The sequence below is a fragment of the Palaemon carinicauda genome, chromosome 44 (genome assembly GCF_036898095.1).
Source record: "Palaemon carinicauda isolate YSFRI2023 chromosome 44, ASM3689809v2, whole genome shotgun sequence".
Taxonomy (NCBI): Eukaryota; Metazoa; Arthropoda; class Malacostraca; order Decapoda; family Palaemonidae; genus Palaemon; species Palaemon carinicauda.
Window position 1 is genome coordinate 50,213,316 of NC_090768.1, and position 61,467 is coordinate 50,274,782.

Here is a 61,467-nt window from a genome sequence, read left to right on the forward strand (position 1 = left end):
TTGATGTTTCCTAAATTACTACTACTACTACTACTACTACTACTACTACTACTACTACTACTACTACTAGCCAAGCTACAACCCTAGTTGGAAAAGCAAGATGCTATAAGCCCAAGGGCTCCAACAGGGAAAAATAGCCCAGTGAGGAAAGGAAATGAATAAATGATGAGAATAAATTAACAATATATCATTCTAAAACCAGTAACAGCGACAAAACAGATATGCCCTATATAAATTATTAACAACGTCAAAAACAGTTATGTCATATATCAACTATAAAAACTCTGTCAGCCTTGTCAAATATTAATAGTATATTTTTTTTTTCAGGTGCTGGAATCTACATCGCGGTATGAGATTGTCCCTGGGATTAATGTCAGCATTGGTGACATAGTGGTCAACTATTCCTTTCAAGTATACGACCAAGTACAAAAGTGTGGGTTTCATGTGAAAATCTATCAAGTGTAGGCCTCACCTATCATCTGAGGAGTAAATGCTATATTTTCCAACTTGTTTTGTACGTGGTTGTGACAAGAAATATCAAATTCTACCTCTGTGTCTATGATAATGAAATTTTCTCAGAGTGAATGAAAATTAAAATGATCGTTTATTTCATACACTTTGGAGTGTTGAAAATTTTACATTATGGTGACTCAAAGTTCTACCGGAAATTCTACTCTCAGTGGTACACTGCAACCATCCAAGAATTATACCCGCCGTGATATTTTCTTTGGAAAGTATTTCAAAGCTGTCAATACATTTGGAAGACAAGTGTTGCATCTCGTGTTCATTTCAATATACTCCACATTGGACACAAAAAATGGAGTGCTCCCGGTACACGAGTTTTGGCATGATAAACTCGGTTGGTCAAATGCTCTGTACAGAAGTGTGTTCTCGGCTCAAGAAAGAGAAATTATAAAAAATGACCCAAAGGGGTCAGATTTTGTGTGCGACATCACTCTCCTCTTCAAGCTGATTTCGAAAATTTTGGGAAACGTGACTGAACCCTTCATGCAAGAGGTTCGGGACTTGAAAAATTTAAGAAACATGGTGTGCCACGAAGGTCTAGATGTGGAAGAGATGGACCTTCGGGATCGAGTTTATGCTCTAGGAGCGCTGTGTCAGAAAATTGTTGAAGGATTAGGTTCGGTTATTGAAGAAGACGTGAGTAATCATTTGAAGGAAATCCGAGATGGTCTCGAGGATCTGCTGGAAGCTAAAATTGAGGTATCTGATGTCCAGTCGTATTTGGAAGATGTCGAGTGTTTTAGACGTCAAAAACATTCGAAACTCATAATGGAAGGTCGCCAGGAACTCATGAGTGTGTATTCAAATGCCAAAATCTTAAATCCATGCTCATGGTTAAGTGATCACAAGTTTACTGAATTCACCGTTGACAGAATTTTTACTACGCTGGTTATTGTGAATAGCGGAAGCCGTATTTTAATGTGTGATGTTTTGAATGTTACTCTGATGAAAACAAGGTTCGTCCCTCGGTTAGTGATCATATCTGGAGTAATGGGTGCTGGTAAAACGTCCCTCCATCGTCATATTCTTCACGAATGGTGTAGTCATTCTCCTGCCATTTTTGGCTTATCTTCCATGGACATAGTTATTGGTGTTGAGTTACGGACAGTAAGTAGTGGTTCTCTTGTTCAGTTTTTGAGAGAACAGCTGCTAAAGTCGACATGTCGATTCTTCAATGAGTCTGATATCATTCCATTACTGCAACAAATGAATGTTTTGTTTTGTATCGATGGAATGGATGAGGCAAGCGCTAATGGGAAGATGCTGGTGAGAGAAATTGTAAATAAGTTCACTAACAGTCGTATCATTATAACGACACGACCGGAGTACACATTAGAGTTGATGCAGATGGCGGAAGACCACATCGTGTTGAAAATAGAGGGTTTTGATGAGCAAGGCAAGATGCAATTTGTCAACAAAGTTTTTGCTGTCAAATACCCTGATTCACAGAGACGTCTAAGCCAGACTGCAGGGTTCCTACATTTTATGTCAACCACTTGTCGAGCAATAAGCAGCCACCTAACACTCCCTCTGTCACTTTCACTATTGCTTGTGCTTTGGTGTGATGAGACAGTGGATGTAACCTCAATATCTACCCTCACACATCTGTATTGTAGGATCTTTAACTTATGCCAAAGGAAATTGATTTCACGACTGGAAGCAGCCGGTTCAAACCACACTGTGTCTCTAAGTCGGAAGGTCAGTCGCTGGTTGGCCGAGCTAGGCCGCGTTGCATGGAATATGCTATGTAAAGATGAGTTGCATATTAGTGAGGAACAATCGATGCATCTCATGAACATGTGTGATAAGGAGAATATTGATCCCATCCAGACTATGTCGGCTTTCCTGAACTGTGAAATTCAAGAGACCCTCGTGGAAACCAAGTATTACTTTTCATTCCCTCATTTAACAAGCCAGGAATATCTGGCAGCTTTATTTATAAGTGGAGAAGTCGGGAGAAACAATTCAGTTGCTGGTATCTTCAAAGTCATAGATTCACCAAGGTTCCAACAGCTCTTGATGTATGTCACAGGTCTACTTAAAAAGGATGGAAACCTTAACACTACAGTAGCTAGCCAAATCAAGTCTGCCTTACTCATTGACATCGGAGTACAGCCCAGTGATTGTGGCACTTGGTGGAAACTCTTGCGGGAAGCCGAAGGTGATTATTCTGTGTGTACGGTGATAGGGTCGGTTGTGAATCAGACGAGTGTATGGGTAGTTAGTTCACTCGAACCAAAAGAGGACACGGAAGACAAACTAAACATACTAAAAACTACTGGTGCGTCTCCCTTAGAATTGATAATGGAGGTTCATTATACCACTGTCTTTGACAAATGCCAAGGGCTACAGGAAATACTCAAGCTAGTTGGAACAAGTCAGAAAACGAAAGTGAAACTTTACATGGAGAAGGAGTTTAATTTACCAGGTCATCAGGAAACCTATGATAGCTGCATAGTTCCGCTTCTGGAAAGTAACCGTCTGGTGATATTCAAAGGACATGCTGGAGAAGCGCTAACGTCGGCACTATGTAGTGCGACGAATATAGAGTCGCTGTATATAAGGATATCTACACTCGAGGCCCTCAGCAGCTTGAAGTCGAGTATCAAAACTCACGAACACTGGAAGAAGACGTTCAAGACTCAAGGGGGATGGTCTTTGAAATTTCTTGAGCTGTTCCTTGATATTAGTAGAAACATCACCCCTAGTGATATTCCTCGACTGCACTACAGAAAAGAATTTGTTGTCAAGTTAGCAAACATCTCTGATGAAGATGCTGTGTGGGCAGGTAACGTTATAGATAATCTGAGCAAAACTTACTCGACTGTGATTTTTCAATCGTCAAGTTTGACCGTATCGGGGATGAAAGAATTTTTGCATGCAGCTTCCAATAGCACAATAAAAACCATTCGAGTCTTCTCACATCATCCTGCTACAGTAGAACAGATGCAGTTTCTGGCAAAGAAATATCATATCAATATTGGCTGGGGTCATTCGTAATTTTACTCATTAGAATTTAGAGCTAGTGGTCCCAAGAGACATTTTTATTATTTTTACTATTATTATTATGATTTTTATTATTTGCTAAGCTACAAGCCTACAACCCTAGTTGGAAAAGCAGGATGGTATAAGCACAAGGGTTCCAGCAGGGAAAGTAGCCCAGTGAGGAAAGGAAATATTGAAAAACTAGAACAGAAGTTTAAGAAAAAATAATATTGAAATAAATCTTTCATATATAAACTATAAAAACTTGAAAATAACAACAAGAGAAAGAAGATAGAATAGTGTGGCCGAGTGTACAAAAGGAAAGGACTTTTATATAGTAAATTAACCTATCTTACCATTGCTCTGACGAATCAGACATTCTAACATCTCATGAACATTAAGTAGCCCAGTGAAGGTTGTACCATTCTATCGTTTCTGGCAGCACACGTTCATCTCAGTTTTTTTTTCAACATATCTCCTTAGTACTTCTGCAATAAATAAATTTTGTTCTGGGTGGCATTCTCTCTCTCTCTCTCTCTCTCTCTCTCTCTCTCTCTCTCTCTCTCTCTATCTCTCGGATACGTCTATTGTCCCAACACCTTATGTCATTACTGCTTTAGTTTCTCTCTCTCTCTCTCTCTCTCTCTCTCTCTCTCTCTCTCTCTCTCTCTCTCTCTAGGATACGTCTCTTGTTCCAACACCTGATGTCATTACTGCTTTAATCTCTCTCTCTCTCTCTCTCTCTCTCTCTAGGATACGTCTGTTCCAACACTTCATGTCATTACTGCTTTAGTTTCTCTCTCTCTCTCTCTCTCTCTCTCTCTCTCTCTCTCTCTCTCTAGGATACGTCTGTTCCAACACTTCATGTCATTACTGCTAGGTTAACATTGTATTTTTAGATCTAACAACCAATTCCTTTTATTCATTCGCCTCTTGTTTCATTTTAAGTATGACAATATTGGCATATAACACCCCCCCCCTAACTGTTCCACCACCTCAATTACAATGTAATATTGGTATGGCTTAAGAATCAACTATTTATATCTTGGAGACAATATTATTTGGCTGTTCATATAAATGTCTATTTATAGTTCCTTTACAGACTGATGTTTCATGGTTAATTGAAGCTGAAAAATACTGAATTCTGACTAATCTAGCAATGGGAAAATATTGTAAGAAAAATGTAGTACTGAAACTTGTAAAAATATTCTTCATTGTAAGAAGACAATGAATAATCATGTGTATTCAATAATATCACTATGTTCAAGTATTCAAGCTTAAATGGATCTACCATTGATTATTTTGAACATTTTTGAACAAATGTTTCTTAAAACTTTTTTTGGCGGCTGTGTCACTTATGGTAACCCGTTCAATATTACAAATTAAAATTTATAATGTACATTATCTTGACGAAACGTACAATGTGTAATTGTAATGATCACCTGTATAGATTAATTTTAGAAAGTTCAAAGAAGAATTTGTGACGAGTGTTTTACTTAAATTATTTTGTATATTTGTATATATATGTAATAAAAGTTGAAAATAACGAACTATGTCATTCTTCCTGGTAATTTATTTGTTGTCCATCTATATAGATTTTATCTTAACTTTTGAATAAATTCTATAAAATGTCATTCTTCCTGGTAATTTATTTGTTGCCCATCTATATAGATTTTATCTGTTGACTTTTGAATAAATTCTATAAAATTTCATTCTTCCTAGTAATTTATTTGTTGCCCATCTATATAGATTTTATCTGTTGACTTTTGAATAAATTCTATAAAATTTCATTCTTCCTAGTAATTTATTTGTTGCCCATCTATATAGATTTTATCTGTTGACTTTTGAATAAATTCTATAAAATTTCATTCTTCCTAGTAATTTATTTGTTGTCCATCTATATAGATTTTATCTGTAGACTTTTGAATTAATTTTATAAAAATATACATTATCAATAGTTGTCCTGAAACTGGTTTAAGACCATAAAAATTATTCCAGTTTTCTGAAGTCTTTCATGGTACCGCAATACAAGAGGTTTGTTTATGGTCAAAGTTATTTCACTCAAGACAATGCTATTCATCAAACACCAGTTACAGGTGATACCTCTTATGTCATGCGGAAATATTACATGTTTATGAGGGGAAAAAACTATTACATCTGAAACATGCAGCCTTAATTTCAAGGACTTGGACATCCTCCCTAGCTATGGGCAGAGCATCTGTAGTACAGGTCTTAATTTTTTTTTTCTTTTTTTTTTTTTTTTGCCTTGGGACCCCCTTCTGCATCAAGGCTAGATCTCATATGCCCCACCTTTGAAATATTTGACACTAGAGTACTGTATAGTGTTTAAAAACAATATGTTGCCTTCTGTATACTAATGTACTTCGTTGGTTATGTGAGTATATGAATTAATGATAGATTTTTATTTCATTGCTGTACTAGATTTCAATCAAAATAAACAATTCTTCACCCAAGGTGTTAACTACTGCGCTGTAATTCGGTGACTACTTTCCTCTTGGTAAGGGTAGAAGAAACTTTAGCTATGGTAAGCAGCTCTTCTAGGAGAAGGACACTCCATAATCAAAGCATTGTTCTCTAGTCTTTGGTAGTGCCATAGCCTCTGTACCATGGTCCTCCACTGTCATGGATTAGAGTTCTCTTGCTTGAGGGTACACTGGCGATGTGACGGTCAGTATATTATGCATCAATCAATACCTGCAAAAATGTCTTGGTATAATCTTTCATCAATTTTATGAGGATTGATAATTGACCTCAAATCCCGAAATTGATAACTGACGACCAGACCAATAACAATCTTGACACACTTTTCGGCTACGAAATATTATCACTGAATACTTATGAATCTTTATTATTCTTTTACGCAGTCATTCATTTTATCACCTTTAGATGTTTTCACAAAGTCATGCAATCAAAGGTTAGTAATTATAATTATAAACATCGTCTTTTCTTGGAAATATATTGTATGTAGAACTTCAGTAGAACTTCAAAAGTTTAAAGTTGCAGCAAATGTTTTTATGTTGACCAGGCTGACATGAGTCTTTCTATAGTTTATATAAGACATATATGTTTTTGACGTTGTTAATATGACATCTGTTTTGACATTGACAAATCTGTTTTTGACTTTGTTAATAGTTTATATATGACATCTGTTTTGACATTATTACTGGTTTTAGAATGAATTATTGTTAATTTGTTCTCATCATTTATTTATTTCCTTATTTCCTTTCTTCACTGGGCTATTTTTCCCTATTGGACCCCTTGGGCTTATAGCATCTTGCTTTTCCAACTAGGGTTGTAGGTTGGCTAGTAATAATAATAATAATAATAATAATAATAATAATAATAATAATAATGTGAAAAATTGTAAATTCATACTAAATGAGAACCTGTACTAACGAAGATACTAAATGAGAACCTGTACTAACGAAGATACTAAATGAGAGCCTGTACTAACGAAGATACTAAATGAGAGCCTGTACTAACGAAGATACTAAATGAGACCCTGTACTAACGAAGATACTAAATGAGAGCCTGGACTAACGAAGATACTAAATGAGAGCCTGGACTAACGAAGATACTAAATGAGAGCCTGGACTAACGAAGATACTAAATGAGAACCTGGACTAACGAAGATACTAAATGAGAGCCTGGACTAACGAAGATACTAAATGAGAACCTGGACTAACGAAGATACTAAATGAGAGCCTGGACTAACGAAGATACTAAATGAGAGCCTGGACTAACGAAGATACTAAATGAGAACCTGGACTAACGAAGATACTAAATGAGAGCCTGGACTAACGAAGATACTAAATGAGAGCCTGGACTAACGAAGATACTAAATGAGAACCTGGACTAACGAAGATACTAAATGAGAGCCTGGACTAACGAAGATACTAAATGAGACCCTGGACTAACGAAGATACTAAATGAGAACCTGGACTAACGAAGATACTAAATGAGAGCCTGGACTAACGAAGATACTAAATGAGACCCTGGACTAACGAAGATACTAAATGAGAACCTGGACTAACGAAGATACTAAATGAGACCCTGGACTAACGAAGATACTAAATGAGACCCTGGACTAACGAAGATACTAAATGAGAACCTGGACTAACGAAGATACTAAATGAGAACCTGGACTAACGAAGATACTAAATGAGACCCTGGACTAACGAAGATACTAAATGAGAACCTGGACTAACGAAGATACTAAATGAGACCCTGGACTAACGAAGATACTAAATGAGACCCTGGACTAACGAAGATACTAAATGAGAACCTGTACTAACGAAGATACTAAATGAGAACCTGGACTAACGAAGATACTAAATGAGAACCTGGACTAACGAAGATACTAAATGAGACCCTGGACTAACGAAGATACTAAATGAGAACCTGGACTAACGAAGATACTAAATGAGAACCTGGACTAACGAAGATACTAAATGAGAACCTGGACTAACGAAGATACTAAATGAGACCCTGGACTAACGAAGATACTAAATGAGACCCTGTACTAACGAAGATACTAAATGAGAACCTGGACTAACGAAGATACTAAATGAGAACCTGGACTAACGAAGATACTAAATGAGAACCTGGACTAACGAAGATACTAAATGAGACCCTGTAAGATACTAAATGAGACCCTGTACTAACGAAGATACTAAATGAGAACCTGGACTAACGAAGATACTAAATGAGAACCTGGACTAACGAAGATACTAAATGAGACCCTGGACTAACGAAGATACTAAATGAGAACCTGGACTAACGAAGATACTAAATGAGACCCTGGACTTACGAAGATACTAAATGAGAACCTGGACTAACGAAGATACTAAATGAGACCCTGGACTAACGAAGATACTAAATGAGAACCTGGACTAACGAAGATACTAAATGAGACCCTGGACTAACGAAGATACTAAATGAGAACCTGGACTAACGAAGATACTAAATGAGACCCTGGACTAACGAAGATACTAAATGAGAACCTGGACTAACGAAGATACTAAATGAGACCCTGGACTAACGAAGATACTAAATGAGACCCTGGACTAACGAAGATACTAAATGAGACCCTGGACTAACGAAGATACTAAATGAGAACCTGGACTAACGAAGATACTAAATGAGACCCTGGACTAACGAAGATACTAAATGAGACCCTGGACTAACGAAGATACTAAATGAGAACCTGGAATAACGAAGATACTAAATGAGACCCTGGACTAACGAAGATACTAAATGAGACCCTGGACTAACGAAGATACTAAATGAGAACCTGGACTAACGAAGATACTAAATGAGACCCTGGACTAACGAAGATACTAAATGAGAACCTGGACTAACGAAGATACTAAATGAGACCCTGGACTAACGAAGATACTAAATGAGAACCTGGACTAACGAAGATACTAAATGAGAACCTGGACTAACGAAGATACTAAATGAGACCCTGGACTAACGAAGATACTAAATGAGAACCTGTACTAACGAAGATACTAAATGAGACCCTGTACTAACGAAGATACTAAATGAGAGAACCTGTACTAACGAAGATACTAAATGAGACCCTGTACTAACGAAGATACTAAATGAGACCCTGTACTAACGAAGATACTAAATGAGAGAACCTGTACTAACGAAGATACTAAATGAGACCCTGTACTAACGAAGATACTAAATGAGACCCTGTACTAACGAAGATACTAAATGAGAGAACCTGTACTAACGAAGATACTAAATGAGAGAACCTGTACTAACGAAGATACTAAATGAGACCCTGTACTAACGAAGATACTAAATGAGAGAACCTGTACTAACGAAGATACTAAATGAGAGAACCTGTACTAACGAAGATACTAAATGAGAGAACCTGTACTAACGAAGATACTAAATGAGACCCTGTACTAACGAAGATACTAAATGAGACCCTGTACTAACGAAGATACTAAATGAGACCCTGTACTAACGAAGATACTAAATGAGACCCTGTACTAACGAAGATACTAAATGAGATCCTGTACTAACGAAGATACTAAATGAGACCTTGTACTAACGAAGATACTAAATGAGACCCTGTACTAACGAAGATACTAAATGAGACCCTGTACTAACGAAGATACTAAATGAGACCCTGTACTAACGAAGATACTAAATGAGAGAACCTGTACTAACGAAGATACTAAATGAGAGAACCTGTACTAACGAAGATACTAAATGAGAGAACCTGTACTAACGAAGATACTAAATGAGAGAACCTGTACTAACGAAGATACTAAATGAGAGAACCTGTACTAACGAAGATACTAAATGAGAGAACCTGTACTAACGAAGATACTAAATGAGAGAACCTGTACTAACGAAGATACTAAATGAGAGAACCTGTACTAACGAAGATACTAAATGAGACCCTGTACTAACGAAGATACTAAATGAGAGAACCTGTACTAACGAAGATACTAAATGAGAGAACCTGTACTAACGAAGATACTAAATGAGACCCTGTACTAACGAAGATACTAAATGAGACCCTGTACTAACGAAGATACTAAATGAGACCCTGTACTAACGAAGATACTAAATGAGACCCTGTACTAACGAAGATACTAAATGAGAGAACCTGTACTAACGAAGATACTAAATGAGACCCTGTACTAACGAAGATACTAAATGAGAGAACCTGTACTAACGAAGATACTAAATGAGAGAACCTGTACTAACGAAGATACTAAATGAGACCCTGTACTAACGAAGATACTAAATGAGAGAACCTGTACTAACGAAGATACTAAATGAGAGAACCTGTACTAACGAAGATACTAAATGAGAGAACCTGTACTAACGAAGATACTAAATGAGAGAACCTGTACTAACGAAGATACTAAATGAGAGAACCTGTACTAACGAAGATACTAAATGAGACCCTGTACTAACGAAGATACTAAATGAGAGAACCTGTACTAACGAAGATACTAAATGAGAGAACCTGTACTAACGAAGATACTAAATGAGACCCTGTACTAACGAAGATACTAAATGAGAGAACCTGTACTAACGAAGATACTAAATGAGAGAACCTGTACTAACGAAGATACTAAATGAGAGAACCTGTACTAACGAAGATACTAAATGAGACCCTGTACTAACGAAGATACTAAATGAGAGAACCTGTACTAACGAAGATACTAAATGAGAGAACCTGTACTAACGAAGATACTAAATGAGACCCTGTACTAACGAAGATACTAAATGAGAGAACCTGTACTAACGAAGATACTAAATGAGAACCTGTACTAACGAAGATACTAAATGAGACCCTGTACTAACGAAGATACTAAATGAGACCCTGTACTAACGAAGATACTAAATGAGAGAACCTGTACTAACGAAGATACTAAATGAGAGAACCTGTACTAACGAAGATACTAAATGAGAGAACCTGTACTAACGAAGATACTAAATGAGACCCTGTACTAACGAAGATACTAAATGAGACCCTGTACTAACGAAGATACTAAATGAGAGAACCTGTACTAACGAAGATACTAAATGAGAACCTGTACTAACGAAGATACTAAATGAGAACCTGTACTAACGAAGATACTAAATGAGACCCTGTACTAACGAAGATACTAAATGAGACCCTGTACTAACGAAGATACTAAATGAGAGAACCTGTACTAACGAAGATACTAAATGAGAGAACCTGTACTAACGAAGATACTAAATGAGAGAACCTGTACTAACGAAGATACTAAATGAGACCCTGTACTAACGAAGATACTAAATGAGAGAACCTGTACTAACGAAGATACTAAATGAGAGAACCTGTACTAACGAAGATACTAAATGAGAACCTGTACTAACGAAGATACTAAATGAGAGAACCTGTACTAACGAAGATACTAAATGAGAGAACCTGTACTAACGAAGATACTAAATGAGAACCTGTACTAACGAAGATACTAAATGAGACCCTGTACTAACGAAGATACTAAATGAGACCCTGTACTAACGAAGATACTAAATGAGACCCTGTACTAACGAAGATACTAAATGAGAGAACCTGTACTAACGAAGATACTAAATGAGAGAACCTGTACTAACGAAGATACTAAATGAGAGAACCTGTACTAACGAAGATACTAAATGAGACCCTGTACTAACGAAGATACTAAATGAGACCCTGTACTAACGAAGATACTAAATGAGAGAACCTGTACTAACGAAGATACTAAATGAGAGAACCTGTACTAACGAAGATACTAAATGAGACCCTGTACTAACGAAGATACTAAATGAGAACCTGTACTAACGAAGATACTAAATGAGACCCTGTACTAACGAAGATACTAAATGAGAGAACCTGTACTAACGAAGATACTAAATGAGAGAACCTGTACTAATGAAGATACTAAATGAGACCCTGTACTAACGAAGATACTAAATGAGAGAACCTGTACTAACGAAGATACTAAATGAGAGAACCTGTACTAACGAAGATACTAAATGAGACCCTGTACTAACGAAGATACTAAATGAGAGAACCTGTACTAACGAAGATACTAAATGAGAGAACCTGTACTAACGAAGATACTAAATGAGAACCTGTACTAACGAAGATACTAAATGAGACCCTGTACTAACGAAGATACTAAATGAGACCCTGTACTAACGAAGATACTAAATGAGACCCTGTACTAACGAAGATACTAAATGAGAGAACCTGTACTAACGAAGATACTAAATGAGAGAACCTGTACTAACGAAGATACTAAATGAGACCCTGTACTAACGAAGATACTAAATGAGACCCTGTACTAACGAAGATACTAAATGAGAGAACCTGTACTAACGAAGATACTAAATGAGACCCTGTACTAACGAAGATACTAAATGAGAGAACCTGTACTAACGAAGATACTAAATGAGAACCTGTACTAACGAAGATACTAAATGAGACCCTGTACTAACGAAGATACTAAATGAGAGAACCTGTACTAACGAAGATACTAAATGAGACCCTGTACTAACGAAGATACTAAATGAGAGAACCTGTACTAACGAAGATACTAAATGAGAGAACCTGTACTAACGAAGATACTAAATGAGACCCTGTACTAACGAAGATACTAAATGAGACCCTGTACTAACGAAGATACTAAATGAGAGAACCTGTACTAACGAAGATACTAAATGAGAGAACCTGTACTAACGAAGATACTAAATGAGAACCTGTACTAACGAAGATACTAAATGAGACCCTGTACTAACGAAGATACTAAATGAGACCCTGTACTAACGAAGATACTAAATGAGAACCTGTACTAACGAAGATACTAAATGAGACCCTGTACTAACGAAGATACTAAATGAGAACCTGTACTAACGAAGATACTAAATGAGACCCTGTACTAACGAAGATACTAAATGAGACCCTGTACTAACGAAGATACTAAATGAGACCCTGTACTAACGAAGATACTAAATGAGACCCTGTACTAACGAAGATACTAAATGAGACCCTGTACTAACGAAGATACTAAATGAGACCCTGTACTAACGAAGATACTAAATGAGACCCTGTACTAACGAAGATACTAAATGAGAGAACCTGTACTAACGAAGATACTAAATGAGAACCTGTACTAACGAAGATACTAAATGAGAACCTGTACTAACGAAGATACTAAATGAGACCCTGTACTAACGAAGATACTAAATGAGACCCTGTACTAACGAAGATACTAAATGAGACCCTGTACTAACGAAGATACTAAATGAGACCCTGTACTAACGAAGATACTAAATGAGACCCTGTACTAACGAAGATACTAAATGAGAACCTGTACTAACGAAGATACTAAATGAGACCCTGTACTAACGAAGATACTAAACGAGACCCTGTACAAACGAAGATACTAAATGAGAACCTGTACTAACGAAGATACTAAACGAGACCCTGTACTAACGAAGATACTAAACGAGACCCTGTACTAACGAAGATACTAAATGAGAACCTGTACTAACGAAGATACTAAACGAGACCCTGTACAAACGAAGATACTAAACGAGAACCTGTACTAACGAAGATACTAAATGAGAACCTGTACTAACGAAGATACTAAACGAGAACCTGTACTAACGAAGATACTAAACGAGAACCTGTACTAACGAAGATACTAAATGAGAACCTGTACTAACGAAGATACTAAACGAGAACCTGTACTAACGAAGATACTAAACGAGAACCTGTACTAACGAAGATACTAAATGAGAACCTGTACTAACGAAGATACTAAACGAGAACCTGTACTAACGAAGATACTAAACGAGAACCTGTACTAACGAAGATACTAAATGAGAACCTGTACTAACGAAGATACTAAATGAGAACCTGTACCAGAGAAGATACTAAATGAGAACCTGTACTAACGAAGATACTAAATGAGAACCTGTACTAACGAAGATACTAAATGAGAACCTGTACTAACGAAGATACTAAATGAGAACCTGTACTAACGAAGATACTAAATGAGAACCTGTACTAACGAAGATACTAAATGAGACCCTGTACTAACGAAGATACTAAATGAGAACCTGTACTAACGAAGATACTAAATGAGACCCTGTACTAACGAAGATACTAAATGAGAACCTGTACTAACGAAGATACTAAATGAGAACCTGTACTAACGAAGATACTAAATGAGACCCTGTACTAACGAAGATACTAAATGAGAACCTGTACTAACGAAGATACTAAACTAAATGAGACCCTGTACTAACGAAGATACTAAATGAGACCCTGTACTAACGAAGATACTAAATGAGACCCTGTACTAACGAAGATACTAAATGAGAACCTGTACTAACGAAGATACTAATTGAGAACCTGTACTAACGAAGATACTAAATGAGACCCTGTACAAACGAAGATACTAAATGAGAACCTGTACTAACGAAGATACTAAACTAAATGAGACCCTGTACTAACGAAGATACTAAATGAGAACCTGTACTAACGAAGATACTAAATGAGAACCTGTACTAACGAAGATACTAAATGAGACCCTGTACTAACGAAGATACTAAATGAGAACCTGTACTAATGAAGATACTAAATGAGAACCTGTACTAACGAAGATATTAAACGAGAACCTGTACTAACGAAGATACTAAATGAGACCCTGTACTAACGAAGATACTAAATGAGAACCTGTACTAACGAAGATACTAAATGAGAACCTGTACTAACGAAGATACTAAATGAGAACCTGTACTAACGAAGATACTAAACGAGAACCTGTACTAACGAAGATACTAAATGAGACCCTGTACTAACGAAGATACTAAACGAGAACCTGTACTAACGAAGATACTAAACGAGAACCTGTACTAACGAAGATACTAAATCAGAACCTGTACTAACGAAGATACTAAACGAGAACCTGTACTAACGAAGATACTAAATCAGAACCTGTACTAACGAAGATACTAAACGAGAACCTGTACTAACGAAGATACTAAACGAGAACCTGTACTAACGAAGATACTAAATCAGAACCTGTACTAACGAAGATACTAAATGAGACCCTGGACTAACGAAGATACTAAATGAGAACCTGTACTAACGAAGATACTAAACGAGAACCTGTACTAACGAAGATACTAAATGAGACCCTGGACTAACGAAGATACTAAATGAGACCCTGTACTAACGAAGATACTAAATCAGAACCTGTACTAACGAAGATACTAAACGAGAACCTGTACTAACGAAGATACTAAATGAGACCCTGTACTAACGAAGATACTAAATCAGAACCTGTACTAACGAAGATACTAAACGAGAACCTGTACTAACGAAGATACTAAACGAGAACCTGTACTAACGAAGATACTAAATCAGAACCTGTACTAACGAAGATACTAAATGAGACCCTGGACTAACGAAGAGCAGAAGGTAGATTTTTCAGAGTGAGATTCAGTCACGTCATAAAACAAAAACAAACATTGAAAAGGACACAAAATTTCTCAATTCACTTAATTTTAAAGGAGCTGTTTCATTGGTAAGAGTATTTTTTAATACGTATGAGGCGTAGTATTACTTCATAGTGTGTACTGCAGTAGTTAGACAGAATGCCAAAGTAAATGAGGTCTATTTCAGCTTACTATCTTATCTTCACCGGAGTAATTTTTTGTTTTTATAGTATTGTACAATATCATATCTTCACCGGAGTAATTTTGTTTTGTTTGTATAATTGTTTAATGTTTGAGCCTTTGTAGTTCATTGGGAGAGAGTGAAAAATAACATTTTACAATGGAATCAGACACAAGAACACTACCTAACTGAGGTTCCCCCACCTAACCCAACCTAGGGCTAGGGCTTAGCTCACCCTATTCCAACGAACTACATTCACCCCAGTATTTGTTAGGACTTTGGGGGTGGATGTATGATAGCGGCCACTTGTATGTATTATCAGGGCTAAATTAGAAAACTGTAGTGTAAGGGGGGTCGCAGGGTGGGTGTTACCCCCCCCCCCCCCCATTAGGTATGTAGGTAAGGACATGACTTGCAGGTTAGGTTAACGGGGAAAGGTTAAGTTATTTCTGAATCAACGCATGAGGAACTGGCCGCTGATATACAAAGGCTTTGGACTTTAGAAATGACATGAGTTAATAAATATCGAAGACTTTGTAATTGGTTAGGATGAACCAGGTTACTAATGGAAATATAGGTACATTTTTACATTAGCACAATATTCCTTACAAAGAAAATAAGTGTTTTTGGTGTATTTAGAGGTATATAGAGAGCCTTTCTAGTTGGCTTAGATGGACAGGGTGTGATATTTCAAAAGTTATGACTGAAAAACAAAATTTTCTGAAGCATACAAGAATCCCGGGCTAACGTACAATTCCCCACCTAACCTAACCAAGGTCCATATCCTTCCCTATCTGAGAGAGTGCTACACCCACCCCTGCGAACCTCCTGAGACCGCTGTATCTTTAGCTTACCATATTAGGGGATTTTGTATACTGACAGACCTGACCTCCAGCATGTAAAGAAAATGGGGATTGCCTTATGATTTTCTTGTTTGTAATCAAGACCATTGTACAGAAAATCTCTCTATACCTAATTAAGCATATTTACTGGTTTATTAGGTTGCTGAATTAATGTTATTTAATCACTCATATTTATAGTTTATATTTGACAGACCTATCTTAACGTTCTTACCAATTTTAAGATACAGTATGTTTGTTTATTTCTTTACCTTACTGGGCCATTTTCCATGTGGGAGAACTTGGGCTTGTAGCTTCCTGCTTTTCCAGCTAGGGTTGTAGCTTAGCTAATAATAATAACATACAGGTAATGTATTGGTTGACATTTTTAATCTTCAATCAGTGATGTTTTTATTGTCGTGTGACTTTTTCTTAATCAATCTCCTACATCCACTAATACTATCTGTGACAATGATAATGACCAATTTGAAACAGTTCCACTTTTATACCCATTTAGACAATATGTGTTTATTTGGATCCCCGCAAGCAAGTGGTCAGTTCTTATTTGGAAGGAGAAAGTGTGTTTAAAGGTGTTTCTGTAACTTTAATTGACTGAAAAAAATACTTTAAAAGTTTCAAGGACAGGTTAGACTAGGAAATATCTCGGAAAAAACCAAGTTTCACAGGGGAAGACGGTCATATAGTAAGCGCAGGCTTGCAACTTTTCATGAGGTTGGTTGTGTTAGGTTAGGAGGGGAACCTTAGGTTAGTGTTTGAACTGTTTAAAATATACAGCAGTTTTACAGTCACAACTTCGAGAACATTATAACCTCGATAATTTGAAAAATAGGGATTTCTGTCAAATGTTTTTTTCAAAATTGTACAAATTGCTTATCAATCTGTTAACTTCTGCCGCCTCAACACGATCATGGAAGAGTCAAAGATATCGGGAAAAAATATGGATGTGATGGTCATCAATAAGTATAAAAATACTTTGTTCCGTAACTGGAATACAAACCACGCGTAGCTGAAATGACGAGCCATTAATTTTTAACGAGGGTTTACTACCCACACCGCTAGTTAGCGGGGGTAGGGGAGGGTAGCTTGCTACCCCCCCCCCTCTCACACACCTGTGCTTGGGCTCACTTTGCTCTCGGCTCGGATGGTAGTCGGACGTGTCCGCTCACATCCTCGCCGTCATTTGGCAGCCATTTAATTGCTTTTGTCTTTTCTTTTTCTTTTTCTAGTTCTGTTTGTGAAGTTGGCTTCTGCGATCATGCACACTTGCCCTGGGTTTCCCGACCACCCCTGTGGAACATTCATGTCGGCGACTGAGACTGATCCTCACGCCCTTTGTCCTGCTTGTAGGGCCCAACGGTGTGATAGCAACAACAGGTGTAGTGAGTGTAGGGAGTGGTCTATCTCCCAGTGGGAGAGGTTTTCGTGACGACGGAAGAAGAAGTCCAAGCGGGATATTTCTCCTCCGAAGGTTTCTTTGAAAGGAGAAAAACCCAAGGCCTCTTCTTCCGTTGCCCAAACCTCCTCCGAAGCTCTCACTTGGTCATTCTCTTTCGAGAGACCGTCGAGTGGTAGTGTAGACCGATGTACTGTTTACCAACCTCGGGGCTCGAGAGATGACGTCGCTTCCCCTAGCGAAGCAGCTCCACCTCTCCCCCCGGGGGAGGATATGTCGCTAACCTTATTTCAGCTTTGGTCCTCCTTGGGGCTTACCGGTTCGCCCTCCAAGGAGGTTTTGCTTAACTACATCCGATTGGGTGCTGCTGTCAAGCAATCGCCGTCGCCATCAGAGGTTGATCCTCTGTCTCTTGTCGACGTTGCGGTGTTAGAAGTATCCAATGCGGTATCACCCATCACCTCTGCCTCTTCAAACCCTACGGTAGCTGACGACTTAGTTTCTCCCGTTCCTGTTCAACCTACGAGGGAGAAACTAAGTCCATCGTCAGTCTCTCCTGCTAGTGTTTCTTCCCCTTGGGGGAGTTCACTTACAGAGACTCCTCTTCGGAGGACTGCAGAAGGTCAGCTTGCTGATCCAACGGCTCCCAGTGGGCACATTCGTCGGAAGGCTCGCCTTCCTCTTCGCCATAGAGGCCTTCCTTCACCTGCGGTGAGAAGGCGCCTCTTTGGTTCAACACCTTAGATGCAGTCTACCGCAGAGGAGCCTCGAGACCAATCACCTATCACTGCTCCTGCACTGGTCCTGGACCTTTCTGCAGATCGTTCGCGATCTCCTTCAGTGGAAGGTCGTCCTTTTAAAGGACACGTCAACCTTCCATCCGACAGACCTGCCGACCTACCGTCACCTTTTCTACATGGGCCTAACAAGGTTTTCCCTAAGCACGCCAAGGCGCGCCAACCAGATACGCGGTACGCTCCAACGAAACCTGACGAACGCTGTTTAGTAGCTCGTCAGACCCCATCACTAAACCCTAACACAGGGCATCAAGGGCGTACGCGCCAACACGTGTATACGTTCCAACAGGAGCATAGCTCCATCATGCGCTATGCGCGCCCTCATGCGCATATGCGCCCACGTTCTCCTGCGCGCCAGGTCTTGCCTGAGCCTACGCACCTGCGCCCAGCTGCGTGCCAGCGCTCTCCTGCGCGCCATCAACCTTCTGTGTACCAGCGCTCTCCCGCGCGCCATCAGTCAACTGCCCGTACACAAATGCGCCCAACATCTAACTCTCCTACACGCCAACGATCTACTGAACATGGTGCTGTGGGAAGTCAACACAGCTGGCTTCTCCCACGCGCCAACCGGTACCATCGCGCCAGCGTTCGCCTTTGCACCAGCCTTCTCTCGCACGCATCCACGAGGATACGCGCGCGCTCGCCTATCCTCTCCAAAGGATGCGCGCCAACATTCTATTGCGCACCCACGCGCCCCCCATGATTCAATTGCGCTCCCGCGCGCTAGGGATCTTTCTCCTGCGCGCGCACCCCCTACGTCTGGTACAGGTACGCGCGAACTCTCTCCCACGCCCCCGCGCACTTAACGTATTGATCCTGCGCGCTCGCACGCGAATACTCTCCCGTGCGCGCGCACGCGCCAACAGTCTCTCGTGCGCGCACGCGCCAACAGTCTCCCGTGCGTGTGCCAGTACGGCAACAGTCTCCCGCGGGCCAGCAGTCTCCCGCGGGCCAGCAGTCTCCCGCGGGCCAGCAGTCTCCCGCGTGCCAACAGTCTCCCGCGCACACCAGCAGTCTCCCGCACGTGAGCTCCGATATGCTCCCTCGTGTGAGCGTCAATAACCTCCCACGCGCGAGACTGCTGAACTATGCACGGCAAGGTCGCCATCGCCTCATTCCCCTCCCCTCAGGCGCATACCACCGCGCATTGTGGGAGAAGGGAAACATCTAGAGGGGTCCAGGATCCCAAAGCCACCACAGGGAAACCCACCAATGATGGGGACTCCTCCCAGGGATCCTTCAATTCCTGTCCCTTCAAGGGGTATGTCTAACAGCGCATCTGTCAGCCAACAGCCCTGGTTTGGTGCACTGATCAGAGCCGTAACACAGGCTTTCAACCCTGTCTTCTCTGAATTGGGACACAGAACCATGGCTTCTTCTACCCCTTTGAAGAGAAAAAGAGGAGTTCCAGACGCGGTCACTTCCCCAAGGGCGAAACTGACTCCACGCAGACCTAAGAAGGCAGGTTCCTTCTATTCCTCAGACTGCGTCTCCTTCCTTTTGAGACGAAGATTTCCCGTTCCCAGGGGAATCACGCGAAGAGGGACTTTCCCCCATCGCACCAATGGGGGAAACCTCTCCTCGCGCCGAGGGGTCTACTCAGTCAAGGATTGAAAGGAACATGCCACCCTCGTCAATGTTGGAGTCCTACATCCTTCCCAGGAAAGAATCAAAGGACTCCAAAACATTGCCAAAGTCCTCTACTAGGCCGTCGAGTGGTAGCGTTGGCCGTACTTATGTTGACCGACCTCGGGGTTAGGGAGAGAGAGTTGCCTCCCATAGCGAGGCAGCTCCTCCTCCTCCCCTGGGGAAGGATATTTCTGATAACAATGTGCTAATGATGATTTGTTACAGCTTTGGGCTTCCTTGGGGCTTAAGGGGTCGCCCTCCAAGGAAGCCCTGTTTGACATAATCAGGTTGGGGGCTGCTGTCAAACAGTCGCTGGCGGTAGCAGAGGTTGATCCTCTTTCTATTGTCGACTTTGTTGTGGCAGGGGCTTCCGACGAGTTAGGTCAAACCCCTGCTTTGGTTCCTGATGCAGCCGAAGCCTTAGTTCCCCCCTCCGAACATCCTTCGAAGGAGGAGCTAAGTCCAATGGTCTCTCCTGCAGTGATTCTCCCCCTCAGGGGAGTTCACTGACAGAGACTCCTCTTTGGAGGACTGATGATGGTCTGCCTGCCGCCCCCAAAGGACGTATCAAAAGAAAGGCTCGCCTTCCTCTTCGCCATAGAGGCCTTCCTTCTCCCCACAAGGGAGTTAGGAGGCGCCTCTTCGGTTCTTCACCTTCGCAGTCCCCCGCAGAGGATCCTCCCCGTCGTGCACCGACCGTTGCAGTTGCATCCTTGGACCTCTCTGCTGATCGTTCACAATCTCCTTCGCCTGCCAGAGCTTCGGACCTGCCATCTCCGTTCCTGGCTGCTGACGCGCTGTGGGCGCCCACGCACCCCGTTATCTAACGGGCTTCGGTCCCTTCAGGGCAAAAGGGGCTTTCTCACATTGTGAGTAAGTCCCTTAAGCGCCAGGTATCCCCTGCGTGCTAACGTTCTCCTGCCCGCTTAGAGCTGTGAAGTCTTCTCACCGTAGACCTTCACCTTCAGAGACAACGCCCCAGCGACCTCTTGCAGCTGAGACTACGCGCCAGCGCTCTCCTGCTCACCAGTGCTCACCTGCGCGCCAGCGCTCTCCTGCTCACCAGTGCTCACCAGCGCTCACCTGCGCGCCAGCGCTCACCTGCGCGCCAGCGCTCACCTGCTCGCCAGCATTCTCCTGTATGCCAGCGATCTCCTCGCCAACGTACAACTGCGCGCCCTCATCTGGATGCGCGCCACGCGTGCCCATTATCTCCTGCTCGCCAGCGTTCGCCTGCGTGCCAACGTTCGCCTGCGTGCCAACGTTCGCCTGAGCGCCCACGATCTCCGGATCTGGGCGCAGGAGGAAAGAACCTTGCTTCTCCTTCCCTTCAGCGACCTCCGGATCTGGGCGCAGGAGGGAAGAACCTTGCTTCTCCTTCCCTTCAGCCGTCGGACCTCGCTTGCTCGTCAGCCATCACACGCAGTCACCAGTTCCTGCTGTGCGCCCTCCTGCGCGCCCACGCGCTAGGGGTAATTCCCCTGCGCGTGCGCATTCTCCTAGAGCCCGTTGAGATCCTGCGCCCGCGCACTCGCGAACAATCACTTCCGCGCGCACAAGCGCTTGCACTCAGATCACGCAACTGCGCGCCACCGATCTCCTGATCGCCCACGCGCTCCATCGCCTGTGCGCCATCGCTCGCCAGCACGCCCACTCGCCCTCTCATAGATCGCCTGCGCTCCCGTGCGCTCCCGTGCGCCCCCTCGCTTGTGCGCAGTCACTCGCCTACGCGCCCCGCACGCCATCGCTCACCTGCGCACCATCGCTCGCCAACGCGCCATCGGTCTCCTGCGCGCCAACGCTCGCCCGCGCGCCCGCGCACGAACCAGGCAAGATCCTATCGCGCGAGCGCCAGCGCGATTCCCATATGGAGGCACAACGCGAGCCACCGCGCGAGCCTACAGGAACGAGAGCTGCCAAGTCATCATCCTCACGTTCTCCCCCGCAAGCACAGACCAGCGCGCTCGTAGGAGGGAGGGAAGTCTCCAGATAGGTCCAGGAACCAACCTTCTTCTTCTTCCCTTTCTTTTCAGGCATGCCCAGTTGTCGTTTCTACTCCGAAGGATCACCCGATCCCCTTCCCTCCAGAAGCCATGGTTCGGGTCCCTCATCAGAGCTGTCGTGCAGGCTGTCAAACCTGCCTTCGCTGAGATGGGCCTCAAATCAATGCCGGCTCCGACCCCACTTAAGATGAAGAGAGGAGTAGAAGTCGTGGTAACTTCTCCAAGGGTCAAGCTGGCTCCTTGGACATCCTTGAGGAAGGCTCCTCCCCCCCCCAGACTTTCTCTCCCTCTCCTGTGGACGAGGATTTTCCGTCCTCGGGAATCTTCCGAGGTGAGGCGTTCTCCCATCGCACCAATGGGAGAAACCCTGCCTCGCGCAGGAGAATCGTCCCGGGTAGGGGCGGTGAAGAGCCCTCAGTCGTCTTTGCTGGAGTCCTGTATTCCTCCCTTGAGGGAACCTAAGGACTCCAAGACAGCCCCCAAGTCATCCTCAAGAATTCACCCAGAGCCAACAAGACCCGCAGAGAACGTCCACGTGTCCCCCCAAGAAGAGCCTTTGTGGACGGAAGACACTGCTGCCAGTTCTCGAGGAGGGGAGCCACAGGAGTCAGAACATGCCTTCTGGCAGGTTCTGACCCTGATGAGGCATATCAACAGGTTTCCTGATCCTGAGATTCCTCCTCGAGAGGGCAAGGATACGGTCCTGGACCGAGTCTTTGGCACTCAGAAGCCTGCTAAGGCCAGTGCAGCTTTGCCCTGGTCCCAAAGGGTGAAGAGTGCCAGGGACAAGGTTGAGGGCCAGCTCTCCGAGCTCGCCTCCTCCAGCCGTTCCTCCTCGTATCCACCAGAGGAGGTACTTTGAGATCATGTAAGAGTCTTGTTTAGCTCTTCCCTTGCACCACTCTGTGGGAGAGCCTACCAAGGAAGTCCCTCTTGAGAGACTCTCTAGTCGGCAAGTGACTTTCTCGGCGACAGAGATCCTAAGCCAGGAGAAGGTTGCAAAGTGTGCCATGCAGGCTACTTTGTGGCTGGACATCTGGCTGGGGTCTCTTGGCATCCTGTTGCAATCCAAAAACCTGTCTAAGGAGAGCACCAGGAAGGCCCTGGAGACCTTCCTCCTCTCGGGCACCCGCACCATTGAGTTTCTGGCCCACCAAGTATCGAACTTGTGGGCCAATTCGATCCTGAAACAACACGATGCGGTGGCAGAGAGGTTCCACGTGAAGGTTCCAACCGTCGAGGTCAGCAGGCTCAGACATTCTTCCATTTTGGGGAAGAATTCATTTGAGCCTAAAGACATGGAACAGGTAGCCGAGAGGTGGAGGAAGTTCAACCAGGACTCCCTCCTTCATAGGGCTCTTACATCGAAGCCCTACAAACCTCCGGCACCTCAACAACCTCGCCCGTCCAAGACGACGAAACCGGCTGTGGCAGCAGAGACAACGGTGTCGAAGCCCTCTCCTGTCAAAGACAAGAAAGGCAAAAAGTCCTCCAGGGGAGGCAAGAATCCTAGAGGGAGTGGCCGAGGCCGCAAACGCTAGGATTAGCAATCCCCCTGCATGTCCACCAGTAGGGGGATACCTTCAAAGTTGCGCAGACAGGTGGCAGCAACTCGGGACTGATTCCTGGACGATTTCCGTAATCAGTCAGGGATATCGCGTCCCGTTCATAACATCTCTACCTCCCCTGACAGCGGATCCAGCGTCGTTGAGCTCCTTTGCCATGGGATCGGCAAGGGGGCAAGCCCTACGGGCAGAAGTCGAGACCATGTTAAAGAAGGGCGCTCTCCAAGAGGTTTTCGACGGTTCCCCAGGCTTCTTCAGTCGACTCTTTCTTGTAAATAAGGCGTCTGGAGGCTGGACACCAGTCATTGACCTCTCAGCCCTGAACAGGTTTTTCAAACAAGCCCCGTTCAGCATGGAGACGGCGGACACGGTCAGAATTGCGGTGAGACCACAAGACTTCATATGTACACTGGACCTGAAAGACGCGTACTTCCAGATCCCAATCCATCCGTCTTCAAGGAAGTACTTAAGATTCAGCCTAGACAACAAGATCTACCAGTTCAAGGTGCTGTGTTTCGGTATCTCCACAGCACCTCAGGTATTCACCAGAGTGTTCACCCTGATTTCTTCGTGGGCATACAAGATCGGCATCCGTCTCCTTCGTTATCTGGACGACTGGCTGATCCTGGCAGACTCGGAGTCGACTCTTCTTCGACACCAAGACAAGCTTCTGGGACTTTGCCAAGATCTAGGGATCATGGTAAATCTCGAGAAGTCTTCTCTGCTTCCAACTCAGCGACTGGTATATCTAGGCATGATTTTGGACACCAATCTCCACAAAGCCTTCCCATCAGACGACAGGATAGCAAGACTGAGGAGGGTCGCAGATCCTTTCCTCAGACGAGAACTCCCAGCCCAATCGTGGTTACGTCTCCTCGGTCACCTTTCTTCACTGGCCCGTTTAGTTCCAAATGGTCGCCTCAGGATGAGATCCCTGCAATGGCGACTAAAGTCCCTGTGGAATCAAGGACACGATTCCCCGGACGTCTTGGTCCCTATGGGTCCTGCGGAACGGACAGACCTTCAGTAGTGTGTGATGGACAAGAACCTACGAAAGGGGGTGGATCCTCTCGTCCTCCCCCCAGATTTGATGCTGTTTTCGGATGCCTCATAAAAAGGGTAGGGGCCCATGTTCTGAACCACAGGACCTCAGGCCTCTGGTCAGAATCAGAAAAGTGCCTCCATATAAACCTGCTAGAAATGAAGGCCGTATACCTGGCACTTCAACAGTTCCAACAATACCTGGCAGATCACTCCGTGGTTGTGATGAGCGACAACACCACGGTAGTGGCTTACATCAACAAGCAGGGAGGTACCTTTTCAGTGCAGGTATCAAGCAGGGAGGTACCTTTTCAGTGCAGGTATCCCATCTTGCAGAAGATATACTGTGATGGACCAAAGTCCACTCGATTCCACTATCAGCTCGCTTCATTCCAGGCAAGAGGAATGTGCTCGCCGACAGTCTGACCAGGGCACCTCAGATAGTGAGTACCGATTGGTCTTTGGATCGTCTAGTAGCCAACAAAGTCCTGACTTTGTGGGGCTCCCCGACGGTAGATCTGTTCGCGACAGCTTTGAATTTCAAGCTTCCGCTGTACTACTGCTCCCCAGTCCTGGACCCCAAGTCACTCTGGCAAGATGCCTTCCTACAACGGTGGGACAACATCGACGTTTACGCCTTTCCCCCGTTCTGTCTGATGAGAAGGGTACTCAACAAGACCAGAATATCTGTCAACCTTTCGATGACCTTGAAAGCTCGGCTATGGCATCACGCAGAGTGGTTCCCGGAACTTCTGCAGCTCCTGACGGAACTCCCGAGAGAACTTCCTACTCGACACGAGCTACTCAGACAACCACATGCCAACATCTTCCACAAAGCCGTTGCATCGCTGCGGCTTCACGTCCGGAGACTATCCAGCGTCTCCTCACAGAGAGAGGTTTTTTCAACAAGTTGCTGAAAGGATGTCTCGACACCTGCGAATGTCATCCACAGGGGTCTACCAGGTAAAGTGGAGAGTCTTCTGTGGTTGGTGTCTTGGAAGGGATATCTCTCCACTCGATACCAATATACCAGCAATAGCGGAGTTTCTCGTGTATTTGCGGGAAGAAATGCGCCTTTCAGTCTCGGCAGTGAAAGGCTATTGCTCAGCCTTAAGTCTTGCCTTCAGGCTCAATGGAATGGACATTTTCTCTTCGCTAGAACTTTCTCTAGTCATACGAATTTATGAACTTACCTGCCCTCAGTCGGAAGTGAGACCTCCTCCATGGAACGTGGTTCGAGTCCTCAGGTCTCTTAAGAGACCTCCTTTCGAACCATTACGCCAGGCTTCTGATCGCCACCTAACTTGGAAGATGGTGTTCCTACTAGCTTTGGCCTCGGCCAAGCGAGTCAGCGAACTTCATGGTCTCTCGTATGACATCGCCCATTCAAGCGGATGGGGGGAGGTAACGTTCAGATTCGTCCTTGAGTTTGTTGCTAAAACTCAAAATCCAGGATTGCCGGACCCTCGGTTCGACACTTTCCGGATTTCGAGTCTCCGTTCTGTAACAGATGACCCAGACCATCTCCTATTGTGCCCAGTAAGGAGTCTGAGGCTCTATCTTAAGAGAACAGCAGCATTTCGTCCTCGGGTGCAATCATTGTACCTGAGCACGGGAAGGACGAAGAGGAGGGTCACCAAGAATACAATCTCAGCGTGGATTTGCAGGGTTATCCATCATTCCCTGAATCCCGACCCTCCTCCGTCACATCGCCCTAGAGCACATGATGTCAGAGGCATTGCTACGTCCCTGGCATTCAAGAAGAATTACTCAGTGACGCAGGTTTTACAAGCAGGTGTTTGGAAGCGTCAAACGACCTTCACAGCCCACTACCTGTAAGACGTGACCCACAGGAGGCTCGATACATTTTCTATCGGCCCTGTGGTGGCTGCACAACAGCTGGTTTAAACCTCAGGCTCCTTAATGGAAAGTAGCAGAAGGTTGAGGGCATTGTTACCCGGTTTTAGTCTGCATGAATGAAAAGGTATCCCTGGTCCTTATTCTTTTCTTCATTTTCCCCTCTCTTGGGGAAAGCAGCATCCTGGATTCTCTGCACAGCTGACCTCAAACCACTGCAGGTAAACCATGTTTCCTTGTGTTCCTAATATTAAGATAATACTGTCACGTCCCCATACCCTTACGAGGTGCTATTGGGAACGTCCTATCCTAGAATTCCATCTAAAGGACTTCAGGTCAACTTCCTAGGACGAGTCACACTTCACTCCTTCACACACAAGCTTACGTAGGCTGCGGTCCTTGCAGAGCAAGGCACTTGCGAGGTGCTGGGACTCCTTATCTTGAGCACTGACACACCCAGATACTGAGTCCCCGGGCTAAAGCCAAAAGCCAGTAAAGGCTGGGACTTACCACCCTACCTAAGGGTTAAGTCACCCATATTAAATGGCGTGGTTTGTATTTCGGTTATGGAACAAATGACAAATTCATAGATAATTTATATTTTTCCTAACCATACAAACCTTAGCTATTTAATCAAACTTGCCCGCCAGCCCTGTCCCCCGGGAAGTCCTACCTCTAAGCAAAGTGAGCTAGTCACAGGTGTTTGAGGGGGGGAGGGGTAGCTAGCTACCTCTCACTACCCCCTCGCTAACTAGCGAGGGGGTAGTAAACCCTCGTTAAAATTTTAATGGCTCGTCATTTCAGCTACGCCGAAAGTAATACCCATATTAAACAGCTAATGTTTGTATGGTTAGGAAAAATACAAATTATCTACGAATTTGTCATTTTTCAGACATGTTATCTTAAGTAAAATAATGGATTTGTCATTTTACAATGTTTAGACTTTTCTTTTTCTTAATTGCAGTACTTTTACTTCCCATACATTTTTATGGTTATAATTTTGAAAAACTTTTTTTATGTTGATTTTTATACGTGTATGCTACATGTAATGCTATTTTTCAGATTGATTGCCATGGAGTCCCACGAAAAAGAAATTCCCAAACCATGGGTGAAGAAGGAGTCGAAACGAAACCCTGGTACACCGTATTATCTCAACTTGGAGACCTTTGAACGTTCTTGGACCTTTCCAACTGAGGATTTTAAGAAGAAAGAAGATCCAGATAACAAAACAGGTGTTTTCATAGAAGCTGCTCCTGTTATTGTTGAAGATATAAAATGCCCAACAAAAGTTGGAAATAAAAGACAAAATAGAGAGTCTTCATACAAGGAATTACCTTGCGCAGAGAAAGAGGCTACTGAAGAGGCATCAAGAAAGAAGCTCAGGGTAGATGATGGAGATGAATCTAGCAAAATAATAGTTAAAAGAAAGAAAAGAAATAGAGGGAAAAGGAAAGGCAAGGGCAAGGAAATTCCTTCTCTTCCCCCTACTGAACTTGATACAGGAAAGGCAGACTGTCCTAGCACAGATGAAAAAGATTTCTCTAAGTCTAATGTGTGCACCCTCGTGTCTGATGTATCAGATGATAAACCTACCCGTAGTGATAAAGATGGGGGAAAATTGGAATCAGTAAATTTACTAGATAGCAACAGGAAACCCATCAAGTTTACTTTAAACAACATTTTCAAAGACAAGATTGATACAGCAGAGAAAGCTATATCTGAAAAGAATGCTAATACAGGTAAATCAAAGTCTAAACCAACCTTACATCCAAGTATCTTGGCCTTTCAAAAGTTAGCCAATACTGTGAAGTGGTCCAAATCAAGCCCTCCGATTCCCAAGAAAGGAAGTCTCCTTACACCAGCCATTAAAAGCAAAGCTGAAGAAACTGAGAGAAACAAGCAAACAAATATCTTGAAAACCACATCATCTATTTCTTCTGAGGGTCGAGAGACATGCTTTAAACTATCAGGTTTTAGAATCCCCAAGAAAAAGCTACCTGAAACTAAGTCCACAAAATTGTTGGAGGGGTTAATTGACTTAAGTTATGGTTCTAGTGATGAGGAGGAAACCAAAGAACAAAGTGAGCTTGAGGGTAGGGACAAGAAACCAAGTATACCCAAAATTAGCAAGAACTATGATAGATATGTAGATGATAATGCAGATGTGAAGCAAGAGAAGCAGCCAATATGTGGTGATAGAGATTCTGGTTACAAAATAAATTTAATGAAAAGGGGCTTAGAATCATCTCGGTCCATCTCGCCAGAGGTTAAATTTAAGAAAAAAGAACAAGCCCAACAGAAACAGAAACAGCCGTTATTTACAGAAATCCTGAAAGATGAAGAATTTAAGAGTAGTGAAGATTCAGGAACACACACACCACATCAGGAAAAGATTGACCAGAATTTAAGTGACATACTAAAGAATAATGAGGAAACGATACAACTTCGCAAAGAGCTAGATGAAGAAGAGTTTATGGAGGTAGAGATTCAGGAAATTATTAGCGAAATTGCCACATTTCGTGGAAATGCAAACCTCTTGCTCCATGATGATAAAAAATCAGTATGCACTGATTTTGATAAAAGTACAAATTTTGTTTATTATGTTGTTGATACCAATGTTCTGCTATGTGACCTGAAATTCCTAGAAAAGTTGAAGACTCGAGAAATTGATGGAAAGCCAGTGGTGATAGTTATACCCTACATTGTTTTACAAGAACTCGATGGCTTGAAGAAGAGAACATCCGTTGGCAATGCTAGTCAACGAGCGATTACCTGGTGCAACAAGTACTTTGAAAACAAAGATACCCGTGTGGTTGGCCAGAATTATGACGATTACCTCGTTACTTTATCCCATACACGCAAAAGTGTAAGTATTGTTTCACATAACTTAATAATCTAGATCTTTAAATTGTAAAAATATACTATACATAATGTACTGATTATAAAAAAGTCCTTCAGTTGATAAATCCAGAAAATTTAAAACTCAATGTTTTACCATATGGAATATTCAATAAATTAAAATTAGTATTTGTTGTAAAAACTTTAAAAGTATACTTTTGCCTATCTTGCTGTTAGCTTCTATTTTTTTTTCTTAGTTGATTGTTATATCTGTCCTGTTTCCTATTCCTAGTGCTGTCTTTTATTGATCTGTCATATCTCTTTCCTTTTACCTCTTTAGTGGCCTTCTTTTAGCCTCCTCAAAAACTTTAATTACTATTGATAGAGTAAAATGTAAATTTCATTTTTCTTGAATATTTGTTTCATTTCTTACAGAGTGCTGATGACCTCATACGTGATTGCTGTCTGCTAATGAAAACACAAAGTCTCGATGTACGGTTGTTGACGAATGACACAAATTTACGTAATAAGTCGCTGGTCTCAGCTATTTCTGCTACAAGTGTTGAAAAATTAAAACTTCTTATTGAAAATTCAAAAGAAAAGTCTTTCACTATAGCGAATGAAAGTTGTGAACTTTTTGAAATTTGTGAGTTGAGGAAAAGTTCCCCATCTCCTGAGACGTCAACTCTTGAAAGCATGGTAGTGACACTAACAAAAACATCGTGTCCTCAAGAAATACCTAAGCTGAGTAGTCGCAAACTTGAGAAATTTCCAAGAAAAGCCAATTCAAGTGATGGACAGAACTCAGAAAAATACACAGTTGAAATGTTAAATGATATAGAAGTGTCACTGAGCAAGACTCTTGGACAAATCCTCGAAGCTGTATTTGTGGATGCTTATGGCCATGACCTGTGGAAGCAGATAATAATTCACAAACCTCCTTGGACATTACGTGAAATACTAAATTGTTGGCACAAACACTGGATAGCCGTATTCAACGATAAGTTTGATTTCAAAGTTAAAGATTTAATAGCTGACATGTCAAAATTGTTAAAAGTGGCACATAGTGAGAATGACATAAGGACACTATTGCAGCAGACTAAATGTCTTTATGCAATTATTGAAAAAACTGATTATAAAGACCACCTAGTACCTCTTCAGCCCAAAGCCTTAGATGTTGCGTCTGACTGTACCATGAAGGAAACGAAGGCCGAAATTCAAGAAAGCGCTGAACCAGAAGAATTCACCAGTCTCAAACCTCAACAGGAAAAGGGATTTTCAAATGTCAAGGAGATGATAAACCTTGTTGGTGTTTATATAACTCATTTTCTGTAAGTATACCTACTGCATATTTACTGCCTATCATTGTAGAATTATGAATTATATTCTAATGAATATATATTTGTTCCTACACGAATATAAACCATTGTCCTTTAATAGGAAAATTACTTCAGTGGAACTGTAATGGCCTTATAAACTTCTAACAAGGTAAATATAGTCGGCTTTCAGGTGGTGGTAGGGGGATACTGAAGGTTCCTCAAGAAAAAAGCTCGGGGTAGATGATGTAGAGGAACCTAGCAAAGTAATACAGTAGTTAAAAGAGAGAAGAGAAACAGAGTAAGACATAAAAGTAAAGAAATTCCTTTGCTTCCACCTACTGAACTTTATATAGGAGAGGTAGACTGTAGTAGCACTGATTTTTCTAAGCCCACCTGACGAGTGGAGCATCCCGTACTTTGACTTTGGCCACAAACATACTTCTATGGCCTTTATTTGGCTCGCCAATACTTTTTCTTTTCTCTTTCTAGAGTCTCTGTTTTTGCTATTTATGTACAATACTTGTCTGATGGTAACTCCACTGGCAGACGTGGCTTCGCCCAGGCAAAGATGCCCATAATTGCAGCCAGTACATGATCAATCTGGAGTTGGATACTCATCAGGTGTGTAGCTTCTACAGGAGTCAGGACTGCTTGCCGTTTTTCCCCTGTGGCGAGTGCAGGGCATGGCCACCTCTTGAGTGGGTGGAGTACTTGAAGAAGATAAGTAAGTGAGGTTCTTCAGTGTTTGACTTAGCAATACCTAAGCTGATGCCAAAGAAGCTCTATAGCTCCTTCTCTGTTTTGGGTTTGAAGCCTTCTGTATCTCCTTTGGGTTCTCATAAGGAATTTATAAGGGAAAGTGAGACCTTGCCTAACCCTCAGGGAGTGCTATGAAAGTGAAGAGTATTAACTTTTCCTCAGTGAAGGTAATACAGGGGCTTATTACCTTCTTTTGAAGTATACCCATCCCTGTAAAGCATGATGGCAACCCTCCCAAAGACCTTGACTTATTTATCATTAAATGCTGTATTTACAGTGCCATGTCTGCTCAGAAGTTTCTAGAGGGGTTAGCTGCTGCTAAGACCCAGGAGTCTTCCTTTGCTACGTCCTCCTCTCCGACTGTACCATCAGCAGAGGAGCAACGTGGTGTTGCACCCCTCAATGAGTCCTTGCCTGCTCCAGTGAATGTTCCTGTGTCTTTGTCTGCCACAGCTCTGTCACCGCCAATCAGGAAATCATAATTGCTGGTGAAGCCTGATAAGAGGAAACCGAAGTGTATACACTTGCCATCCTGTACAACCTCACTTGTTCCTGTCTCTCCTTCCTCGTCTGTTGCAGAGCCTTCAGAAGTGAAGCCTGCCTCCCTAAAGAGAAGGAAAAAAAGATCACCAAAGCCAAGGAGGAATGATTGTGCCAAGTTTCACGAGACATCGACTGATCTCTCCCCATGGTTGCGTGGGAGAAGCGGTGCTGTACACCAATCCGGCTCGGGAAGGTATTTTAATATAAAATAAAGGAGCGCACGCTCCCGCTACCAGTTCTCGGTCTCTTACAGGACCTTGCAAAATCACTGCTAGTTGGGATGTTGGCTGCCTCCAGTGACACTCCAGTGACAACGACTGCCTTTATAGGAGATCTTTCAGAAGTGAAGTAACTTTGGATCTTTCTTCTTGCTCAACTGTGTGCGAGAAGGTAGATCGGGGTTCTTCTGGTCATCCACTGTCTCTACGAGACCCTTCATCAAACAGTTGATAACTTCAAAATATCAGAATGGCCCTGGTGGCTCTCACGGTGTCACATGCCTAATGGTTTCCAGATTGCTGATGCTCCCCGTTGAGGTACCAAGTGAATTACCCCATTGACCAATCTACTCTGTCAGCACCATTTGTAGAGGTACCACACAACTCAATGACATCCCTGTCATTTCACGGGTGGTGACTAGCAAATCTTCCAAACGAAAGGCTTTTCACGAGGTACTGCACAGATGTCTGGATATCTGTGAAGATTCTCTGCTGCTATCTACCAGGAAAAGGGGACCAGCTTCAGCAGTTGGCATTGTAGATGGGATACTTCTCCATTCAGGGCCTCTCTGCAATTGATAGCAGATTTCCTCATCTATCATCATCGAGAGAAGCTCCTCTCAGTTTCTGGTGTGAAAGGCTATCACTCAGCCTTGAGCCAGGTTTTCAGACTGAAAGGCTTAAACCTTTCCTTTACATAGAAAATATCTGTGTTAATGAGGAGCTTCAAGCAGAATTGTGCTCCCAGAGAACCAGAATGGATATCATGAGAGTTCTCTTCTCTCTCAAATGCTGTCTGTATGAACCCTTAAGGTGTTTCTGCTTGCCTTGGCCTCAGCTAAGAGTGTATGCAAGTTGCATGGCTTGTTTGTCACTAGTCATAAGTTTCCGTTATGATAGTCCCGGAATTCATGGCCAAGACTTAGAACCCAGCCTTCCACGACCCCAGGTTCGAGTCCTCCATCTCTGCCCTCCAAGACCTGACTAATGATCAGGATGACCTGCTTCTCTGTCCTGTGAGGGCACTTTGGCACTACCTGAAGGGAACCCAGCATTCCAGATTGGAGCACCAGAGGCTGTTTGTCAGTACCAATATTGTGAATGGGCGCCCTTCAAACGAGAGTTTTTCAATATTAAACTTACCCGATAATCATGTAGCTGTCAACTCCGTTGCCCGACAGAATTCTATGGAGGGATACGCCAGCTATCACAATACTAGAAGGGGGTGTATTTACCAGCGCCACCTGTGGCCAGGTACTCAAGTACTTCTTGTTGACACCTCCTCAATTATTCCTCTGTCGTGCTTCCGGCAAGACGTTCTGGGATACGCTTATGTTCTTGGAGTATTTTCACGACTTTGGTGAAGTATTTCTCTTTGATTTCGGCTGTCGCTTTACTGGAAAACTTCTATATTAGCTTAGTTAGCTTTTGGAATTAATTTGATTAATTTTGGTGACGAGAGAGTAAAGAGAGAGAGAGAGAGAGAGATATGAACTCTCGTTCACCTTTCAATGGCCGACCCTTCCCTTAGACGGAAGTGTTGGTGTCTAAGAGAGTATAGACTCTCTTTCTTAATTTTGCTTAACAAAGTTATAGATTTATTTTATATCTCTCCGCCTCTTATAGGCCTCTTCGATTAACTTCCTTTTATTATAAACTCATTAAAATTAATTTTTATATTTGTTTATATTCGACCTTCCTAATAGTAGGCGGTCTTTTACCGAAGTTAATAAACTTTGAGCCCGTCATTTCGGTTTTACCTGTTAACATATTATGCTATTTCCGCCACAGAGTTTGAAAGATTTTCTTTGACAGTCTAGTACTGTTTTCAAAGCTGAACTAACGTGTTGTTTTGTCTCTGCAGTTGTTGACGTTCAGAACGTTCAACTTGCACTCTATCGTTACGATAGAGAAAGAATGTTCACGGTTTCACGTTGCAGTAAGAGTAACCGTGTCTAGCGTTTTGTTCATTCTTTCTTAACTTAATGGTTTTGATCCTAATAAAGGAACTTTTCAGTTTTTTCCTTTAACAATAATATGTTTTAACGATATATATGATTGGGCTCTTCTCTCAGGTTCTAAGTCAAGAGAGAGAGAGAGAGAGATAGAGACGGAGGGAGAAAGAGGATAAACGTTTCATTCAAGCCTGCCAGGCGTACGAGTAACGTCATTATCGATTTTTGCTCTTCTCCCTAGTCTCTTTAGGGGAAGAAACTAAACGTTTCTAGAGTGATCTAGTGTTTAGTCTCTTTCCAACCACTGATTTATCTTTCATTAGATTTTTCTGTTACATTGTAATTCTGTTTTCGCAATTACTAACTTTGAGAAAGGATAGAATTGCGTATTTCAGGTACAAACCACTTAAGTTTCGAGTTCAGTGAAATAAGTGCAAACAGAAATCAAAGTGATAAGTGATTAGTGCGTGAGGGTACTTTTGTGCGCGCCAGTCGTCCTCCCAGTCCGGGACCTCTTGCAAGCTCCCAAGCCCAGGGGAGAAGCAATGTCGAAGGGCATAAGGGTTCAGCAGGCCTTGATCGGCGCACAGAAGTATTCTCGGTGGTTGTGGGCGTGTCTTAACGAGACCGTCACTCCCACCCGCAGACGATTGAGCCCTTATTTTGCTCGTCTGCAGAAGAGATTAGGGGAGAAAATAAAGGCAGAGTAACGCTGGTCTCAGGTCTCAAGACTTCTTAAACGTTAAGTCCAGACCTATGCCAGACGTACGAAGTTAAAGTTCACAACCCGAATGCAGTCGTTGGGTTAGCTCTGACTCTCCTAAGTCATCAGTTGATTACTCTCCGACTTAGAGGAGTAAGGTTCTGCCACAACAGATCTCTGCTGTTAAGGCTTTACCTCAGCAGAACTTAGTGTCTGCCGACCCCAAGTTAACTCTACTGCAGTCCATACAGTCACAACTTTCGGTCTTGATGCGTGAGTGTCGGGCTGAGAGTGTTGCACCGCCTGCACTCCCTCCACCTGTTCTCGCTGCACCTGTGCTCGCCCAGCCTGCACCTGCTCCGCCTGGTCGCAGCACCATCTGCCAGGCGTACGATGTTGTGAACTCTACTACAGTCCATGCAAGCACAGTTTTCGGACTTGATGAGTGAGTGTCGGGCTGAGAGTGTTGCTCCACCGCCTCCGCCTACACTCCCTCCTCCTACACTCGCTCCGCCTGATCACAGTACCATCTGCCAGGCGTATGATGTTGTGGACTCTACTACAGTCCATGCAAGCACAGCTTTCGGACTTGATGCGTGAGTGTCGTGCTGAGAGTGTTGCACCTCCTGCACCTGTGGTGCACCAACCTCCTGCACCCGTTCAGCCTGTGCTGCACCCGCCTGCACCGGTGGTGCACCAACCTCCTGCACCCGTTCAGCCTGTGCTGCACCCGCCTGCACCGGTGGTGCACCAACCTCCTGCACCCGTTCAGCCTATGCTGCACCCGCCTGCACCGGTGGTGCACCAACCTCCTGCACCCGTTCAGCCTGTGCTGCACCCGCCTGCACTCGCTGCACCCAGTCGCAGCTCCTTCTGCCAGGCGTACGATGTTGAACCACTTTCGGAGTTTGCTGTTCACAGTGTTGTTCAGCCTCAGCCTTCTTTAAGGCAACCCTTGCTTTGGGATCAGGAGAGTTACACTCTTCCTCCTCCTCCCCTTGCTGCTCCTCCAGTGGTGCAACTCTCGGTTGGGGTACAACAACCTCTCCCCTCCGTGAGTCTGTCTGCTCAATCAGCGCTGCACCGAGTTCAACCCTCATCTAGGCAAGCTCATCTACACCATGCACTTGCGCCTCAGGAGCCTCAGCTTGCTAGAACTTTACCTTGTTCTGCGCAGCCTCAACCTTCTCATGCTCCACTCATCTCTCAGGAACAGGAACGGACTACTCAGCCTCCGTCCTCCGCTCAGCTGGTACAATCCTTGGGTGCAACTCTTGCTAGGAGTCAACCTCCTTCACCCTTGCACCTGCCTTCTGCTCCGTCTGTTGTTCAGCCTATGCAGTCTGAACCTCAGGTTTTCCCTCAAGTTGAGGAAACCTCTGTTGTTGTTCCAGCTCGTTCTGACTCTGCTGTTCAGCATACCATGGTTTAAACCCCATGCAAGCATGCATTAAGCACTCTAGCACTGGTCATGGAATTTCTGAGAAATGTTAAACGCCATGCACACGCTCTGCTTTCCTTTCAGCAGGCTCTGCTTACAGCAGGCTCTACTTCCTACATGCTCAGCATTCAGCATGCTCTGCATTCAGCATGCTCTGCATACAACATGCTCTGCATACAGCATGCTCTGCATTCAGCATGCTCTGCATACAGCATACTCTGCATACATCATGCTCTGCATACCTTACCGCATGCTTCTCAACACATCTTGGGTTGTTGCCAACTCACTAGACTGTCAAGCAGTTTCATAACGTTGCCTTCTAGTCTGCTGCTTTGCACCAGTGAACCCTCACTCAGAGAACTTAGCTTTTCTAGGATAAGGTCCCTGTAGATGAGAAAGTTCTTTTCTCCCTCCTTCTGATATTCCCTTGAGGACTCTGTCATTTGGAGGGAGCCTTTAGCTGCATAACCTCTTATGGACTTTTATTTAAGCATAACATGCTTACAGGGAAGGTAATGGTTACACTTCAGCCGCTAATCCCGTCTGTTACCACACCTGCTCCCATAGACCTTGAGCTGTGTTGCATGACATGCAGTCCAAGCTTAGTCCTTGTTAGAGGATTTTTTGTTTACGGAGTCAATGTGTCACGGGGAAGACGTTCAACAACCAACAGAAGGGACTTGTTGTGACGCAGTGGGCAACCTCAGCAACCCGTTAAGGAGTTGTCTGTACGACCCAGACAGTCTAGACAGATTCGGGTTGTCACTGTACTTCCTCGCTTGCCCATGATTGACAGTTTACAGACTGTGCAGCAGTATCATGATCTTGTGTCCGGCTCCGTCAGACGACTGGCTTTTAAGAGCTCCCTCAAGTCGTCGCTGTCTGGAGATTTTCAAATGGACTATGGATCTGACCAAGGAACTGGGCCTCCTGGTCAATTTTGAGGAGTCTCAGCTCGTTCCATCCCAGACCATTGTCTCCTTGGGTATGGATCTTCAGAGTCGAGCTTTTCGGACTTGTCCGTCGGCCCCAAGGATCTTCCAAGCCCTAGAATGCATCCAGAGCATGCTGAGAAGGAACCGATGCTTAGTCAGGCAGTGGATGAGTCTAACAGGGACACTTTCATCGCTGGCCCTGTTCATCGAGTTAGGGAGACTCCACCTCCGCCCCCTTCAGTATCATCTAGCTGCTCACTGGATAAAGGACATGACGCTAGAGACGGGCTCAGTTCCTGTTTCCGAAGAGATGAGGTCTACTCTAACGTGGTGGAAGAACAGCATTCTTCTCAAGGAAGGTCTACCATTGGCTGTTCAGTCCTCCGACCACCGTCTCTTCTCGGACGCATCGGACACGGGCTGGGGTGCGACACTGGACGGACAGGAATGCTCGGGAACATGGAATCAGGAGCAAAGGACACTTCACATCTATTGCAAGGAGTTGTTGGCAGTTCATTTGGCCTTGATAAACTTCAAGTCCCTCCAGCTTAACAAGGTGGTGGAGGTGAACTCCGACTACACCACAGCCTTGGCTTACATCTCCAAGCAGGGAGGGACTCATTTGAGGAAGTTGTTCGAGATCGCAAGGGACCTCCTCATTTGGTCAAAAGATCGAAAGCTCACGCTGGTAACGAGGCTCATTCAGGGCGATATGAATGTCATGGCAGATCGCCTCAGCCGGAAGGGTCAGGTCTTCCCCACAGAGTGGACCCTTCACAAGAATGTTTGCAGCAGACTTTGGGCCCTGTGGGATCAGCCAACCATAGATCTATTCGCTACCTCGATGACCAAGAGGCTCCTCTTGTATTGTTCTCCGATTCCAGACCCAGCAGCAGTTCGCGTGGATGCCTTTCTGCTGGATTGGTCCCATCTCAACCTGTATGCATTCCCGCCGTTCAAGATTGTCAACAGGGTACTTCAGAAGTTCGCCTCTCACAAAGGGACACGGCTGACGTTGGTTGCTCCCCTCTGGCCCGCGAGAGAATGTTTCACTGAGGTACTGCAATGGCTGGTCGACGTTCCCAGGACTCTTCCTCCTAGAGTGGACCTTCTGCGTCAACCTCACGTAAAGAAGGTACTCCCAACCTCCACGCTCTTCGTCTGACTGCCTTCAGACTATCGAAAGACTCTCAAGAGCTAGAGGCTTTTCGAAGGAGGCAGCCAGAGCGATTGCCAGAGCAAGGACGACATCCACTCTCAGAGTCTATCAGTCTTTATGGGAAGTCTTCCGAAGCTGGTGCAAGGCCAATGCAGTTTTTCCTCAACCAGTACCAATGTAACCCAGATTGCTGACTTCCTGTTACATCTAAGGAACGTAAGCTCCCTATCAGCTCCTACGATCAAGGGTTACAGAAGTTTGTTGGCAGCGGTTTTCCGCCACAGAGGCTTGGATCTTTCCTCCAACAAAGATCTACAGGACCTCCTTAGGTCTTTTGAGACCTCAAAGGAACGTCGGTTGTCCACTCCAGGCTGGAATCTAGACGTGGTCCTAAGGTTCCCTATGTCTTCAGGATTTGAACCGCTCCAATCAGCCTCTTTTAAGGACCTCACATTAAAAAACTCTTTTCCTCGTGTGCTTAGCAACAGGTAAAAGAGTAAGTGAGATCCATGCCTTCAGCAGGAACATAGGTTTCACATCTGAAACGGCTACATGTTCCTTACAGCTCGGTTTTTTGGCTAAAAACGAGCTTCCTTCCCGTCCTTGGCCTAAGTCGTTCGAGATCCCAAGCCTGTCCAACATGGTGGGGAACGAACTGGAGAGAGTACTTTGCCCAGTTAGAGCTCTTAAGTACCATCTAAAGGTCAAAACCATTACGAGGACAATCAGAAGCCTTATGGTGTGCTATCAAGAAGCCTTCTCTACCAATGTCTAAGAACTCAGTTTCTTACTACATCAGGCTTCTGATTAGAGAAGCAAATTCTCATCTGAAGGAAGAAGACCTTGCTTTGCTGAAGGTAAGGACACATGAAGTGAGAGCTGTGGCTACTTCAGTGGCCTTCAAACAGAACCGTTCTCTGCAGAGTGTTATGGATGCAACCTATTGGAGAAACAAGTCAGTGTTCGCATCATTCTATCTCAAAGATGTCCAGTCTCTTTACGAGTACTGCTACACCCTGGGTCTATTCGTAGCAACGAATGCAGTAGTAGGCGAGGGCTCAGCCACTACATTCCCATAATCCCATAACTTTTTAACCTTTCTCTTGAATACTTTTTATGGGTTGTACGGTCGGCTAAGAAGCCTTCCACATCCTTGTTGATTTGGCGGGTGGTCAATTCTTTCTTGAGAAGCGCCAAGGTTAAAGGTTGTGATGAGGTCCTTTAGTATGGGTTGCAGCCCTGTATACTTTAGCACCTTTGAGTTGATTCAGCCTCCCAAGAGGAACGCTGCGCTCAGTAAGGAAGACGATCTTATTAAAGGCAGAGTAACGGTTCAAGTCGACTTCCTTACCAGGTACTTATTATTTCATTGTTATTGTGGATAACTGATTATATGAAATATGGGATACTTAGCTATCCTTTAATCTTGTACACTGGTTTTCACCCACCCCCCTGGGTGTGAATCAGCTACATGATTATCGGGTAAGTTTAATATTGAAAAATGTTATTTTTATTAATAAAATAAATTTTTGAATATACTTACCCGATAATCATGATTTAATCGACCCTCCCTTCCTCCCCATAGAGAACCAGTGGACCGAGGAATAATTGAGGAGGTGTCAACAAGAAGTACTTGAGTACCTGGCCACAGGTGGCGCTGGTAAATACACCCCCTTCTAGTATTGTGATAGCTGGCGTATCCCTCCATAGAATTCTGTCGGGCAACGGAGTTGACAGCTACATGATTATCGGGTAAGTATATTCAAAAATTTATTTTATTAATAAAAATAACATTTTTCCCAAGTGCAGTAGCAGTGGTTACTGCAATAAGCTGCCAAAACAAACTATGGTACTTAACATTGGTAAGGGTGAAGTAGCAACGTCAGTCATGTTGAAATAACGAGAAACTCTTCGAAAAACACTGTGCAAAAACAATCTCAACTTGCGAGCAAGTCCAAAATCAGAAGGATGACCTGGTAAGCGCGAGTGGTAGGTGTCGGTAGGGTAACCCAACTGTATTCTCTAAGGCCTGTCACGGCCCTCCCCTTTGATGAAGGGATTATCTAAATGGAAGACAGCCTGTGAATAGTGGTTTACACACGCCCTTGTTAGATATACGACACCAACAAGGTGCTTGCGGGAGGGTTGTAACCTCTGCATTCCATGCTTTTATCTTTCTCTATTATATTTGGAAGATTTATATTAGAAAAGAAGGACTTTCACCGGGCGTCACAGGTCTCTCCCCAGAAATAGATTTTTCCTTCGTCAAAATCCCTTTATTATTATTATTATTATAATAATAATAATAGACTGTGCTAAAGGTACACTAAACAAAATAACATCATGATTATACTGTACAAGTGATTTTCTTTTTCTTATATGTTACGTAAGATAAACTATCCAATCTTTTAATAGCAATCAAGAGAGAGAAAGAGAGAGCATGCAAAAGGATCGATCAGTGTTTTTCGATGATACCATCTTGTTAGAAGAAATGAGGATTATTGCTGAAATGATATTTTTTCAATATTAATCTTACCCGATAATCATGTAGCTGTCAACTCTGTTGCCGACAGAAATCTACGGTCGGGATACGCCAGCGATCGCTATACAGGTGGGGGTGAACACCACAGCGCCATCTGTGGTCAGGTACTCTAGTACTTCTTGTCAACACCACCTCAATTTTTCCTCTGTCGTGCCTCCGGCTAGACCTACATGGATACGCTGTTGATTCTGGAGTTATTGCTCACGATTTGGTGATGTATTTGCTCTAGAGTTTAGCCTTCGCTATTCAGGAAGCTATATCATTAGCTTAGCAAGTTTTTGGAATTAATTTGATTTAATTGTTGATTTAATTTTGGTACGAAGAGAGTATGAACTCTCTTTCACTTTTAAATGGCCGACCCTTCCCTTAGACGGAAGTGTTGGTGTCGAAGAGAGTATAGACTCTCTTAATTTTGCTTAACAAAGTTATAGAATTATTTTATATCTCTCCGCCTTTTATAGGCCTCTTTGATTAACTTCCTTTTTTTATAAACTTATTTAAATTAATTTTTATATTTGTTTATATTCGACCTTTCCTAATAGTAGGCGGTCTTTTCTTGGTACCGAAGTTAATTAACTTTGAGCCCGTCATTTCGTTTTTACCTGTTAACATATTAAGCTATTTTGATGTTTTTGAAAGAATTTCTTTGATAGTCTTGTACTGTTTTCAAAGTTGAACTAACGTTTTGTTTTGTCTCTGCAGTTGTTGACGTTCAGAACGTTCAACTTGCGCTCTATCGTTACGATAGAGAGAGAGTCTATCACGGTGTCACGTTGCAGTAAGAGTAAACCGATTCTAGCGTTTTGTTCATTCTTTCTTAGCTTAAATGGTTCTATTCTAATAAAGGAACTTTTTATTTGGGAAACCTTTCAGTTTTTTTCCTTTAACAATATATGTTTTAACGATATATATAATTGGGCTCTTCTCTCAGGTGCTAAGTCAAGAGAGAGAGAGAGAGAGATAGAGACGGAGGGAGAGAGAGGAGGATAAACGTTTCGTTCAAGCGGGTAACGTTGTTATCGTTTTTGTTCTTCTCCCTAGTCTCTTTAGGGGAAGAAGGTAAACGTTTCTAGAGTTTTATTCTTGTTCTCAGACTTTATGCGGTGAGAGATTTTAAACGTAGTTTATTTGATCTAGTGTTTAATCTCTTTTCCAGCCACTGAATTATTTATCTTTCATTATGTTTTTCTGTTACATTGTAATACTGTTTTCGCAATTACTAACTTTTAATGAAGGATAGAATTGCGTGTTTCAGGTACAAACCACTTAAAGTTTCGAGTTCAGTGAAATAAGTGCAAACAGAAAATCAAAAGTGATAAAGTGATAAGCGCAAAGTTTTACAGTGTTGCGTTCGAGGGTTCGTCTGTTCGTGCCAGTTGTTCGCCTAGTCTGGGACCTCTTACAAGCTCCCAAGTCCAGGGGAGAAGTAATGTCGAAGGACTTATGGGTTCAGCAGGCCTTGATCGACGAACAGACGTTTCCCTCCGTGGTTTCGGGTGTAACCAACTCACGTAGCCGACGTGATCACCCCACCCACACAAAGACGAGAGAGCCCATTTATTCCTCGTCTGCGGAAGAGGTTTCTCGCAGAAACCATGGACCAAATCTTGCAGCTTTTAAGTGCAAGTCGGTCCCTTCCGCGCAAGTCCAACTCCTAGGTGGTGCCATTAGCACTGGGTCAGTTCGGACTTGCTGCAGTACGACAACTGCACACCTCCCAGAGAGGCAAGGTGGTATCGCAACAGACAGTAACTCCGTCTGTTGCCGCACCAGCTGTTTTAGACCTTCAGTTTCAACGGACAGTAGCTCCGTTTGTTGTTGTCTTTCTTAAACTCTAGTGGTCTATGCTGCTGACAATGCAGTCTCAGCTTGCGGTGTTGATGCAGGAGTTTCAGGCAGAGAAGGTTAACACACCTCCTCCTGCGAGCGCTCCTCCACCTCTACGCAGTCCAGCCTGCCAGACGTATGATGTTGAGGTTCCTCAAGCTACCTCCATGCGTGAGCTGCCGCATTGGGAGTTGCCAGATACCAGCTCTGTGCAGCAACCTCCACTTTCCTTGAGGCAGGAGCCTCTTGCCACGCGGCAACCTCCTCAACACTTGAGGCAGGAGCCTTATGCTTTGCAGCAACCTCCTCTACCCTTGAGGTAGGAGCCTAATGCGTTGCGACTACCTCCTCCATCCTCGAGGCAACTACCTCTTGCGGTGCGACAACCTCCACCATCCTCGAGGCAGCAACCTCAACTCCACCTCTGCGCAGTCCACCCTGCCAGACGTATGAAGTTGAGGTTCCTCAACCTACCTCCACGCGTGAGCTGCCGCATTGGGAGTTGCCAGATACCAGCGCTATGCAGCAACCTCTCGCGTTGCGGCAACCTCCACCATCCTTGAGGCAGCAACCTCAACTCTTGCGGCAGCCACCTCCACTCTTGAGGCAAGAACCTCAACTCTTGAATGGGCTCTCGTGGCATGGTTGGTTTCGACCTGGCCTTTCATTAGAAGGGGCTAGCGTTCGATCCCAAGTATGAGGTAGAAATTTATTTCTATTTGAACACGATGTTGTGTTGATATTTATCCATATTGACTCATTAGGGGTAATTTGAATGAATTACTACCAATTGTGTCACGTGGTGGCCCGGGGAAATCTGGTAAAACTCGCTGGTAAAGAGACTGATGTCTCACCAGGTAAATCCTCGGACAGCTAGATTAGTGTCAGGTTCAGATTTCTTTAAAAAATCCTCCTCTACCCATGAGGCAGCCTCATGCTTATGAGGAGCCTCATGCTATGCGGCATCCTCCTCAAACCATGAGGCAGGAGCCTCATGCTATGCGGCAACCGCCTCAATCCATGAGGCAGGAGCCTCATATTATGCGGCATCCTCCTCAACGCATGCGGCATAAGCCTCATCCCTTGCAGCTTGAGCCTCATCCCATGCAGCATGAGTCTCATACCATGCAGCATGAGCCTCATCCCATGCAGCATGAGCCTCATCCCATGCAGCATAAGCCGCACGCCATGCAACATGCTCTGCTTACCTTACAGCATGCTCTACATACAGCATGCTCTGCATACCTTACCGCATGCTTCTCAGTCACACATCTTTGGTTGTTGCCAACTCACTAGACTGTCAAGCAGTTTCATACGTTGCCTTCTAGTCTGCTGCTTTTGCACCAGTGAAACCCTCACTGAGAGAACTTAGCTTTTCTCGGATATGGTTCCTGTAGATGAGAAAGTGCTATTCTCCCTCCTTCTGATTTTCCCTTGAGGACTCTGTCATTTGGAGAGGAGCCTTTAGCTGCTTAGCCTCCTATGGACTTTTATTTAAGCATAGCATGCTTCCAGGGAGGGTAATGGTTCCACTTCAGTCGCTAACCCCGTCTGTTACCACACCTGCTCCCATAGACCTTGAGCTGTGTTGCAAGACATGCAGTCCAAGCTTAGTCCTTGTTAGAGGATTTTTTGTTTACGGAGTCAGTGTGTCACTGGGAAGACGTTCAACAACCAGCAGAAGTGTCTTGTTGTGACGCAGTGCGGCAACCTCAGCAACCCGATAAGGAGTTGTCTGTACGACCCAGACAGTCTAGACAACTTCGGGTTGTCACTGTACTTCCTCGCTTCCCCATGGTTGACAGTTCACAGACTGTGCAGCAGTACCATGATCTTGTGTCCGGCTCCGTCAGACGACTAGCTTTTAAGAGCTCCCACAAGTCGTCGCTGTCTGGAGATTCTCAGATGGACTATGGATCTGACCAAGGAACTGGGCCTCCTGGTCAATTTTGAGGAGTCCCAGCTCGTCCCATCCCAGACCATTGTCTACCTGGGTATGGATCTTCAGAGTCGAGCTTTTCGGGCTTTTCCGTCGGCCCCAAAGATATACTAAGCCCTAGATTGCATCCAGAGCATGCTGAGAAGGAACCGATGCTCAGTCAGGTAGTGGATGAGTCTAACAGGGACACTTTCATCGCTGGCACTGTTCATCGAGTTAGGGAGACCCCACCTCCCCCCTTCAGTATCATCTAGCGGCTCACTGGATAAAGGACATGACGCTAGAGACGATCTCAGTTCCTGTTTCCGAAGAGAGGAGGTCTACTCTCACGTGGTGAAAGAACAGCTTTCTTCTCAAGGAAGTCTACCTTTGGCTGTTCAGAAACCCGACCGCCGTCTCTTCTCTGACGCATCAGACACGGGCTGGGGTGCGACTTTGGACGGACAGGAATGCTCGGGAACATGGAATCAGGAGCTAAGGACACTTCACATCTATTGCAAGGAGCTGTTGGCGGTTCATCTGACCTTGATAAACTTCAAGTCCCTCCAGCTTAACAAGGTGGTGGAGGTGGACTCTGACAACACCACAGCCTTGGCTTACATCTCCAAGCAGGGAGGGACTCATTCGTGGAAGTTGTTCTAGATCGCAAGGGACCTCCTCATCTGGTTAAAAGATCGAAAGCTCACGCTGGTAACGAGGTTCATTCAGGGCGATATGAATGTCATGGCAGATCGCCTTAGCCGGAAGGGTCAGGTCATCCCCACAGAGTGGACCCTTCACAAGAATGTTTGCAGCAGACTTTGGGCCCTGTGGGGTCAGCCAACCATAGATCTGTTCGCTACCTCGATAACCTAGAGGCTCCCGTTGTATTGTTCTCCGATTCCAGACCCAGCAGCAGTTCACGTGGATGCTTTTCTGCTGGATTGGTCCCATCTCGACCTGTATGCATTCCCGCCGTTCAAGATTGTCAACAGGGTACTTCAGAAGTTCGCCTCTCGCAAAGGGACACGGCTGACGTTGGTTGGCTCCGCTCTGGCCCGCGAGAGAATGGTTCATAGAGGTACTGCAATGGCTGGTCGACATTCCCAGGACTCTTCCTCTAGGAGTGGACCTTCTACGTCTACCTCACGTAAAGAAGGTACATCCAAACCTCCACGCTCTTCGTCTGACTGCCTTCAGACTTTCGAAAGACTCTCAAGAGCTAGGGGCTTTTCGAAGGAGGCAGCCAGAGCGATTGCCAGAGCAAGGAGGACATCCACTCTCAGAGTCTATCAGTCTAAAGGGGAAGTCTTCCGAAGCTGGTACAAGGCCAATACAGTTTCCTCATCCAGTACCACTGTAACCCAGATTGCTGACTTCCTGTTACATCTAAGGAACGTAAGATCCCTTTCAGCTCCTACGATTAAGGGTTACAGAAGTATGTTGGCAGCGGTTTTCCGCCACAGAGGCTTGGATCTTTCCACCAACAAAGATCTACAGGACCTCCTTAGGTCTTTTAAGACCTCAAAGGAACGTCGGTTGTCCACTCCAGGCTGGAATCTAGACGTGGTCCTAAGGTTCCTTATGTCATCAAGATTTGAACCTCTCCAATCAGCCTCTTTTGAGGACCTCACATTAAAAACTCTTATCCTCGTGTGCTTGACAACAGCTAAAAGAGTAAGTGAGATCCACGCCTTCAGCAGGAACATAGTTTTCACATCTGAAACGGCTACATGTTCCTTGCAGCTCGGTTTTTTGCTAAAACGAGCTTCCTTCACGTCCTTGGCCTAAGTCGTTCGAGATCCCAAGCCTGTCCAACTTGGTGGGGGACGAACTGGAGAGAGTACTTTGCCCAGTTAGAGCTCTTAGGTACTATCTAAAAAGGTCATAACCTTTACGAGGACAATCAGAAGCCTTATGGTGGGCTATCAAGAAGCCTTCTCTTCCAAGGTCTAAGAACTCAGTTTCTTACCTATTCAGGCTCCTGATTAGGGAAGCACATTCTCATCTGAAGGAAGAAGACCTTGCTTTGCTGAAGGTAAGGACACATGAAGTGAGAGCTGTGGCTACTTCAGTGGCCCTCAAACAGAACCGTTCTCTGCAGAGTGTTATGGATGCAACCTATTGGAGAAGCAAGTCAGTGTTCGCATCATTCTATCTCAAAGATGTCCAGTCTCTTTACGAGAACTGCTACACCCTGGGACCATTCGTAGCAACGAATGCAGTAGTAGGCGGGGGCTCAGCCACTACATTCCCATAATCCCATAACCTTTTTAACCTTTCTCTTGAATACTTTTTATGGGTTGTACGGTCGGCTAAGAAGCCTTCCACATCCTTGTTGATTTGGCGGGTGGTCAATTCTTTCTTGAGAAGCGCCGAGGTTAAAGGTTGTGATGAGGTCCTTTAGTATGGGTTGCAGCCCTTTATACTTCAGCACCTAAGAGTCGTTCAGCATCCTAAGAGGACCGCTACGCTCAGTAAGAAAGACGTACTTAATAAAGGCAGAGTAATGGTTCAAGTCGTCTTCCTTACCAGGTACTTATTTATTTTATGTTATTTTTGAATAACTAATAAAATAAAATACGGGATACTTAGTTTCTGTGTTAACATGTATGCTGGTCTCCACCCACCACCCTGGGTGTGAATCAGCTACATGATTATCGGGTAAGATTAATATTGAAAAATGTTATTTTCATTAGTAAAATAAATTTTTGAATATACTTACCCGATAATCATGATTTAATTGACCCACCCTTTCTCCCCATAGAGAACCAGTGGACCGAGGAAAAAATTGAGGTGGTGTTGACAAGAAGTACTAGAGTACCTGACCACAGATGGCGCTGTGGTGTTCACCCCCACCTGTATAGCGATCGCTGGCGTATCCCGACCGTAGATTTCTGTCGGCAACAGAGTTGACAGCTACATGATTATCGGGTAAGTATATTCAAAAATTTATTTTACTAATGAAAATAACATAATTATTATTATTATTATTGTTATTATTATTATTGTTATTATTATTATTATTATTATTAGGTGCATCCACCATTTACATAATTGCTTCTTTTTAGCACCGTATTTATTATATACACAAATACCACTTTCTTCTTCACATCCTCCATCTCGTACAAACACCGAGAAGCTTGTACTGTATTCTGTTCCCCGATGCAGATGAACCGCACGGGAAACAACCGCTCGTGTGAAGATGTGCTCTTTGACATGTGGGAATCTGCCGCATGGTTTCAAACTGCTTGTGTGAAGCGAGCCTTGGAGTGCGACCTCATGAAGGGAAAGGTATCAGTTCTACCTTAGCCTTCAGAAAAATTCTCTCTCTGGTGCTAGTGCTCAGGGTAAGAGTCTGGGAATGCTAGGTAACCTTTACCGCCCACAATCTTTGGGAGTACGTATACCCACTACTCATCGTGTTGTGTAGCAAGCCCAGCTCCCTCTCAAGGTAAGAAGCATTTTGTTGTTCAAGAGAGTGGTTGTGACATAAGTCTAGAGTGAGAGGTAAGAATATATGGCCATTTTTCCTCGTTCTTCTTTCCCTCTCATGGGTTGCAGCTGTCGTGCCTTTATGAGCTAGACCGGACGATAGATGCAGGTAAACCACTCACCAGAGTAGCTTTTCTTTATAGCTTAGTTTGTATTGAAGTATCTCTCCCCTCCTCCCATTCGAAGAGGATGGACAAAATGTATGGAAATCTAAATGCTCACACGTATATCCCTAAGAAAATACAGTAGATCCTTCCATGACCATCTACTGGTTTTTGGTAGAGACCTAGCCTTATACCTGCGACATCTTCATGCTCAGGTAAAAACGAAGGTGACTGGAATCCTGTATTTTTCTCCTCTCCATGATCAAAGCACATTGACATCTCTCGAGTCACTCAACCAGTCATTTTTTGTTATAAGGTCTTCTGCCCTCCCAAGGATTATTCTCATATTAAAGGACGATGGTTTTGTATTTTTGTAGGAACAAATCGCAAATTTTTGTAACGTCATTTTTATTTTTCCTAATTATATACAAACCTGAGTTCTATAAGTACACTGCCCTAGGTTAAAGGTCAAAGGGAGGGTTGCTCCACCTGTCAAGTGGGCGGGGCCTACCCGCCAACCAGCAGGCAACTATCGCTATGTTTACATCGTTTGAAGTTCAAATGGCCATTCCAACTTCGCTGAAGTTCTACTCCTTTTATAGGACTCAGGTTTGTATGGTTAAGAAAAATGAAAATTGCAGGACTGTACTTTTAAAATATTCGATACAGTAGTATTTTAGTGAATCTCATCTTTCGGTTATAATGCTAAAAAACATCAAAATCGTAGGCTCCCTGATCTCTAATTAGAAAAACAGAATTATATTTCTTCTCCCCCCCTCTCCTCCTCCCATGGTACCGATGGATGACACTACGGGAGGAATATTAACCATGTGCAGTGTTATAACTAAGTAGTTAATATAATCGGCCAGTTCTATAAGATATATACATATAAGATAAAGAGGTAATTTTCAATATTAAACTTAGCCGGTGATTATATAAGCTGCAGCTCTGCTGCCCGACAGAAAAACTCTACGCTCAAAATCCGCCAGCGATCGCTATGCAGGTAGGGGGTGTACTTCAACAGCGCCATCTGTCGTGCAGGTACTCAGTACTCAATGTAAACACAGAACTCAATTTTCTCTCTGTCGTGCCACCGGCAAGACCTACTAAATTCGCTGTTGCTTACTGGATTGGTTTTCACATTTTTTGGTGAAGTACACATTTCTAGTTTTGAGCTTTCGCTTTGCAGACGTTATCTTCAATACATCCTTGCATTCTTTTGTTGATTTTGGATTATTTGTTGACGACTTTGGATAGATTTTGATTTCCCCTTTGACTAATTCAAAATGGCTGACCCTTCTCAAGTCCCTAAGTTCAGGAAATGTAATGCTAGGGACTGTTCAAGGCGTCTTCCGAAGGCCTCTATCGATCCTCACACCGTTTGTTCCGATTGTTGGGATAAGACCTGTCAATTGGAAGATCGATGTGAGGAATGCGTTGGGCTTTCGGAATTCGATTTCATCGAATTCCAGAAATACACACGTAGGCTAGAGAGAGATAGAGTCAAGAGAAGTTCATCTCGCTCCGTTGAATTTTCCTCTCCTCATGCCCCACAACCTATTCCTTCCCGTGTAGTGGTTGCTCCTGATCCCCCTTCTAGCACTCAACAACCTTCGATGGCAGATATGATGCGTGCCATCCAGGCTCTGGGTGAGAGAGTCGAGTCATTGGCTAGTGACCGTAACCAACTCATGGCAGACGTCAAGGAGTTGAAGTGTAAGAGTGCAGTGGGTAGTGACAAAGTGTGTGGTAGTGTTGTGGAAAGTGTTGTGGATAGTGTTGCGCTTGAGGGTTCGTCTGTTCGTGCCTGTCGTCCTCCCAGTCCGGGACCTCTTGCAAGCTCCCAAGCCCAGGGGAGAAGCAATGTCGTACGACCAAAGGGTTCGAGAGGCTTTAATCAGCGAACAGACGTTCCCTCCGTGGTTTCGGGCGTATCTAACCAAGATCGCCCCACCCACACGAAGACAAGAGAGCCCATTTATTCCTCGTCTGCGGAAGAGGTTTCTCGAAAGAAACCATGGACCAAGGTCTCGCGGCCTCTTAAGCGCAAGTCGGTCCCTTCCGCGCAAGTCCAACGGCCCAGTTGTAGCCACTGGGTCAGTTCGGACTCGCTGCAGTCTTCCGATGACTGCTCACCTCCTAAGAGAGGCAAAGCGGTACCGCATCAGGCAGTAACACCGTCTGTTGCCGCACCTGCTCCTGTAGACCCTAAGTGGTCTTTGCTGCAGACCATGCAGTCACAGTTAACGTCATTGATGCAGGACTTTCGTGCGGAGAAGGTTGACGCTGCACCAACCTCTAGCCTACAACCACCCACGGTTGTGCGTCCAGTGGACGCTGAGGCTACCTTCTCCCGCACTCCAGCTGTGAGAGTCCCGCCACCCATGCGTTCCAGTGTACCCTGCCAGCCGCATGTTGACGTTCAGCGACGCACGGAACCTTCCGTTGACGTTCGCGAGTTACAACAACAGCCTAAGTTGTTTTGTTTTGACGCGGTGCGTCAACCTCCGCAACCCAGTGTGGTTACCTCTTCTCGCCCACAGCAGACTAGACAGTCTGGAGTAGACGCTTTGCGTCCCCGCGCTGCTATGGTTGTTGCCAGTTCACAGACTGGGCAACAGTTCCATGACGTTGCGTCCGGTTCAGTCACGCGTGCACCCGTGCTGCCGGACTCAGCTGACCAGCCGATTCCTCCCCCTTTGCCGCTTCCTCCTCAGTTTTCAGATGATGGACTCTCTGATGATGACGACGCTGCACACATTGACGACCCGCATACGGACATCGACGAACCCAAGACCACGCAACCCTCCTTGGACTTTAGGAAAGTTCTTGCACTGTTCAGGGAGATGTATCCTGATCAGTTTGTATCTGCGGCCCCGCGCTCTCCTCCTTCTGAGTTTGCTTTAGGCACGCAGTCATCCGCGCCTGCCTTTACGAAACTCGTCCTCGCCCGCTCGTCCAAGAGAGCTTTACGAGTGTTGGGAGATTGGATGCAGTCCAAAAAGAACCTTGGGAAGACAGCATTTACGTTTCCCCCTGCGAGACTCTCTTCCAGATCGAGCGTCTGGTATGCCACGGGAGAAGTTCTCGGCTTGGGAGTTCCTGCCTCTGCCCAGGGCGACTTCTCAAGTCTAGTAGACTCTCCCCGCAGGCTAGCCATGAGACGCTCTAAGATATGTTGGTCTCCTTCAGACTTAGACCATCTGTTGAAAGGAGTGTTCAGAGCCTTCGAGGTTTTTAACTTTTTGGACTGGTGTCTGGGAGCTTTGAGCAGGAAGATCTCCCCTTCTGACAAGGAAGCTTCCTTGCTCATTATGTCCTGCATGGACAAGGCCATACGTGACGGATCCAGTGAGCTTGCGGCTTCGTTCGTTTCCGGGGTCCTCAAGAAACGGGACTACCTTTGCTCGTTCCTGTCAGCTGGAGTAACACCGTGTCAGAGATCGGAACTTCTTTTTGCTCCTCTCTCAAAGTGCCTCTTCCCAGAGGAATTGATAAAGGAGATTGCTGCCTCCTTGATTCAGAAGGACACCCATGACCTGGTTGCGTCCTCTGCCCGCAAAGCCACCCCTTTGCCTACCGTATCTAGACCCAGGATGGACACTCCAGCGTCCAGATTCATTCCGCCCTTTCGTGGCAGAGCCTCCAGCAGAGGAGGTGCTCGTGCCGAAGGGAGACGTGGGAAGAAGAAAGGTACCAAGTCCTTTAAAGGCAGAGTCTGACTGCCACCTTCTTCAGACAGCAGTGGGAGCCAGACTCAAGAACTTCTGGCAGACCTGGGAGAAAAGGGGCGCAGATGCACAATCTGTGAAGTTGCTCAGAGAAGGGTACAAGATCCCGTTTGTCCGCAAACCCCCTCTAGCAACGTCTCCCATCGATCTCTCTCCCAGGTACAAAGAGGAAGACAAGAGGCTAGCTTTGAAGCAGGAGGTGTCTCTCTTGCTACAAAAGGGAGCGGTAGTCATAGTCCGGGACCATCAACCGTCTCTTCTTAGTGGTAAAGAAGACAGGAGGGTGGAGACCGGTGCTAGACGTCAGTGCGCTGAATGTCTTTGTCACAAAGCAGACGTTCGCCATGGAAACCACAAAGTCAGTTCTAGCAGCGGTCAGAAAGGAAGACTGGATGGTCTCTTTAGACCTAAGGGACGCATACTTTCATGTCCCCATCCACCCAGAATCCCAACCTTTTCTGAGATTCGTTTACGACAAGGTTGTCTACCAATTTCAAGCCCTGTGCCTTGGCCTAAGCACGGCTCCTCTTGTGTTTACGAGGCTGATGAGGAATATTGCCAAATTCCTGCATTTAGCGGATATCAGAGCCTCCCTCTATTTGGACGACTGACTTCTAAGAGCTTCTTCCAGTCGTCGCTGTCTGGAGAATCTAAAGTGGACTCTAGATCTGATCAAAGAATTGGGTCTCCTGGTCAATATGGAAAAGTCCCAACTGGTCCCATCCCAAACTATAGTGTATTTAGGGATGGAGATTCACAGTCAAGCTTTTCGGGCTTTTCCGTCGGCCCCCAGAACAAGTCAAGCCCAGGTATGCATCCAGAACATGCTAAAGAAGAAACGATGTTCAGTCAGACAGTGGATGAGTCTGATAGGGACGCTATCATCCCTGGAACAGTTCGTTTCGTTAGGGAGACTACACCTCCGTCCCCTTCAATTTCATCTAGCTGTTTACTGGAAAAAGGACAAGACGCTAGAAGCGGTCTCGATCCCCATTTCCGAGAAGATGAAGTCAGCACTGACTTGGTGGAAGGACAGTATCAACCTCAGAGAGGGTCTGCCCCTGGCTGTTCAGACCCCCAACCACATTCTCTTCTCGGACGCATCGGACACGGGCTGGGGTGCGACATTAGACGGTCGGGAATGCTCGGGAACGTGGAACTCGAATCAAAGAACGTTACATATCAACTGCAAGGAGCTACTGGCAGTTCATCTGGCCTTGAAAAGCTTCAAGTCCCTCCTTCAAGGCAAAGTGGTGGAGGTGAACTCGGACAACACCACGGCCTTGGCGTACATCTCCAAGCAAGGAGGGACCCATTCTATGACGTTGTACGAGATCGCAAGGGACCTCCTCACCTGGTCAAGAGATCTAAACCTTTCTCTAGTAACGAGGTTCATACAAGGCAATATGAATGTCATGGCGGATTGCCTCAGTCGGAAGGGTCAAATCATCCCAACAGAATGGACCCTACACAAGGATGTGTGCAAGAGACTATGGGCCACATGGGGCCAACCTACCATAGATCTCTTCGCAACCTCGATAACCAAGAGGCTCCCAATATATTGCTCACCGATCCCGGACCCAGCAGCAGTTCATATAGATGCCTTTCTACTGGATTGGTCCCATCTAGACCTTTATGCATTCCCCCCGTTCAAGATTGTCAACAAGGTACTGCAGAAGTTCGCCTCTCACGAAGGGACAAGGTTGACGTTAGTTGCTCCCCTCTGGCCCGCGAGAGAATGGTTCACCGAGGTACTTCAGTGGCTGGTGGACGTTCCCAGAACTCTTCCTCTAAGAGTGGACCTTCTACGTCAGCCACACGTAAAGAAGGTACACCCAGACCTCCACGCTCTTCGTCTGACTGCCTTCAGACTATCGAAAGACTCTCTAGAGCTAGAGGCTTTTCGAAGGAGGCAGCCAGGGCGATTGCTAGAGCAAGGAGGTCATCCACTCTTAGAGTCTACCAGTCAAAGTGGGAAGTCTTCCGAAATTGGTGCAAGTCGGTATCAGTATCCTCGACCAGTACCTCTGTAACCCAAATAGCTGACTTCCTATTATACCTGAGGAAAGAAAGATCTCTTTCAGCTCCCACTATCAAAGGTTACAGAAGCATGTTGGCAACAGTCTTCCGTCACAGAGGCTTAGATCTTTCCAACAACAAAGATCTACAGGACCTCCTTAAGTCTTTTGAGACCACGAAGGAGCGTCGTTTGGCTACACCTGGATGGAATTTAGACGTGGTACTAAGATTCCTGATGTCAGAAAGGTTCGAGCCACTACAATCAGCCTCCTTTAAAGATCTCACTTTAAAGACTCTTTCCCTGGTTTGCTTAGCCACAGCTAAAAGAGTCAGTGAGATTCACGCCTTCAGCAGGAACATCGGATTTTCATCTGAAACGGCTACATGTTCTTTACAGCTTGGTTTTCTAGCCAAAAACGAGCTACCTTCTCGCCCTTGGCCGAAATCGTTCGATATTCCAAGCCTTTCAAATATGGTTGGAAATGAACTAGAAAGAGTCTTATGCCCTGTTAGAGCTCTTAAGTTCTATTTAAGACGAACTAAATCTTTACGAGGACAGTCAGAAGCTTTATGGTGTTCTATTAAGAAACCTTCTTTACCTATGTCAAAGAATGCAGTTTCCTATTATATCAGACTGTTGATACGAGAAGCTCATTCCCATCTGAATGAAGAAGACCATGCTGTGCTGAAGGTAAAGACACATGAAGTTAGAGCTGTCGCTACTTCAGTGGCTTTTAAACAAAATAGATCTCTGCAGAGTATAATGGACGCAACCTATTGGAGAAGCAAGTCAGTGTTCGCGTCTTTTTATCTTAAAGATGTCCAGTCTCTTTACGAGAACTGCTACACCCTGGGACCATTCGTAGCAGCGAGTGCAGTAGTGGGTGAGGGCTCAACCACTACATTCCCCTAATTCCATAACCTTTTTAATCTTTCTCTTGAAATTTTTTTTATTGTTGTTTTTGGGTTGTCCGGAAGGCTAAGAAGCCTTTCGCATCCTGGTTGATTTGGCGGGTGGTCAAATTCTTTTCTTGAGAAGCGCCTAGATTAGAGGTTTTGATGAGGTCCTGTAGTATGGGTTGCAACCCTTGATACTTCAGCTCCTAGGAGTCGCTCAGCATCCTAAGAGGATCGCGAGGCTCAGTAAGGAAGACGTACTTAAAAAAGGCAGAGTAATTGTTCAAGTCGACTTCCTTACCAGGTACTTATTTATTTTGTGTTTGTTATTTTGAATAACTGCTAAAATGAAATACAAAATCCTTAGCTCATAATAATGTAAACAATTAATGCTGGTCTCTACCCACCCCCCTGGGTGTGAATCAGCCTATATAATCACCGGCTAAGTTTAATATTGAAAAATGTTATTTTTATAATAAAATAAATTTTTGAATATACTTACCCGGTGATTATATATTAAAGGACCCTCCCTTCCTCCCCAATAGAGACCCAGTGGACCGAGGAGAAAATTGAGTTCTGTGTTTACATTGAGTACTGAGTACCTGCACGACAGATGGCCCTGTTGAAGTACACCCCCTACCTGCATAGCGATCGCTGGCGGATTTTGAGTGTAGAGTTTTTCTGTCGGGCAGCAGAGCTGCAGCTTATATAATCACCGGGTAAGTATATTCAAAAATTTATTTTATTATAAAAATAACATATTAGATGGTATAGAAGGTCCATTACAAGATTGGAGTAAGCATCTACTTACCAAATGTGATTTTTCCAAAAATTGCCTGTAAATGAAATAATAAAATATTAAGATTATGTATTTTTACATGCTTAGCGATAGTGGTCAAGTATTATTAACCCTTTTACCCCCAGGCAATTTGGAACTTTCCAACCCTTAACCCCCAGGGGTTATTTTTTTTCCAAGCACATTTTGCAGTATATTTTTTTAAATTGCTCCAACAGGCTTAATTTTTGTCATAGAGAGGTCAGGTTGGTCTCATTCTCTTGGAAAATGTCTGAAGTTTCTCAAAAAATTAAAAATAAAATGCAAAAAAAAATGTAAATACCAGTTTTTTGCAAGGACATACCGGTACGTCCATGGGGGTAAAGGAATGAGTTTTGTGAAACGTACCAGTATGTCCTTTGGGGGTAAAAGGGTTAATTATATGTAAGAAGGGTGATCAAAAGGTTTTCAAGAGTTATTGTTTCAAGATTTTAAAAGGTTCTCAGTCGTGGAATAGGATAGTATTGAGGAGCTTATGGTCTAGGATGTCTCACAGGATGTAGATACTGGAGAGGGGGTTCCCAATCCCCTCGTCCTGTCCCTTTTAGTCGCCTCTTACGACACGCAGGGATAATGGGGCTATTCTAATTGTTTTTATGCCCCCCGGGCCACAGGGGGCATTTGTTGATGTCAGCTAACCCCCAAAATTGGGGGGAAGTGCCTTGGTATATGTTTGTATGTATGGTCTAGGAATTCTTCCTATGATCTTTGGCTTTGGCAGGAAAATGAATAAACTAAAGGCTTTCTAGCGGTACAGAGTTTTTACTGTGAAGATTTACTGGTAATTTTATTTATTTCACAATTTATAGAGCCTTAAAAGAGGTCAAAGCTAGGGTTAGGTTAGGCACGGGTCAAATATGATTAGAATCAGAGATCGAAGAATGGGTCAGGACAGCAATGGAATTCCCCAGTTCTTCTGACCACAATTTCTGAACCAATCACTTAGCTGTGAATAATTAATTTGATTGAATTTGACTGTGCAATGTACGTGACACAAATACTGTTACGACTAAGAATGGGTACCACTCATATTTTATACAATTTTAATCAGATAGAAGAAGGGTTCATTACAGAGCAGTAAATACTCATTTGAGCATTGAAGAATTTCTTACTATATCATACAGAAGACAATGTCTTGCTTATTTCAGTTAATTCATTATTGCCCAGTTTAGATATATGTTGTTAAATATTTTGGTTTGAATTATGTTTAAGAAACTGTGTATTTCAGCTATTAAAGGATACAAGTTAGAATGCATAATGTCAAAACTAAAAATGAATTTGTTATCCAAGTTAGAAGTGTCAACCTCTACTAGTCATAGTTAATAATGAAATGTATTACCCCAGTTTTCTCTGGGTGAAGGTCTGATAATGATGTGTTTGGTCACATTATTGGCTTAGGAATAAACTCTTGAAGAGCCGGAGGCAGGGTAATTTTCTCCCCTGAAAATCGGAACTCATGGTCTTAAGGGTCTAGCTAATTATCTTGATTTTTTAGAAATATTTTCTTTTGGAAAATATTTCACAGATTAATAGAGAATTAAAGTACTCATCTCAAAGCTTAGATTCTTCTATCTCGCCCCACTTTTATGATAACAAAGGGATGTGTATGGTCTCATATTCTTATATATCAAAGACTTTAGTTACTGGAATCCAGATTCTTGTGAAATGCCATTCAAATAGGAGATAGAAGAACGGGTCAGGAGTTTTAGATAGATTATCCACACCTGAAATTCCAGCTTTGGATCAAGTGTTTGGTAGCAGCCTGTATACACAGATAACCTATGGTGTGAAAATGGTTAGTTGACAACCAAATCAATTTTCCAAAACATTTAAATAAATCTTACTTGTTCTGAAGTTTTTGCATTCTAGACCAATAGTAATGCATTTATTATGTTTCTTAATTAGCAAAGCTCATTGATATTACCTGGATGAACCTCTCGTAAATGGTTACTTCTTGTATGTACGGGAAATGCATAGTACTTCTGTTTTTATTTTCATAATTACTTTTTTCTAGTGCATATGTATGTTATAGACTCAAAGTTTTGTGTATATTTTTACTAGGATGTGTCTCAAAGCCTAATTTGCTGAGTGCAGTATTATAACCTAGCCTTGTGCAATGCATTTCAGGTATGCAACATGCATTTCATAATTGCATATGATGTGATTCTCTAAGATTATAAAGAAAATTTGAGCTCAACAAGTTTCATGATAATTGCGCATACAGGTTTACTGTATATTGCACAATAACGCCTGTACAGTTCGTATAATTACCCATCATGAATAGCTTCCTTTATTCAGTTATGAACTATATTATGAATGCTCTCTTGAAATAAAAATATTTTTGCCATTTCCAGGGCTATGATTCTAGATGGCTGTGGTGCACACCATGATCTCCCCCGTCTCAACAGTAAACAAATAACCCGTGAGGACGCTTATTGTAGTGCTGTTAATCTTCGTGATGTTATTATGCGACTTGGAATCGGCATTGTCAAGTAGGTATTTTGTAAGGTTGACAAAAGGGATTTTGACGAAGGAAAAATCTATTTCTGGGCGAGAGACCTGTGTCGCCCAGTGAAATGCTCCTTTAGCACCATTGACCCTATGTTATGTTGGTAGCCCTGCCTACTCCCAGTGGCCCTATGTTATGTTGGTAGCCCTGCCTACTCCCAGCGCCGCCAGGCTTGATTTCTCCTGTCTCGTGTTCGCTCCCTCGTTTGTTTTACGATTGATGTTTAACTATGTTATTATTATTATCATTTTTATAGCAGTTATATACCTTAGAAATGGTGCTAAAGGAGCATTTCACTGGGCGACACGGGTTGGAGCCCAGTAATGAAGATTTTCTGTTAAAAAAAAGAAAAAATGAGAACTCTTCAGTCTTTCAGGGTATTCGTATGGTTATGTCACTATTAACAGCAATTTTTTGTGCACAAAATGAGGCGGGTTGTTACTTATACATGCTTCCACGTGAACGCACCATACAATTTTTTTTAATTTTTTAGTCAGAATTCTAAATAATAGCATTTTCATCTGCAACTTGTTTTTTAAATTATCTGCGTTAGAAGTGGAGTTACACACACATTCACACACACACACACACACACACATATATATATATATATATATATATATATATATATATATATATATATATATATATATATATATATATATATATGTATATATATATATATATATATATATATATATATATATATATATATATATATATATACAGTATATATATATATATATATATATATATATATATATATATATATATATATATATATATATATATATTTATATATACATAAAAATCACAGGAAAACATGATGCTCAGATGCAGAAAAACAAAATATAAGATTAAGTCCTGACTAGTTTCGTGATACTTCTTCAGAAATAAAAAATTGTATTCATCATTTCTCTTTTAAAATGCTTTGTTGTTCTTATTGACAAACTAAACTCACCCACTTTTCTATGGTCTTATTTTATTGCCTTATATTGAGTTCTTTAACTAATAAGTTTGGAATTTTAAAGAGATATAAAAGGAATTCTTTATTATATATTGTTGTCAGATGTTTAGAGGGAAATCACAAATGTATATAGAATAAGCCTGTTTATTCAGTGTGCGTGCAGGGGAAAGATAACTACCATAATTAGAGAAAAGTTTCTCACATCAGACTCTCTGGCCAGTATTAACCCTGGATAGGTATGCTACTCGGACACCCCTTTAAGGGTATACTCGGTCGCGAACGACCCCGACTCCGAAAAAAATTCAGGAAAAATTTAGTTATGCATCAATCTGTATTGTTTGACTTGCTAAAAATACTTCAAAGAATGCTAAAAACTACTGAAAATATAAATGATACCCATCTACAAAATAACTATTTATTGGAAATATATTAAAAATTTAAGTATACAAAAAAAAAGACTTGACGTAAATATTCACAAAAAATAGAAATATACATATACACATAAATCCCTTTAGGGACACATTCTTAGATGGCAAAGCAACAGCGTGTAATTGCTGGGAATGAGTTGGACCCATAGAAGTCAAGATCTGAAATGAGAAAAAAAGGGTAACTTTTTTGGCCAAAAAAATTTGTCCAAATTTCATGAATTTTTTTGGGTACCCAAATGAAATAGGAAGAGGCTAATTTTTTTATAGAATAAACTCATATTATCCTAGAACAGAAATACATAATAAAATGTGCACTAAGATGTAATTTACTGTTATAACAGGGGCGAAATCTAAAGGTCATTTTTGACGGCCTAGTTTCACAATGTAAATTTCTTTGGAAAATCATTGTATCTCCTATAAAATATGATATTTATGCATTAAAATATACCAAAATATCACGAATTCTATACAGAACATATTTATATAGAGATATGCCAACTTACCTTTCAGGTATGTCAACAAAATGGCCGCAGACCGCAACAACTCTTACAGCCTAATCTACCACTAGAAATGAAGAATGGGGTTGCAAGCTCCATATTATCATCAACATCTCTTTTTAACTCCATTAGAAGTTTTTTGATGACATCCATGCCGAGGGAAAACTGCCTGCTGGCCATTATTGAAGATAAATTCAAAATAAAAAGAAAAAAATCAAATTTGCAAAAAAATAAACAAAATTCAGAAATTAGCATTTGAGGAAAAATGGACCTCATGGCAATATATGGCAACTAAGCCAAAACCAATGTCATGCAAGTGGTAGACACACCATCCACCCACACTTTCCAACTATAAAGAACCAAACAAGTATCAACACTGTTCGACAATTTATAATTATGTAATAACTTTGCTGTTTGATCACTTACCCCTATAAAGGTATTCAGGGTCGAGGTCGACCCCTGGGGGGGTAAAAAAACGGGGGAGGAGGGAAGTTAGACGAAAATCAGTCCTAAAGCAGACAATGGCATGTAGACTAGTCACCCCTTGCAGGTCGATCACTTCCATATTCGAGACAGCTGATGATTTATGGGGAAAAAACAGGTTTTGAAAATGCTGTAAGGGTCGTGTACGACCCATCATACCTTTCCAGGGTTAAAAGTGCCCCCATCCCCCCTAACAGTATAATGTCAGTGGCCAATCTTCTACTCAATATTCAATATGTTTAATGATGAAAAATTTAATTCAGTACTGTATACTGTACTGTATAAGAATGCTAACATTTAAAAAGAATTAACCTCTCATATTAGGATATCAATTCAGTTATTATACCTGGCAAGGACAATATGGTATAGTTAGTAACTAAATCTATTAACTTAATTGTAGGCTCAGTAAACTTTGATACAAGGCCTCCCTGATTCAAAGTACATCAGAGTAGTCTTAATTCTCCTAACTAAAAGCCAAATTTGTTTTTACA

The 61,467-nt window shown here is 43.4% G+C and overlaps 2 protein-coding genes across 2 annotated transcripts in view; both read left to right on the forward strand.

Annotated features, from left to right (window-relative positions):
* LOC137634331 (uncharacterized) overlaps positions 1 to 4,190 on the forward strand; it is a 13,344-nt gene extending 9,154 nt beyond the window's left edge. Inside the window, exon 2 of the mRNA XM_068366716.1 lies at positions 328 to 4,190. Within this exon, the coding sequence (XP_068222817.1) occupies positions 643 to 3,525 (2,883 nt within the window). The 5' untranslated portion in view covers positions 328 to 642 and the 3' untranslated portion in view covers positions 3,526 to 4,190. The remainder of the gene's footprint in view (positions 1 to 327) is intronic.
* Positions 4,191 to 15,503: 11,313 nt separating this feature from the next.
* Swt1 (Swt1 RNA endoribonuclease) lies at positions 15,504 to 58,588 on the forward strand. Its single transcript, XM_068367011.1, has 4 exons — positions 15,504 to 15,617; positions 27,917 to 29,720; positions 30,128 to 31,023; positions 58,447 to 58,588. The coding sequence occupies exons 2-4, from the start codon at positions 27,927 to 27,929 to the stop codon at positions 58,586 to 58,588; spliced, it is 2,832 nt and encodes a 943-aa protein (XP_068223112.1). The 5' UTR covers positions 15,504 to 15,617; positions 27,917 to 27,926.
* Positions 58,589 to 61,467: the final 2,879 nt, after the last annotated feature.

Bases quoted from the DNA above. Each gene is read 5' to 3' on its own strand.
- Swt1 (XM_068367011.1), top strand. From the start codon at position 27,927: ATGGAGTCCCACGAAAAAGAAATTCCCAAACCATGGGTGAAGAAGGAG. The intron at 29,721-30,127 runs GTAAGTATTGTT...CATTTCTTACAG, and splicing joins TATCCCATACACGCAAAAGT to AGTGCTGATGACCTCATACG. The intron at 31,024-58,446 runs GTAAGTATACCT...TGCCATTTCCAG, and splicing joins GTTTATATAACTCATTTTCT to GGCTATGATTCTAGATGGCT.